At 41.9% G+C, this 72,089-nt stretch overlaps 2 protein-coding genes, 1 non-coding gene and 1 pseudogene across 4 annotated transcripts; 2 read left to right on the top strand and 2 right to left on the bottom strand.

Annotated features, from left to right (window-relative positions):
- The first annotated feature begins 13,417 nt into the window (after nt 1–13,417).
- Nucleotides 13,418–13,523, top strand: LOC122692937. Its single transcript, XR_006340749.1, has one exon. It is a non-coding gene; the product is annotated as a U6 spliceosomal RNA (small nuclear RNA).
- A 27,816-nt stretch (nt 13,524–41,339) lies between these two features.
- Nucleotides 41,340–42,776, bottom strand: LOC122690779 (annotated as a pseudogene).
- A 13,998-nt stretch (nt 42,777–56,774) lies between these two features.
- On the bottom strand, nt 56,775–59,371 carry LOC122690771 (androgen-binding protein homolog). The gene is made up of 3 exons (XM_043897708.1): nt 59,277–59,371; nt 58,567–58,748; nt 56,775–57,010 (listed from the first exon to the last, which is right to left on the bottom strand). Exons 1-3 carry the CDS (start codon nt 59,341–59,343, stop codon nt 56,909–56,911), a joined length of 351 nt encoding a protein of 116 aa, XP_043753643.1. The 5' UTR covers nt 59,344–59,371; the 3' UTR covers nt 56,775–56,908.
- Nucleotides 59,372–63,798: 4,427 nt separating this feature from the next.
- On the top strand, nt 63,799–69,300 carry LOC122690762 (major allergen I polypeptide chain 1-like). 2 transcript variants are annotated; one of them, XR_006340098.1, is made up of 4 exons: nt 63,799–63,914; nt 64,052–64,239; nt 65,221–65,327; nt 69,213–69,300. XR_006340098.1 is itself a non-coding variant. In XM_043897694.1 (3 exons), exons 1-3 carry the CDS (start codon nt 63,854–63,856, stop codon nt 65,248–65,250), a joined length of 279 nt encoding a protein of 92 aa, XP_043753629.1. In that variant the 5' UTR covers nt 63,799–63,853; the 3' UTR covers nt 65,251–65,352. The 2 variants fall into 2 exon arrangements, 1 of the variants encoding a protein (XP_043753629.1); XM_043897694.1 differs by lacking the exon at nt 69,213–69,300 and having other exon boundaries at nt 65,221–65,352.
- The last annotated feature ends 2,789 nt before the right edge of the window (nt 69,301–72,089 follow it).

The following is a 72,089-nucleotide window of genomic DNA, read 5'->3' as shown; positions in this document are numbered from 1 at the left end:
ATGACCTGGGGCAAATAAAACCCTCAAACACCAACTAGAGAGAACATTCTCTGCAAAGAGAAGGTCTATAAACCACAACATAGAGCCAACATGGCAAAAGAAAAACCAGCAAACTTAAGCAAAAATAATATGAGAGAAGAGACAACCATTCCTTACAGAAATATCCCAAATAACACATGTAGATTATCCCCTCCGGGAGGGGGAGTTTACTGCCCTGACCCCGTGAGCTTCCCTGATAGCTCAGTTGGTAAAGAATCGGCCTGCAATGCAGGAGACCCTAGTTCGATTCCTGGGTCAGGAAGATCTGCTGGAGAAGGGATAGGCTACCCACTCCAGTATTCTTGGGCTTCCCTTGTGGCTCAGCTGGTAAAGAATCCACCTGCAATGCGGGAGGCCTGGGTTCAATCCCTGAGTTGGGAAGATTCCCCTGGAGAAGGGAAAGACTACCCACTCCAGTATTCTGACCTGGAGAATTCCATGGACTGTATAGTCCAAGGGGTTCCAAAGAGTCGGACATTACTGCACAACTTTCACTTTCACTTTCATTCTGAGTCTGGGCTAGATTTAGTAACTCTTTTGCCAAAGAAAAGAGGAGGGGAAGAGGAAAACAATGCAGAAACCTGGCAAATACAACATGATCAAGTACTTAAGACTGACATTGTTGTTGTTCAGTTGCTCAGTCGTGCCGACTCTTTGTGACACCATGGACTGCAGCATGCCAGGCTTCTCTGTCCTCCACCATATCCCAAAGCTTGTTCAAACTCATGTCCATTCAGTCAGTGACATACTCACTGGTAAGACACACTGTTGTCACTTGTTCCCTGATGTAAGGGTGTTCAACTCTGTGGTGTCTTCCTCAAAATACAAAGCCTGAGGCTCACTCGACATTATGAGAATAGCAGCAGACAAACTCAGCCTGGGGGCCTTCAACCATCCCTGGCCAGTCCTCCTCAAGACTGTCAAAGCCACAGCAGACCAGGAGAGAATGAGTAATCCTCAGAGCAGAGGACACTGGGGACAGAGGACAATGAATGCAGTGAGTGTAGGTGGTGGATTGGATCCTGGAACGCAAGAGACATTAATGGACAACCTGGTGAAATCCAAATAAAGTGTGAGGTTAAGTTAGTAGTAATGTTCAAATTACTACTAAAGGCAAAGGAGAAGGAAAGATATAAGCATCTGAATGCAGAGTTCCAAAGAATAGCAAGGAGAGATAAGAAAGCCTTCCTCAGTGATCAATGCAAAGAAATAGAGGAAAACAATAGAACAGGAAAGACTAGAGATCTCTTAAAGAAAATTAGAGATACCAAGGGAACATTTCATGCAAAGATGGGCACAATAAAGGACAGAAATGGTATAGACCTAACAAAAGCAGAAGATATTAAGAAGAGGTGGCAAGAATACATACAAGAACTATACAAAAAAGATCTTCACAACCCAAATAACCATGATGGTGTGATCACTGGACTAGAGCCAGACATCTGCATGCAAAGTCAAGTGGGCCTTAGGAAGCATCACTATGAGCAAAGCTAGTAGAGATGATGGAATTCCAGTTGAGCAACTGAAGTGAACTGAACTGAACTGAAAGTTCAAATGTTGTTTTTCAGTGTTGACAAATATTTGCAACTATTCTATACATCTAAAATTATTCCAAATTAAAATTTTATATAAAAAACTTGACATAGATCAATGAGGTACTGTGTGACAATCTAGAAGTGTAGGATGGGGTTGGGGGCATTCAAGAGAGAGAGGACACATGTATACCAATGGTTAAGTCATGTTGTTCTATCTCAGAAGTTAACACAATATTGTAAACTAATTCTATTCCAACTAAAAATACTTTAAAAGAAAAACAACCCACATAAGGAAAGGGCTACATCTGCATTCCACCAATGACCTTGTCCAGCTCTTCTCCCTGATGTCACCAAATGTCCCCATGATTTGGGGACATTTTGGAGGAACCAGTGGCACCCTTGGAAGTGCACTGGTACTCAGCACTCCAAGCCCTGGCTCCTCTCCTCACAGAGCTGGAGAGGGCATTGGAGGCAGCATCTTCAGAAGAACAGGAGACATGGGATCCATGGGAAGCGGTCCCACCACTTAGAGGTCCTGCTCCCACAGACAAAGAGCCAGCATGTGTAGCCTGGGCCGTGTGGTGTTCACCTTACTTCCCAGGAACCTCTGAGGCACATCTGCAGCCACCTGAGGCCTCATGGGGTGACCTTCAGAGAGGTGGCCCCCAGGCAGCAGGAGCCATGGTGAGGAGCAGCTCCACTAGGCCAGTTCTCTCTACAGCTCAGTACTTGGTGCCTCTTTGCCAAGAGCAGTTACCGGATATGAATCCTATTTGGCACAGAGTTCTAACTATGATCACACCTTGTGTTCCAACTCAGGTCTGGCCTTCAGCAAACCTTAATATGCCACAGGTGACTCAGAGAAAGGCCAGCCAGGTTCCTCTAGCGAAATCTTTTTGCTTCTGAATTATCCAATATTTTAAACCTTTACCTTATTCAGTTAATTCCAGGCAATATTCATAAGCACATATATAGCAAATAAAAGTTAAAATATTCTTGCTTATCACCTCAAGAAATGGAATATTCCTGCCATTATTCCAACAAACATTGTGCAACATCTACTGAGTGCTGGGCCCTCTCCTAGTCCTGGGGATGCAGCAGCACACAGCACAGCTCTCGCTCTCCTGCAGCTCTTCATCACCTGAGAGGGAGTGAAAGACAGTGACCCCACGGGAAGAAGTGCTCTGGGTGAAGATGAAGCAGGGGGAGAAGACAGAGGGCCATGGGCAGAGGATGGAGGCAGCATGGTTTGAAATAAGGGCTCAAGATATGGGGAAATCTGTGTCCTGTGATACTTGAAGACTCCTGAGGATGAGGGAATGAATCATGCAACCACTGGAGGAGGGCACCACAGAGAGAGGCCCTGCAGCATAAGCAAACTCAATCTAGTCCAGAAGCAGACAGGAGGCACTGAGGGAGGAGAGAAAGGCAGGGATAAGTCCACAGAGGTAGCAGCAGTGCGGCGCTGGTGATGCAACTGGCCCAGAGGTTGCAATTAGAAAAGGCTTGGCTTTTCCTCTGGAGAGGTGATGTTGGGAACAGAACAGAGACACTCAAGAGTAGAAAGATACTGCAGAAAATGGATGGACATAGAGATTGTCATACTGAGTGAAGTAAGTCAGACAGAGAAGCAGAAATACCTCATGACATCTGTTATAAAGGGAATTGGAAAAGACATGATACAGAGGAGTTAATTTATAAAACAGAAACAAACTCACAGACTTAAGAGAATGAAACTTTCCTTGCCTGGGTTGGATAGGGGGCAAGGATAGTCAGGCAGCTTCAGATGGACAGATGAACACTGTTAAATTTAAAACAGATTACCAGCAAGGACCAACTGTATAGCACAAGAAACTCTACTCAATGTTATGTGGCAGCCTAGGTGGGAGGGGAATTTTGGAAAGAATGGACACATGTATATATGTGTGTGTGTGTATATATATATATATGTTTATGGCTAAGTGCCTTTGTTGTTGACCTGAAACTATCATAACATTGTTAATTGGTTATACTCCAATACAAAAGAAAAAAAAAAGAAAGAGGGACTTCCCTGGTGGTCCAGGGGTTAAGAATCCACCTTGCAACACAAGGGACATGGGTTCAATCCCTGGTCAGGGAACTAAGATCCCACATGCATCCCAGAGCAACTCAGCCTGCAGGTCATAACTACTGAGCCCACACTCCACAACTAGAGAATCCATGCGCCACAACAAAAGACCTCACATGATGAAAGAAAGATCTTATGTGACACAACTAAGACTCAACACAGCCAAATAATAAACAAATAAATATTTTAAAAAGAGATTGCAGAAAATATTTCTGTGTAGAATGAGGTGCTATCAAAGTCACCAGTTGGCGGTTCTTGATCAAGAAAAAAACAGAAATTTATGGGCCAGCAACAGATGACATTTCAGGGCTCCAGACAGGGACTGCTGGAAGTGGCCCAACAAAGGCCATTGACCAAGATCAAGGACACAGTGATAACAGCAGGGCAGGAGCCACCAGAGACCCTGACCAGGGTCTCAGGGCCTGTGTTTTGTCCTGCCTGGAACTTACTCCCTGTGAGACCATTCACTAAGCACTGAGCTTCCTGAAGACCCATAAAGTCCACACCAGCCGGTCTTCAAGGTCACAGTTGTTCTGACAGCCTGTCACAGGCCAGCATTCAGGAGGCCTGATCTGGGAGCACTTTTGTCCTTTTTGGTCAACCTGGGGATTTTCCGTTGTTAAGCTTCCTCAGTCAGCTGCCCCTCCCTCAGAGCCCTCCAGGGGGAGGAGGCTGAGCCAGTGCCCTCTGTGGACTCAAAGACTAGCATCTTGCCAACACACACAGCTCCCCCTGTGCAGCCCCGGGCAACTTCACACTATGGCCTGGCAGAATCTCCTGAAAAATAAAGTATCTGACACAGGCCCCCTGAGGGTGAGGACAAGCACAGGTATAAAAGGGCTCCAGGTGAGTAGGGAGCACCTGCCACGGGCACCATGACGCAGGCTGGAGCTCTCCTGCTGCTCTGCGCTGCCTTGGTCCTCATAGCAGGTGGAAGTGAGTGGCTGGGACCTGGGCTCCCAAAGTTTTCTGACACCTTCCCAGGGCAGAACTGAGCATGTCGGGAGCCAGAAGGGAACAGTGTGTTCTGATGAGTATCTTTCAGGGAGTGTCCCCTTATCTTTCTGTTTCAGAGTGTGATGACATCTGCCAGGCCTTGAGGGACAGCATCAACCTGTTCATATCAGGAAGCCATGACACCTATACCGAACAAATTGAAAAGTATAACAAAACCTCTGATGTACCGGAAACTGCCGATACCCTGAAGAGCTGTGCTGATAAGAGTTTGACAGTCGAGGATAAGCAGGATGCTCTCAGTGCTCTGGTGGGTCAGGCTATCTGTGAATGTGCCTGTGGGGTCTGTGTGGGGGTGAGGGTGTCAGGGGCCTGCTCAGGACACTAGGAAGTGGGGTGTCATATCCTCTCCACCCTGGCCCTTCCCCAGGAACCTGGGTGCAAAAAGATCCTCATGAATGAGGAGGTAGGGAGGATGTGGCCAATACCCACAGTGTGAGAAAGGATCCTGCAGGAAAACTTAGTCCAGCCCTGGGGCTCTTGAGCTGGCCCTAACTGCTCAGCTCTGCCTGGTCACAGTCCTGGGACCCTCCAGGCCCTCCTGACTCTGTGGTGCCACCTGCTTGGGAGTTAGGCCTTCAGCACTAGTCTCCCTGACTCCAGCCTCTCCAGCACATGAACCTGAATCTGCTACAATCCATTAGCATTGAGTCCGTCCCTTCTCCAAACATCAGTTGTTTCCCTTACTGCCTGAAACCCTTCTCTATCCCACCTAAACCCAACATTTCTCCTTGTTCCCTGGACCCCAAAGGGACATTTATGCCTCATATGCCCTAAGAGGAAGCTGCTTCCAAAAGCTGCCCTCCTGCCCTCCCCAGGCCTGGGATGCCCAGAGTTGAGGATCAGGGTCAGTCCTCTAGAAATAGACAGCAGCCCCAGCTCACCACAAAGAGAGAAATCCCATGGTCTGTAATGAAGACCCAGTACAGTTAAAAAAAAAAAAAAAAAGAGTATCAACAACCATCAAAATTAGGATCTTTAAAAAATCAAAACAGTTGAGAAACCTGTATCCCTTTTCAAGAAAAGAAATAAGACACAAATTACCATAATAAAGTAAAGAAGAGATGTCTTTATTGGTTCCACATACATATAAGGAGAAAATATTATGAACAAATTATGCCAATTAATTGGATGGCTTAGATGAAATGGACAACTTTCTTAAAGATAAAAATTATAAAAAGTGACTCAATGCAAAAGGAAAGATAAATTTTAACTAAACCATCACAAGTAAAAAATTCTAGGCCCATAGATTTATAGTGGTGAACGTCATAAAATATTAAAGAAATAAAAACAATCCTCTATAAATGCTTTAAAAAATGAACGACAAACAAACCTTCCTAACTCATCTGTTTAGGTCAATATTATCCTCATCATATTTTCAGGAAAAAGATATTACAAGAAAAGTAGAAACTCATACCCTTTGTAAAAATATAATCACAAAAAATTAACACAACATTAGGAATTCAAATCCAGCAACATGTAAAAGAAGTGGCACATAAAGACAGAGTATTATTTATCCAGGGAATACATGATTCATTTAACATTCAAAGTCAATCAAGGTAATCCACCATATTAACAGAATAAGGGAGAAGGGTCTTATGATCATCTCAATTGAAGTTGAAAATATGTTTGACATAGTCAAAATATTCATAATAAAACATATCCATAAACTAAGATAAAAAGAAAGTTCTTCAACATTATAAGTTGCACCTACAAAACCACCTACAACTGACAATAATGCAGGGGACACAGGTGGGATCCCTGGTCCAGGAGGACTCCACACGCCATGGACAACTAAGCTCATGTGCCACAACTACTGATCCCAAACTCCAGAGCCCACAAGCCACAACTAATGAGCCCTTGCACTACAACTACTGAAGCCCACACACCCTACAATTGACATAAAAATTAACAGTGAAATATTGAGTGCCTTCCCCCTAAAATTGAGACAAAAGCTAAGATGCCCACTTTCATGAATTTTCTGGAACTGGCAGTACTGACCAATGAAGCAAAAGAATAAAAAAGAAACACACACTGAAAAGGTGGAGGTAAAAGTGTACAAAAAACATCAAAACATGCAGAAAAGAAACTGATGGGCAGATGAATGGATAAGGAACTTGTGGTACATATACAAAATGTAATATTACTCAGCTATAAAAAGGAACACATCTGAATCAGTTCTAATGAGATGGATAAACCTGAAGCCTATTATACAGAGTGAAGTAAGTCAGAAAGAGGAAGACAAATACTGTATATTAACTCATATATATGGAATTTAGAAAGATGGTACCAGCAATCCTACATGCAGAGCAGCAAAGGAGACACAAACAAAAAGAACAGACTTTTGGACCCAGTGGGAGAAGGGGAGAGAACAGCATTGAAATATACACATTACCATATGTAAAACAGATGACCACTGCGAGTTTGATGCATGAAGCAAGGCACACAAAGCTGGTGCTCTGGCACAACCTAGAGAGATAGGATGGGGAGTGGGGAGGGAAAGGGGTTCAGGACTGGGGGGACACATGTATACCCATGGCTGATTCATGTTGATGTATGGCAAAAAAATTACACTATTATAAAGTAATTATCCTCCAGTTAAAATAAATATATTAACTAAAAAATCAACATCATTAAGCCTTTCAGTACAACAGTAATAAAAGAAAACTTCCTCAATCTAATAAAAGGCATCAAAAATAACAAGGAAGACTTCAGCTAACATGGCATTTAATGAACAAAGACCAAATTTTTCCCCCAAGATTAAGAATAAGCAAAGATACTAACGCATATATACAGAATTTAGAAAGATGGTAACGATAACCCTATATGCGAGACAGCAAAAGAGACACAGATGTATAGAATAGTCTTTTGGACTCTGTAGGAGAAGGCGAGGGTGGGATGATTTAAGAGAATAGCATTGAATCATGTATATTATCATATGTGAAACAGATAGCCAGTCCAGGTTCAATGCATGAGACAGGGTGCTCAGGGCTGGTGCACTGGGATGACCCAGAGGGATGATATGGGGAGGGGGGTTCAGGATAGGGAACACACGTACACCCATGGCAGACTCATGTCAATGTATGGCAAAACCACTACAATATTGTAAAATAATTAGCCTCCAAGTAAAATAAATAAATTTATAGTAAAAAAAGAATAAGCAAAGAGGCCTATTTTTCTATTTCTGTTCAACATTGGACTGGAAACTATCACAACTGAAAAACAGCAAGAAAGAATGAAAACAAAGTACAGTTGGAAGGGAAGAAATCAAACTCTCTTCATTCACAGAAAATAATAAATATACAGAGCAAATTATAACATACAGAGAAAATCCTAAAGAATCTACAAAAACATCATTATCCATATAAGTGATTTGAACATACTGCAAAATACAAGCTAAGTATACAAGCAAATACAAAAAATCAAAATACAAGCAAAAAAAAATTAAGCATATTTGGAGAATAAGATGGCGGAGGAGTAGGTGGACGTGGAGTACATCTCTCTCCACAGATACATCAGGAATACACCTTCAGACACAGAAGTGCTTGCAGATGCACCAGCTGAGAGCACAGGAGTACCTGAACCACGGGAAAAGAATACACAGAACCACGCAAAACCTGGTAGGATGAAGGAACTAGAGGGAAAAGTTCTTTGGGAGATATATACTAGCTCGGGTGAGCAGCCACAGGTAGCTAGAAGCCTCCTCAGGAGCCTCAGGCACCAAAACACCACAAGGGAAATTCTGGCTTGTAGGCACTGAGACCATGTCAGTGGAAATGGAGCTCTGAGCTCTGAGCCAGAGCAATGGCATCAAAGTGTGATAAAAAGGAGATGATGTGAGCACAGGCCTTAAGTCTTATAAAGCCAGGGAGTCCCTTCCTGAGAAGAGACTCTAAAAACAGGGGCTTTTTTCCATATTCCTTAAATAGAACGGATATGACTCCTAGAGGTGTGGGAGCTAGGAAATGCTGCCTTTCCTGCCAAAGAGTAAAATTCTACTCCTCCAATGCTAGCTCTTCTCACTAAAAAAACAATCACATAGGTCAACACACTTGGCCTACTGCACTGATGCCAGTCCCCTATTGTGTGCAAGCTGATTGGCATGATACGGGCAGACTGTGCTTGAAAATTACAGGTGCTGTAGGCTGGAGCAAAGGTTTAGTGCTTCTTTGTTTATAGCTCTTGTCTGTCACATATCCCATGACTGCATAATCTATTTCCATGTGGCATACTGCACTATGCATGTGAGTGGGCAAGGGGGAGTGGGGGTCAGGGAAGTAATAATTACCAAGAATTTCAGAACCAAAAACTTGAAAATAAGTCCTGCCTCACTGTAGCAATCCTGGATTTTTCCTATGGCAGCTTCTACTGAATCAGTAGCACTGATCATATCCAGGAATAGGCCCAACAGTGTCCTGTTTCCAAAGTACATTGTGCTAAATAAACACTCCATAAAACACAGGGCAGGCTTCTGCTACAGGCAAAGACAGAAAGCACCTTGTCAAAAGAATCACCAGGTCAGAAGGTTCCTGTTTCCCACCACTTGATAGGAACTCACACATCCAAAGCTTCCAGACTCATCTCCCACAGAGTCCCACCCTCTCCCCGGACTGCTTATATCCCAGACAGAAAACCTTCCCTATGAGGCACTCCCAGTAGGGACAGTAGCAAGAAGGGTGAGGCCCGGAGACCCCTCTACCCTTGACCACCATTCCCAGGCATATCAGCCTGCTTGCTCCCTTCCAAAGAGCACACTACACCCAACAAACTATCCCTCAAGGTGTGCACAGCTAATGACCCTTCCGGTGGTTCATACCACCCACTCCATTCAAAGACTGAAAGCCTCAGGAGTTTCTACAGGACTCCCGGGCACTGATCTGCCACCTGCCCTCTGAATCTGTCCCTCAAAGCGGCTTGGACAGGACTGGGAAGGATGCAGTGAGACAGCATGGGGCAAGGATCAGGAGGGCCAATTGGACCCTCCTTCCTACCCTCATGCATCTCGAAGGTGAGCTCTCTAGTTACCATCAAGGCCAGCACAAGCAGTGCTCCCTTCATGGAGGCAGCAGATTGAGTGCTCTGCTCAGGGCAGCGTTTCTGCTACTTCATAAACCACTAGCTCCCTGACCCCAGCCCACATCCCCTCCCAGGAGTTCCACAGGCCTGTCTGTAGCCATGCACCTGGCACAGGTAGTTCTCTCCGCCCTTTGTGTGTTTACTGTGGGAAGCCCTTCCTACTCTGAGAGCAGAGCTCCTGGAGAACTTGTGGTAGTATCTTTTCCAAAGACCAAGTGGAGTTGATATTTCTAAGTGACTCCATTTGGAGCCAAGTGCTCTGTTGTCCCAGCCACAACCATCACCTGTTTCCCTGGTCATCCTTCCCCCAACCTATCCTGGCTCCAAGGTCAGCACTCACCCAGACTGAGCAGATGGAATCACAGGAGGGCCAAGGACAGGTCTACACCACTACCAGGAAGAAAAAAGTCATCCAGAATCCTTCCTTTTCCCCAAAGTTTAAGTCCTGGAGATAAGAATGCAGTGCTGGGCATTCCTGTAGCCCCCAAATATCTTAACATCTGCAGTCTCCAGCCTGAGCCCCAGGCACTAGTGGACAGCAGCCTTGGACTCCAAATAATCCCGACCTGGGAACTCTCAGGACTTGAGGCCATGTGGATTTTCTCAGGTGCTGCTAATTCTGTAACATCGGATCACACCACCAGCTTTTCTCAAACCCTTAAGGAAGCAAGTTCATGGTACATTCTTGATGCCCAGTGTCTCCAGTCTTGGTATTTTTCTTGGTCGCCCAACCCTCCTCCATAAGTGAACCTAGTCTCAAGAAGTCTGTCCAGAAACTCAGAGAGAAGCTGTGAGGTTGTGGTGTTGGTCTGTGTCAGAGACTCTGAGGTCCACAGCCCTAGAGGACACTGGAGACAGGAGGTCTAAGGCCCAGAGGGCTGGGTCCACCAGAGGTGCCACTCTACGTGTGAAAACTCTCTCAAGAGACAAAGTCAACCTTCCACACTAGGAAAACAGTGTGTTGGCACAAACAAGATAAGATGGACCTTGAAAACTCTAGGAGGAAGTTTAAGAAAGCTCCCAATTGCCAAAATTGGAAACAGTTTGAAGACAAAATAAATAACAGAGAATTAGATGATAACACAAAGTATAAAGTAATATATATGAGTCCATACTCATATAAATAAATGACTAAATAAACAAATGTGGGAGAAGAAACAACCATTCCTTAAAGAAACATCCTGAATAACACAGATCATCTCTGCAAGGAGGGGGAAATTACTGCCATGATCACCATGATCACCTGATTGTGGCTAGCCTTAGTAACTTATTTCCAAAGAGAAGAGGAGGGGAATGGGAAAACAGTGCAGAAACTGGACAAACACAACATAATCAACTAATCAAAGTTGATATTCCCAATGGTAAGACCCTCTGCTGTCACGTGTGCCCTGAGGTGATTCACCTCTGTGGTGTTTTCCTCAAGACCAAAAGTCTGAAGCCCACTCTACCCTATGAAAACAACAGCAGCCATATCCAGCTTGGAGGGCCTTCTACCATCCCTGGCCAGTGCTCCTCAGGACTGCCAAGGCCATAACAGACCAGGAGGGAATGAGTAACTCCACAGAGCAGAGGACATGGGGGACACATGACAGTGAATGCAGCGTGTATAGATTGTGGATTAGAACATGGAACCCAAAATGACATTAATGGACAACCTGGTTAAAACCAAATATAGTGTGAGGTTTAGTTATTAGTAATCATCTAATATTGTTTCTCAGTTTTGAGAAATATTTGTAACTGTTCAATAAATCAAAAATTATCCCAAATTAATTAAAATTTTATTTTATAAACAGCTTGCATAAGAAAAGGGTTACATGTGCTGCATTCCTGCATTCAACCTAACCAGCTCTTCACCCTGATGTCACTAAATGTCCCCACGGTCCAGGGACGTCTCAGAGGATCCTGTGGCACCCTTGGAAGGGCACTGGGTTGGATCCATAGCAGCCACCTGTGTTACTTGGCACTCCAAACCCTGGCTCCTCTCCTCACAGCACTGCAGAGGGCATTGGGGGCAGTGTCTTCTGAAGGACAGGAGGCACGGGATACACGGGCAACGGTCCCACCACACGGAAGTCCTACCGCCATAGACAAAGAGCCAGCATGTGCAGCCTGGGCCTTGTGGTGTTCACCTCCCTGCCCAGGAACCTCTGAGACACATCTGCAGCCACCTGAGCCCCTCAGGGGGTGACCTTCAGAGAGGTGGCCCCCAGGTAGCAGGAGCCATGATGAGAAGAGGCTCCATGGTGTTCAGCTGACACTGCAGCTCAGTACTTGGTGCCTCTTTGCCAAAAGCAGTTACTGGATGTGAATCCTATTTGGTAAAAGGTTCTGGCTGTGGTCATGCCTTGTGTCCCAACTCAGTTCTGGCCCTCAGCAAACCTTATTTCACCACAGGTGACCCAGAGAAAGTTCAGTCAGATGCCTCCAGTGAAAAACAACCTGATTCTGCTAACCAGAAAGTCATAGAGAGATGGAAGCAAGCTTTCAGTGCCAAGACAGAAATAACAGGACGGGGCCAAGCCCCAAAGCAAAGGCCCTAGATCTAGCAGTAGCAGAAGTCATTAATGCAATGAAGAGCTCATGGATAAATGCACTGCTTTAGTGTTACCATCGTAACCAGGAAGTTTCTTCGCAATTTCTTCTTACAAAATAATGTATAACACTGACTACTATTCCGAAGGTATAATACATTTATAATCATCCTTAAGCTGGCCATGCTCATGGAATCAGAACACAGGATACCCAGCTGGGGTTTCAAACACAGGCTTCTGAAGGGGTCCACCTGGAATGGGAAAATGTTCTTTTATGTGCCCCAAGGGGGTAACCCCAGAAAGCTACAGGACTCAAAAGATCCTGAGGAGCACTCAAAAGACAAAAGAGTTGACAGAAACACAGCTTACACTCTGAAAGAAAGCACACACATGGATTTATCATGTCCATTCCCAGGTTACTGAGGTAACTGCAAACTCACTACTTTGGATAGACAAATATGCCCCACTTGTAAAGTCTGCAAAACTTCACACAGCCCCCTGTATCTGGGCAGCCAGGGCACAGAAACTAGCATGGTCAACACAACACAGCCAGGTGAAGAGGCCCTGCTGATGATAGCAGGACAAGGGCAAGCCCATATAGCAGGACATCACCACTGCCTCCACCACAAAGGCAGCTCTGAGCAGACACACAGGTCTGACCCAGATTCAGGAGCATCTTCCACACTCAATCCATGAGGAAACAGCCCATCCTACGTTCTTCCAGGAGAGGCACAGAAGGAATAATAATAAATCAGATAAATACCAAAATGATTTTGGTCTACCTGTTCAAGGGAAAATATTAGAGCAAAGCCCTAAAGGATTTCTGAGGAAGCCCAGAACTAAGAACAGCCCTGATGAGGCTTCCCTGGTGGCCCAGTCATGAAGAATCCATCTTCCAATGCAGGAGACACTAGTTGGATATCTGGCTGGGAAACTAAGATGCCACATGTCATAATGTAACTAAAACTCATGTGCCACAACTAAAGAGAAGACTGAGCGCTGCAACAAAAGATCCCACATGCTGCCACTACAAAGATCCTGTGTGCCACAACTAAGCCCCAGTGGAGCTGAGCATAAATAAATAAATAGATTTAAAGAAGAGGGAAACGGTGATGGTGCTTGCTTCAGCAGCACATATACTAAAACTGCAACAACACAGAGAGGATAGCATGGCTCCTGCACAAGAATAACATCCAAATTTGTGAAGCATTCAATGTTTTCTCATGTGTATAACAGACAACTAGCAAGAAGCTGCTATGTAGCACAGACAGCCCAGCCTAGCTCTCTGTGACAATCTAGAGGGTTGGAGGAGAGGTTCAAGAGGGAGATGATATATATGTATGTATATGTGTATATATATATATATACACATAATTATGACTGATTCACATTGATGTACAGCAGAGACCACTGCACCACTGTAAATCAATTATCTTCCAATAGAAAGAAACAAAATTAAATTTAAAAAAAAGAAGAGATACAGAGATCTTGCCAATGGCCAGGGAGGACAAGTCAAGGCAGGATTTAAGCTGATCATCAAATCCAGGGAGACTTTGCACTATGGTATAATATGGTGCCCAGCTGTGTGGTTGCAATACAGGCTTACAAAACATTCTATTCCTAAACTGTCTGATTGCTTTGAAGTGGAAAATAAAATGTGAAAAATAAATTCTCCTCTCCCTCACAATATGCCGTGAAAAAGATAGTAATGGAATTTAAAACTATGACCCCATATGGACAAAGGGAATAATATGGGGTTATCACCAGATGATGAAATAGAACACATTTTCAGAGAAGAGAAAGCACAGAAAGACATAGTTACTATGGGCAGAGAAAGCCACATATAGCAAATAAAGCAGAGCACATTTTTCCCACATAATTCCAAAGAGCTCTGGGCTACAGAGACACTGGGCACTGCAGTGGGTAAGTGTAAGTACAACTGCAGATCTGAAAAGAGATAACCGATGTGAAATTTCTACATGAAATCACTGAAATCTAACCCTCTGCCCCACCTCTTTCATTTACAGAACACCTACATTCAGATAAACATCCTCCAAGAAGGAAGCTGGAGAGCCAGCGTGATGTAATGGTTAAGATCAGGGACCCTAGAGGTACACTTCATGGTTCCAAATTGTTTGCATTCAAAACAAGCATTTCCAACAGCACCGCTATAAGCTAGAACATAACAGAAAACCATCTTCAAATTTCTAAAGCAAATTTAGAATTTCATCCCTAGGAAGGTATCAATCCAAGTATGTAAGAACCAATTACAAGGTGGTCCTAAGATGGTAGAGGAATAGGACGGGGAGACCACTTTCTCCCCCACAAATTCATCGAAAAAACATTTGAATGCCGAGTAAATTCCACAGAACAACTCTGAATGCTGGCAGAGGACATCAGGCACCCAGAAAGGCAGCCCATTGTCTTCGAAAGGAGGTAGGACAAAATATAAAAGATAAAAAGAGAGACAAAAGAGGTAGGGATGGAGATCCATCCTGGGAAGGGAGTCTTTAAAAAAAAAAATGAGAGAGAAGTTTCCAAACACTAGGAAACACTTTCTCCGGCGGGTCTGCGATGAGCCTTGGAATCTCAGAGGGCAAAGTAATTGGGAAGAAAAATAAATAAATAATTAAAACCCACAGATTAGGTGTCTAACAGCAACTCCCAGTGGAGCAGCAGCCCAGATGCTCGAATGCCCCACTAGTAAGCGGGGGAGGGACAGGGAGGAGCGGGCTGCATTGCTTAGGGTAAGGACTGGGCCTGAATGCCCTGAGGGCAATCTGAGGGAACTAGCTTGAGATGGCAGTCCAGACTGGGATAGCTATCCACGAAAAGCCCTAACCTAAGACACCGCCAGGCACGCTCACAGAACAAAGAACTGAGCAGAGCTAGCCAGCTGCGGACTGGCCTATCCCCCGCTGGAGACAGGCAGGCGAGGGCAGCCAGAGCCAGAAGAGGGCAACTGCAGCCCCAGAGAGGCATCCGATACCAAACTGCAAGCAGACTTGCCGCTAACCAAGACTTCTTGGGATCCTGGACAGTCGACATCCGCCTGGAGGGTCACAGCCAGAGACCAGCTCCCCAGAAGAAACACAAGGCACATTTGAGAAGGCGTGCCCATTGTACACTAAGAAAACCTAGCAGCTGGGACGGGGAGGGGATAAGTTGCAGCCTTCAAATGGGGGCAACTCCATGCGCCAAGCACCTAGTCACCTGAGCTGCTTGGACCTGAGACGGGGGCAAAACGCAGGCCCAACCAAGTCTGCGCCTTTGTGGAGTACCCGAGAACCTGAACCTGAGCGGCTTAGGCCTGGGAAGTGCATGCAAACCAGGGCCAACCTCAGACAGTTCCCGGCAGAGAAACCTAGAGTCTAAGCAGTGTAGATTAGTAAAGCACACACGCCAGGAGGGGGGCAAACCCAGTGTGGCTGAATCACTGGGAGCACACGCCAGTGATGTTTGTTCGCAGTGTTCCTCCCTTCCCAAAGCACGACTGAACAAGTGAGCCTAAAAAAAGTGTCCACCACCGCCCCCTTGTGGCAGGGTGGAAATTAGACACTGAAGAGACCAGCAAACAGAAGAAGCTAAAACAAACAGAGGGAACCGCTTTGGAAGTGACAGGAGCAATAGATTAAAACCCTGTAGCTAGCACAGACTACTTAGGAAGGGGCCTATAGATCCTGAGAAGTTCAAGCTGGACCAAGGAACTATCTGAAAATGAACTGACCCCACACTGTCTGCAACAGCTCCAGAGAAAGTCTCAGATATATTTTTACTATTAACATTTTTTAAATTAAAAAAAATTTTTTAATTTAATTTTTTTAAGTACCCATTACTCCCTTAATTTTCATTTTTGTAACCTACTATTACCTTGCAAAAAAAAAAGACCCTATTTTTAAAGCAAACTTCATATATATATATGTCTGTGTGTGTATGTATATATATTTTATAATCTTTGTTACTTTGTGTTTTTTTTTTTAGTTGTTATTGTTTGGTTGTTTTTGGTTTTGGGGTTTTTTGTTTGTTTGTTTTGTTTTGTTTTTAATATTGTATTTTTGAGAATCTAACCTCTACTCTAGATTTTTAATCTTTGCTTTTTGGTATTTGTTATCAACTTTGTACCTTTAAGAAGCCAATCTTCAGTACCCATTTTCGCTTGGGAGAGAGATCACTGGCCTAATTGCTCTCTCCCCCTTTTGACTCTCCTTTTTCTCCACCAGGTCACCTCTATATACCCCCTTCCCCTTTTCTTCTCTACCCAACTCAGTGAATATCTTTGTGTGTTCTGGGCTGTGGAGAACACTTAGGGAACTGATTACTGGCTGGATCTATCTCTCTCCTTTTGATTCCCCCTTTTTCCTCCTGGCCACCTCTGTCTCCTCCCTCCCTCTTCTCTTCTCTGTGTAACTCCGTGAACATCTCTGAAGGGTCCACACTGTGGAAAGTACATAGGGAAGTGATTACTAGCTAGCTTGCTCTCTCCCGTTTTGATTCCCCCTCGTCTCTTCCTGGCCACCTCTATCTCCTTCCTCCCTCTTCTCTTCTCCATGTAATTCTGTGTACCTCTCCAGGTGTCCCTCACTGTGGAGAAACTTTTCAGCATTAACCTAGATGTTTTATCATTGGTGCTGTATAGATGAAGAAGTCTTGAGGCTACCGTAAGAATAAGGCTGAAAACCAGAGGCAGGAGGCTTAAGTCCAAATCCTGAGAACACCAGAGAACTCCTGAATCCAGGGAGCATTAAACGATAGGAGTTCATCAAACGCCTCCATACCTACACTAAAACCAAGCACCACCCAAGGCCAACAAGCTCCAGAGCAAGACATACCATGCAAATAATCCAGCAACACAGGAACATAACCCTGAGCCTCAATATACAGGCTGACCAAAGTCACACCAAACCCATAGGCACCCAAAAACTCACTACTGGACACTTCATTGCACTCCAGAGAGAAGAAATCCAACTCTACCCACCAGAACACTGACACAAGCTTCCCTAACCAGGAAACCTCGACAAGCCACCCATCCAACCCCACCCACAGCGAGGAATCTCCACAATAAAGAGGAGCCACAAACTGCCAGAATACAGAAAGGCCACCCAAAACACAGCAATATAAACAAGATGAAAAGGCAGAGAAATACCCAGCAGGTAAAGCAACAGGATAAATGCCCACCAAACCAAACAAAAGAAGGAGAGATAGGGAATCTACCTGATAAAGAATTCCAAAAAATGATAGTGAAAATGATCCAAAATTTTGAAAACAAATTGGAGTTACAGATAAATAGCCTGGAGACAATGATCGAGAAGATGCAAGAAAGGTTTAACAAGGACCTAGAAGAAATAAAAAAAGAGTCAATATATAATGAATAATGCAATAAATGAGATAAAAAACACTCTGGAGGGAACCAACAGTAGAATAACAGAGGCAGAAGATAGCATAAGTGAGGTAGACGACAGAATGGCTGAAATAAATGAAACAGAGAGGAAAAAAGAAAAAAGAATTAAAAGAAATGAGGACAACCTTAGAGACTTCTGGGACAATTTTAACACCCCAACATTCGAATCATAGGAGTCCCAGAAGAAGAAGACAAAAAGAAAGGCCATGAGAAAATACTCGAGGAGATAAAAGTTGAAAACTTCCCTAAAATGAGGAAGGAAATAATCACCCAGGTCCAACAAACGCAGAGACTCCCAAACAGGATGAACCCAAGGCAAAACACCCCGACACATATTAATCAAATTAACAAAGATCAAATACAAACAACAAATATTAAAAGCAGCAAGGGAAAAACAACAAATAACACACAAGGGGGTGCCCATAAGGATAACAGCTGATCTTTCAATAGAAATACTTCAGGCCAGAAGGGAATGGCAGGATATAATTAAAGTAATGAAAGAAAATAACCTACAGCCCAGATTACTGTACCCAGCAAGGATCTCATTCAAATATGAAGGAGAAATCAAAAGCTTTACAGACAAGCAAAAGCTGAGAGAATTCAGCACCACCAAACCAGCTCTCCAACAAATGCTAAAGGATCTTCTCTAGACAGGAAACACAGAAAGGGTATATAAACGTGAACCTAAAACAACAAAGTAAATGGCAATGGGATCATACTTATCAATAATTACCTTAAATGTAAATGGGTTGAATGCCCCAACCAAAAGACAAAGACTGGCTAAATGGATACAAAACAAGACCCCTATATATGTTGTCTACAAGAGACCCACTTTGAAACAAGGGACACATACAGACTGAAAGTGAAGGGCTGGAAAAGATATTCCATGCAAATAGAGACCAAAAGAAGCAGGAGTAGCAATACTCATATCAGATAAAATAGACTTTAAAACAAAGGCTGTGAAAAGAGACAAAGATGGACACTATATAATGATCAAAGGATCAATCCAAGAAGAAGATATAACAATCATAAATATATATGCATCCAACATAGGAGCACCACAATATGTTAGACAAATGCTAACAAGTATGAAAGGGGAAATTAACAATAACACAATAATAGTGGGAGATTTTCATACCCCACTCACACCTATGGATAGAGCAACTAAACAGAAAATTAGCAAGGAAACACAAGTTTTAAAAGATACAATAGACCAGTTATACCTAATTGATATCTACAGGGCATTTCACCCCAAAACAATGATTTTCACCTTTTTTGCAAGTGCGCACAGAACCTTCTCCAGGATAGATTACATCCTGGGCCATAAATCTAGCCTTAGTAAATTCAAAAAAATTGAAGTCATTCCAAGCACCTTTTCTGACCACAATGTAGCAAGATTAGATCTCAATTACAGGAGAAAAACTATTAAAAATTCCAACATATGGAGGCTGAACAACACGCTACTGAATAACCAACAAATCACAGAAGAAATCATAAAAGAACTCAAAATATGCATAGAAACGAATGAAAATGAAAACACAACAACCCAAAACTTATGGGACACTGTAAAAGCAGTGTTAAGGGGAAGGTTCATAGCATTACAGGCTTACCTCAAGAAACAAGAAAAAAGTCAAATAAATAACCTAACTCTACACCTAAAGCAACTTGAAAAGGAAGACACTATGAACCCCAGGGTTAGTAGAAGGAAAGAAATCTTAAAAACTAAGGCAAAAATAAATGCAAAAGAAACAAAAGAGACCATAGCAAAAATCAACAAAACCAAAAGCTGGTTCTTTGAGAAGATAAATAAAACTGACAAACCATTAGCCAGACCCGTCAAGAAACAAAGGGAGAAAAAGCAAATCTACAAAATTAGAAATGAAAATGGAGAGATCACAACAGATAACGCAAATAAAAAGGGTCATAAGATACTATTATCAGCAACTATATGCCAATAAAATGAACAACTTGGAAGAAATGGACAAATTCCTAGAAAAGTACAACTTTAAAAATTGAACCAGGAAGAAATAGAAAATCTTAACAGATCCATCACAAGCACGGAAATTGAAACTGTAATCAGAAATTTTCCAACAAACAAAAGCCCAGGACCAGATGGCTTCACAGCTGAATTCTACCAAAAATTTAGAGAGGAGCTAACACCTATCCTACTCAAACTCTTCCAGAAAATTGCAGAGGAAGGTAAGCTTCCAAACTGATTCTATGTGGCCACCATCACCCTAATTCCAAAACCAGACAAAGATGCCACAAAAAAAGAAAACTACAGGCCAATATCACTGATGAACATAGATGCAAACATCATTAACAAAATTCTAGCAAACAGATTCCAACAACATACTAAAAAGGCCATACATCGTGACCTAATGGGCTTTATCCCAGGGATGCAAGGATTCTTTAATATCTGCAAATCAATGTAATACACCACATTAACAAATTGAAAGATAAAAACCATATTATTATCTCAATAGATGCAGAGAAAGCCTTTGACAAAATTCAACATCCATTTATGATAATAATAATAAAAAAAAAACCTCCAGAAAGCAGGAATAGAAGGAACATACCTCAACATAGTAAAAGCTATATATGACAAACCCTCAGCAAACATTATCCTCAATGATGAAAAGTTGAAAGCATTTCCCCTAAAGTCAGGAACAAGACAAGGGTGCGCACTCTCACCACTACTATTCAACATAGTTTTGGAAGTTTTGGCCACAGCAATCAGAGAAGAAAAAGAAATAAAAGAAATCGAGATAGGAAAAGAAGAAGTAAAACTCTCACTGTTTGCAGATGATGATCCTCTATATAGAAAGCCCTAAAGACACAAGCAGAAAATTACTAATCAGTGAATATAGTAAAGTTGCAGGATAAAAAATTAACACAGAGAAATCCCTTGCATTCCTATACACTAACAGTGAGAAAACAGAAAGAGAAATTAAGGAAACAATTCCATTCACCATTGCAACAAAAAAAAAAAAATAAAATAAAATACTTAGGAATGCTGCTGCTGCTGCTGCTGCTTCTAAGTCGCTTCAGTCGTGTCTGACTCCATGTGACCCCATAGATGGCAGCCCACCAGGCTCCCCCATCCCTGGGATTCTCCAGGCAAGAGTACTGGAGTGGGGTGCCATTGCCTTCTCCAATATTTAGGAATATATCTACCTAAAGAAACAAAAGATCTATATATAGAAAACTATAAAACACTGGTGAAAGAAATCAAAGAGGACACAAACAGATGGAGAACTATACTGTGTTCATGAATCGGAAGACTCAATATTGTGAAAATGTGTATAATACCCAACGCAATCTATAGATTCAATGCAATCCCCATCAAGCTACCAACGGTATTTTTCACAGAACTAAGAACAAATAATTTCACAGTTTGTATGGAAACATAAAAAACCTTGAATAGCCAAAGTAATCTTGAGAAAGAAGAATGGAACTGGAGGAATCAACCTGCCTGACTTCAGGCTCTACTACAAAGCTACAGTCATCAAGACAGTATGGTACTGGCACAAAGGCAGAAATATAGATCAATGGAAGAAAATAGAAAGCCCAGAGATAAATCCACACACCTATGGACACCTGATTTTTGACAAAGGAGGCAAGAATATACAATGGAGAAAAGACAATCTCTTTAACAAGTGGTGCTGGGAAAACTGGTCAACCACTTGTAAAAGAATGAAACTAGAACACTTTCTCACACCATACACAAAAATAAACTCAAAATGGATTAAATTTCTAAACATAAGACCAGAAACTATTAAACTCCTAGAGGAAAATATAGGCAAAACACTCTCTGACATAAATCACAGCAAGATCCTCTATGACCCACCTCCCAGAATGTTGGACATAAAAGCAAAAATAAACAAATGGGACCTAATTAAACTTAAAAGTTTTTGCACGACAAAGGAAACTATAAGCAAGGTGAAAAGACAGCCTTCAGAATGAGTGAGAATAATAGCAAACAAAGCAATGGACAAAGAATTAATCTCAAAAATATACAAGCAACTCCTGCAGCTCAATTCCAGAAAAATAAAAGACCCAATCAAAAAGTGGGCCAAAGAACTAAACAGACATTTCTCCAAAGAAGACATACAGATGGCTAACAAACATGAAAGGATACTCAACATCACTTATTATCAGAGAAATGCAAATCAAAACCACAAGGAGGTACCACTTCACACCAGTCAGAATGGCTGCTATCCAAAAGTCTACAAGCAATAAATGCTGGAGAGGGTGTGGAGAAAAGGCAACCCTCTTACACTGTTGGTGGGAAGGCAAACTAGTACAGCCACTATGGAGAACAGTGTGGAGTTTCCTTAAAAAACTGGAAATAGAACTGCCATATGACCTAGCAATTCCACTGCTGGGCATACACACAGAGGAAACCAGAATTGAAAGAGACGCATATACCCCAATGTTCATGGTGGCACTGTTTATAATAGCCAGGACATGGAAGCAACCTAGATGTCCATCAGCAGATGAATGGATAAGAAATCTGTGGTACATATACACCATGGAATATTACTCAGCCATTAAAAAGAATACATTTGAATCAGCTCTAATGAGGTGGATGAAACTGGAGCCTAGTATACAGAGTGATGTAAGCCAGAAAGATAAACACTAATACAGTATACTAACACTATATATGGAATTTAGAAAGATCGTAATGATAACCCTGTGTGTGAGACAGCAAGAGAGACACAAATGTATTGAATAGTCTTTTGGATTCTGTGGGAGAGGGTGAGGGTGGGATGATATGGGAGAATGGCATTGAAACATGTAAATTATCATATGTGAAACGAATCGCCAGTCCAGGTTCCATACATGAGACAGGGTGCTCAGGGCTGGTGCACTGGGATGACCCAGAGGGATGGAATGGAGAGGGTGGTGTTAGGGGGGTTCAGGATGGGGAACACATGTACACCCATGGAGGATTCAAGTCAATGTATGGCAAAAGCAATACAATATTGTAAAGTAAAATAAATAATTAATTTTTTTAAAAGTAAGAATCAATTAATTGTCCTTCCTTGCATCTTCTCTCAGGGACATATAAGAGGATGTACCTCACTAACATGAAAGAACAGACCAAGAAAGGAGAAGACATCTGAATTCCCAAGATGAACTGGAGGGAAATTCCAGGACAACCACTACACTGGGTTTGGAAAGTCATCAGTCCAGACTGAAGTCCAGAAGAAGGGGTGGCTCCAGGTGATATCACTCTAGAGAGGTAAAAGGTAGATCAATAGATTGCTTTAGTATCTGATCAAGGGAAGAAGAGTTTTCATTTTTTCTTAAAGGATTTGGGTTAATTCATATACATGTAGATAATAAGAAAGTATGAGCAAGGCTAATATAACAATGTATAAAATTTTTTTTTCTTTCAAAAAGTTAGTTTATTCTAAGAATGGAAGAATGCAAACATAGCTTAGCATTACAAATAGACACACTTCATTGCATAAATACAACCAGGGAGGACTCTAAGGTGTCTTCCCAGAACAGACACCATGTCCTCCACATGCCTCTTGTCTGTAGAAAAACTTTCATCTCCTAGGCCTTTGCCGAAATTCAAAGAGTACATTTAATCAGAGATGTGAGAAAATGCAGACAGAGAGAAAAACAGTCAAGTAAGATAATATAATAATAGTTTTTCCATAAAACAAAGTCAAGGACCTTTATTTACTCTTCAAGAGATATAGATAATTTCTGAGCTATGTCCTTCAAACTGTTTTGCAGATGCCAAATTCCCCATCAGGTTGAAGAAGTTAACTGTATGTTTCCCATAAGCATGTAGAATCTAGACCTTCAGAACCAGTAGGTTGATGATAATGCCTCCTGATTACCTCAGCACCAACCAATCACAAGAATGTCCACCAGCTGATCACACATACTACAAACTCCCCTCCCTCACCCCGTCTTTAAAAACCTTTCTCTGAAACCCTGTGGGGAGTTCAGGCCTCTGAATGCTACCTGGACTCTTTGCTTGGTGCCCTTCGATAAACACTGTACTTTTCATCACCACAACCAATGTCAATAGACTGGCTTTACAATGCATGGGCAAGCAGACTCAGGCCAAGTTACAGAGACTAAAGAAGAACAGTCGAGTGATAACTGGTGAAGAAAAAAAGATTTAATACTAAGCAATTACTTGTGATTTAAAAAAACATACTTAACAAATTGGAATAAAAGAGGCCCTCATAAGCAAGATAAAGTACATATATTTTTTTAAAAAACACAAAAAATACCACATTTGATGTTTTAATGTTACTAGCAGTCCATTTAAAATAAGAAATAAGGTAATAATGCTTCAATCACTGCTTCTTCTAAACACTGTTGTATCATATTTACTAACCAATTCAGTAAGAAAAGAAAGTCTGATATCAGTGAAGTAGGAAACTGATTAAGAATCAAGAATATCAAACTTCCCTGGGAGTCTGGGGTTGGGAGTTTGCCTGCCAATGCAGGGGATACAGGTGCGGTCCCTGGTATGGGAAGATTCCACAAGCCTCAGACAACTAAGCTCATGACCCACAAGTACTGATCCTAAACTCCAGAGCCCACAAGCCACAACTACTGAGCTCACTCACTGCAAATATAAAACACACACCAAGAGCCTGTGCTCCACAACAAGAGAACCAACTGCAATGAAAAGTTCATGTAAAGAAATAGACAGTACTTGCTGCTCACCACAGAAAGAGAAAGCGATGAAGACATCATGCAGTACCAAAAAAAAAAAAAAGAAAAGAAAAGAAAAGAATATCAACAACCATTAAAACGAGGGTCTTTAAAAATATCAAAAAACTTGATAAACTTTGCATGCGTGCTAAGTCACTTTAGTCGTGTCTGACTTTTGGCGGGCTATAGATTGTAGCCCGCCAGGCTCCTCTGTCCACTGGATTCTCCAGGCAAGAATACTACAATGGGCTGCCATGCCCTCCTCCAGGGGATCTTTCTGGCCAAGGGATTGAACCCACATGTCTTACATGTCCTGCACTGGCAGGCAGGTTCTTTACCACTAGTGCCATCTGGGAAGCCCACATATCAATAGAAAAATTAAAGAAATACAATACAAATTACCATAATAAATAAAAGAAGGGATGTCTTCATAGAGTCCACATACATGAAAATAAGAACATACTATAAACAAATTATGGCAATTAATTGGATGGCTCAGATGAAATGGACTTTCTTAAAGACAATAATTTCAAAAAGTGACTCAATGCAAAAGAGAAAACATAAACTTTAATTAAACCATCATACATAAAAGTTCTAAGCCAAAGAGTTATACTAGTGAATGTTACAAAATACTTAAAGAAGAAGTAATAACAATCCTATATAGATGCTATAAGAAAATGAAGGACAAGCAAACCTTCCCAACTCAACTCTTGAGGTCAATATTATCCTCATCATAGTTTCAGGAAAAAATGTTGCAAGAAAACTATAGAATCAAACCCTTCATAAACATACACCCACAAAAAATTAACAACATTAGCAAATCAAATTGAGCAACACATGAAAACAATACATAAAGACAAAGTGGTGTTTACTCAGAGAATACAGGATTTGTTTTAAAATGCAAAGTCAATCAAGGTAATCCACCATATTAACAGAATAATGGAGAAGAGTCATATAATTACCAAATGAAGCAGAAAAGATGTTTTAAAAAATTAAAACATTCATAATAAAACATATGCATAACAAAAGAACTATATACAGAAAAGTATAAGACAATGATGAAAGAAATCAAAGATGACATAAACAGATGGAGAGATATTCCATGCTCCTGGGTAGGAAGAATCAATATTGTGAAAATGACTATACTACCAAATGCAATCTACAGATTAAATGTGACCCCTATCAAATTATCAATGGCATTTCTCACAGAACTAGAATAAAAAACTTCACAATTCATATGGAAATACAAAAGATCCCATATATACAAAGCAGTCTTGAGAAAGAAGAATGGAGCTGGAGGAATAAACCTTCCTGAATTCAGACTACACTACAAAGCTATACTAATCAAGACAGTACAGTGCTGACACAAAAACAGAAATATAGACCAATAAAACAAGATAGACAGCCCAGAGATAAACCCACGCACCTACAGCTACCTTATTTTTGACAAAGGAGGCAAAAATACACAATGGGGCAAAGATAGCCTCTTCAATAAGTGCTGCTGGGAAAACTGGACAGCTATGTGCAAAAGAATGAAATTAGAACACTTCCTAATGCCATACACAAAGACAAACTCAAAATGGGTTATAAAACTAAATGTAAAATCAGAAATTATAAAACTCTTAGAGGAAAACATAGGCAGAACTTTCAAAACATAAATCAAAGCAAGATCTTCTATGACCCACCTCCTAGAGTAATGGAAATAAAAATAAACCAGTGGGACCTAATTAAACTTAAAAGTTTTGCACAACAAAGGAAACTACAAACAAGGTGAAAAGACAACCCTCAGAATGGGGGGAAATAATAGCAAAATAAACAACTGACAAAAAATTAATTCCCAAAATACAAAACCAGCTCATATAACTCTATATTAGAAAAACAAACAACCCAGTCAAAAAGTGGGTGAAAGACCTAAACAGACATTTCTCCAAAGAAGACATACAGATGACGAACAAACACATGAAAAGATGCTCAACATCACTCATTATTAGAGAAATGCAAATCAAAACTACAATGAGATATCACCTCACACCAGTCAGAATGGCCATCATCAACAAGTCCATAAACATTAAATGCTGGAGAGGGTGTGAAGAAAAGGGAAACCTCTTGCATTGCTGGTGGGAATATAAATTGATACAACCACTATGAAAGATGGTATGGAGATTCCTTTAAAAACTAGGAATAAAACCACTATATGACCCAGCAATCCCACTACCAGGCATATACCCTGAGGAAACCAAAACTGAAAAAGACACATCTACTCCAGTGTTCATTGTAGTGCTATTAACAACAGCTAGAACATGAAAGCAACCTAGATGTCCATCAACAGATGAATGGATAAAGAAGGTGTGGTACACATACAGGATGGAATACTACTCAGCCATAAAAAGGAATGCATTTGAGTCAGTTCTAGTGAGGTGGACAAACCTAGAGTCTATTATACAGAGTCAAGGAAGTCAGAAAGAGAAATATAAATATTGTACACTGATGCATATATATGGAATCCAGAAAGACAGAATTTATTTTCAGGGAAGCAATGGAGAAAGAGATATAGAAAACAGACCTAAGGACACAGGAGGAGGGGAGGAGGGAGAGGGTGAGATGTATGGAGAGCGTAACATGGAAACTTATATTACCATATGTAAAATAGATAGCCAATGGGAATTTGCTGTATGACTCAGGGAACTCAAAAAGGGGCTCTATGACAATCTAGAAGGGTGGGATAGGGAGAGAGATGAAAGTGAGGTTCAGGAGGGAGGGGACATGGGTGTACCTATGGCTGATTCTTACTGATGTATGACAGAAAACCACAAAATTATGTAAAGCAAATATCCTTCAATAAAACAAAGAAAAAATAACATATCCGTAAAATAAGATGAAAAGGCACCTTCTTCAACATTATGAGTTGGACCTACAAAACAACCTACAACTGATGTAATAATTAATTATGAAAGAGTGAATCCTTTCCTCTTAAAATCGAGAAGGCAAAGATGCCCGCCTTCATGACTTTTCTGGAACATTTTACTGGCAGTTCTGACTAGTGAAGCAAAAGAATAAAAAAGAAATACAGACTAAAAAGAAGGTAAAACTGTACATAACCAAAAAAATTGAAAAAAAAAATTCAACATCCATTAACCCTTTCAGTACAACATATGGCAGAAAACTTCCTGAATCTAATAAAAGGCATAAAAAATAACACAGCTACAGCTAACATTGTATTTAATAAACAAAGACTGAATTTTTCCCCTTAAGATTAAGGAGAAGGCAAAGAGGCCTGTTTCTATTTCTCTTCAACATTTGACTGGAAGCTCTCACAACTGCATTAAGGGAAGAAAAAATGAAAACAAAGTACAATTGGAAGGGAAGAAATCAACTCTCTTCATTCATAGAAAACATTAATATGCAGCATAAATTATAATATACAGAGAAAATTTCAAAGAACCTACAAAAACACCTTTATGCATATAAGTGAGCTGAATATATTTGTAAAACACAAGTCAACATAAACATAAAAATGTATTTTACATATAAGCAACAAATAATTGGAAATTGAACTAAAATACCATCCATAATAGCACCAGAAACATAAAATATTGTGGTATGAATTAATAAAATATGTGCAGGATCTACACAATGGAAACTACAAAACACTAATTTCTGAGAGAAATAAAGTAATAAATAATTGGAGACATATACCATGATTTTATATTGAAGGACTTAATACTGTTAAGATTTCATTTCTATTGATCTTCAGTTTCAATGCAATCCTGATTCACATGCCAGCAGGAAGTTTGTAGAAAGTGACAAACTGATTCAAAAATGTATACAGAGAGGAATGTCAGCAAGATGGTTTAGTAGGATATCCCACTCTCTATCCCCACAGGGAAAACAATTGGACAGACAGATGTGAATGAAACAGCTCTGATAGACTTCATGAGTTCACTTAAGAAGCTGCAGCAACATAGTCAGTTCAGTTCAGTTGCTCAGTCGTGTCTGACTCTTTGTGACCCCATGGACTGCAGCATGCCAGCCTCCCTGTCCATCACCAACTCCCGGAGTTTACTCAACTCATGTCCATTGAGTCAGTGATGCCGTCCAACCGTCTCATCCTCTGTAGTCCCCTTCTCCTCCCGTCTTCAATCTGTCCCAACATCAGGGTCTTTTGAAATAAGTCAGTTCTTCGCATCAGGTGGCCAAAGTATTGGAGTTTCAGCTTCAGCATTAGTCCTTTCAATGAATATTCAGGACTGATTTCCTTTAGGATGGACTGGTTGGATCTTTTTGCAGTCCAAGGGACTCTCAAGAGTCTTCTCCAACACCACAGTTCAAAAGCACCAATTCTTCAGTGCTCAGCTTTCTTTATGATCCAGCTCTCACATCCATACATGACTACTGGAAAAACCATAGCTCTGACTAGACAGACCTTTGTTGACAATGTCTCTGCTTTTTAATATGCTGTCTAGGTTGGTCAAAGCGTTTCTTCCAAGGAGCAAGCATTTTTTTAATTTCATGGCTGCAGTCATCATCTGCAGTGATTTTGGAGCCCAAGAAAATAAAGTTTGTCACTGTCTCCACTGTTTCCCCATCTATTTGCCATGAAGTGATGGGACCAGATGCCACGATCTTAGTTTTCTGAATGTTGAGTTTTAAGCCAACTTTTTCACTCTCCTCTTTCAGTTTCATCAAGAGGCTTTTTAGTTCCTCTTCACTTTCTGCCATAAGGGTGATGTCATCTGCATATCTGAGGTTATTGGTATTTCTCCTGGCAATCTTGATTCCAGCTTGTGCTTCTTCCAGCCCAGCGTTTCTCATCATGTACTCTGCATATAAGTTAAATAAGCAGGGTGACAATATACAGCCTTGACATACTCTTTTCCCGATTTGGAACCAGTCTGTTGTTCCATGTCCAGTTCTAACTATTGCTTCTTGACCTGCATACAGGCTTCTCAATAGGCATGTCAGGTGGCCTGGTATTCCCATATCTTTCAGAATTTTCCAGAGTTTGTTGTGGTCCACGGAGTCAAAGGCTTTGGCATAGGCAATAAAGCAGAAATAGATGTTTTCCTGGAACTCTCTTGCTTTTTCAATGATCCAACAGATGTTGGCAATTTGATATCTGGTTCCTCTGCCTTTTCGAAATCCAGCTTGAGCATCTGGAAGTTCATGGTTCATGTATTGTTGAAGCCTGGCTTGGAGAAGCTTGAGCATTACTTTACTAGTGTGTGAGATGAGTGCAATTGTGTGGTAGTTTGAGCATTCTTTGGCTTTGCCTTTCTTTGGGATTGGAATGAAAACTGACCTTTTCTAGTCCTGTGGCCACTGCTGAGTTTTCCAAATTTGCTGACATATTGGGTGCAGCACTTTCACAGCATCATCTTTCAGGATTTGAAAGAGCTCAACTGCAATTCCATCACCTCCACTAGCTTTGTTCGTAGCAATGCTTCCAAAGGCCCACTTGACTTCACATTCCAGGATGTCTGGCTCTAGGTGAGTGATCACGACCATCTGAGTCGTGAAGATCTTTTTTGCATAGTCCATCTGTATATCTTGCCACCTCTTAATATCTTCTGCTTCTGTTAGGTCCATACCATTTCTGTCCTTTACTGAGCCCATCTTTGCATGAAATGTTCCCTTGGTAGCTCTAATTTTCTTGAAGAGACTTCTAGTCTTTTCCATTATATTTTTTTCCTCTATTTATTTGCATTGATTGCTGAGGAAGGCTTTCTTATCTCTCCTTGCTATTCTTTGGAACTCTGCATTCAAATGGGTATATCTTTCCTTTTCTCCTTTGCCCTTTTGCTTCTCTTCCTTTCTCACCTGTTTGTAAGACCACCTCAGACAACCATTTTGCCTTTTTGCACATCTTTTCCTTGGGGATGGTCTTGATCACTGCCTCCTGTACAATGTCTCGAACCTCTGTCCATAATTCAAGAAGAACTATCAGATCTAATCCCTTGAATCTATTTGTCACTTCCACTGCATAATCGTAAGGGATTTGATTTAGGTCATACCTGAAAGGGGACGACAGAGGATGAGATGGCTGGATGGCATCACCAACTCAATGGGCATGAGTTTGAGTAAACTCTGGGAGTTGGTGATGGCAGGGAGGCCTGGCGTGCTGCAATTCATAGGGTCGCAAAGAGTCGGACACAACTAAGCGACTGAACTGAACTGAACTTAACGGCCTAGTGACCAGTGCATTCTCTTGGCAAATCTTTGTTAGGCTTTGCCCTGCTTCATTTTGTACCCCAAGGCCAAACTTTCCTGTTACTCCACATATCTCTTGACTTCCTACTTTTGCATTCCAGTCCTCTATGATGAAAAGGGCACCTTTTCTGATGTTAGCTCTAGAATGTCTTGTAGGTCATCAGAGAACCATTCACCTTCAGCTTCTCTGGCATTAGTGATTGGGATGTAGACTTGGATTACTGTGATATTGAACTTTTTGACTTGGAAATGAACAGAGAAAACAGTATGATGCTGACATGCAGATATGTAGACCACTGGAACAGAATAGAGAGCCCAGAAATCCTGCGAGTGCACACATACACACACATATAGTCAACTGATCTTGGACAAGATTGCCAGGAATACACAATGGGAAAAGATGGTCTGTTCCATAAATGGTGTTGAAAACCACTGGATAGACAGATGAAAAACAATGAAATTTGACTTTTATCTTATACCACAAACACAAAACAGCTCAAAGTAGATTAAAGACTGAAACATAATGCCTATAACTAAAATTACTAGAAGGAAATATAGGGGGGAAACATTATGACATGGGTTTTGGCAATGATTTCTTGGATATTACACCCAAGCACAAGCAACAAAATTAGACAAGTGGGACTACATAACACTGAAGAGCTTCTGCAGGAAATTATCAATAGAGTGAAAAGACCGTATATAGAATGAGAAAATATTTTCAAACCACATATCTGATCACAAGTTAATATCTAAAATATGTAAGGATTTCCTACACCCCCATATAAAAAACAAATATCCCAATTAAAAACAAGCAAAGGACCTAAACAGAGAATTCTCCAAAGAAGATATAAAAATAGGCTGATAGGTATATAAAAGGGGCTTAATATCAATCACTGTCATGGAAATACAAAGGAAAAACCACAGAGAGAAGTCATCACATACCTGGTATGAAAGCCATTTAAAAAAAACACAAGTACTGGCATAGGTACTTGTGGGCATGGGTACATGAGATACATGAGGACGAGATGGTTAGATAGCATCACCAATTCAACAGACATGAACTTGGACAAACTCTGGGAGACAGAGAGGGACAGGGAGGCCCAGGTGCTGCAGTCCACGGACTCACAAAGAGTCGGACATGACTTAGCAACTGAACAACAACAACTGGCATGGGTATTGAGAAGCTGAAAATGGTCTACAGCCATACCACCCTGAACGCACCTGATCTCGTCTGATCTCGGAAGCTGAGCAGGGTTGGGCCTGGTTAGTACCTGGATGGGAGAAGCTGAAAATGTATGTCAGCACAGCCATTATGGATAATAGTATGGAGGGCCCTCAAAAATTGAAAAATATAATTGCCATATGATCCAGCAACCCAACTTCTGGGTATTTATCCAAAAGAATGAAAATCAGGATCTCAAAGAGATATTTTTACTCTCATGTTCACTGTGACATTATTCACATGATCCAAGACATGGGATAAGCCAGATATCCATCAACAGATATATAGATAATGTGCTATGCACACACACACACACACACACACACACACACACACACACAGTGGAATATTATTCAGTCTTTAAAAAGAAGGAAATTTTACTATATGCAACAACATGGATGAATCTTTAAGGACATTATTCCAAGTGAAATGTGTCAGTCACAGAAAGACAAATTCTGCATGATCCCATTATATGAGGTAGTATCTAAAGTAGTTAAACCTGGGGATTCACTCCCAGTCCAGTGGTTAGGACTCCACGCTCTCATTGCAGAGGGTCTGGGTTCAATTCCTGGTGGAGAACTAAAATCCCACCAGGTGCAGAAGCTGCATACTGTGGTCAAAAGATTTTTAATAATTAAGCGCTTTTTATTTAAAAAGAAAAAAAAAAAAGGATTTAAGCCCTTTGAAGCAGAAAGTAGAATGGTGGTTACCAAGAACTGAAGGTAGTTGGAAAATGGGAATTTCTGTTGACAAGTTTATTCAATGTGCAAAATGAAAAATTCTAGAGAACTAATGTACAATATTGTGCTTACAGCTAACAATATTTTAAAAGTCACTAAGAATATAGATTTCCTGAGAGAAAAGTAAGGGCAGTTGAGACTCTGGCACAACAGGTGTAAACTGGGAATGTCCCACTTAGAAGAAAATAAAGAAGCTTCATATTCCTTGCCCCTTTGGGGATGGTGTTTGTAATTTTCCTACTTGGTATACTAGTGTGTCTGAGTTTTCTAAAGGTGTGGTTTCCAAGGTTTGAGTTCACTTAGCTAGTGATAATACATGAACCAAGGATACCAGCTTGGTATCTGTGGCTGTGTGACTGTCTATTTCATTTGCCATTGAAAGAAATTTAAATCTGCCTGATTCATCAGGCTATCTTGGTCATTTAGTTTTGAAGACAGAGGTGAGCAAGCCAAGGGACAAAAGACCTAGCACATGCTATGTGGTCAATAAATATTTCAATAAAGGAGTCATTGTTGGAGGTGTTCTTGAAAGTCGCCAAGTTCCTCAGGCCTGTTTCCCATGTAATAGTAGTGATCTCAGAGGATCTTCCATGGCTGTGTGTTTAACATTCATATTAACATATATATATTTAATATAAATCTAAATAAAGAATTAAAAAGAAGATTTCATGTGGCTTTCCATTATAATCAAAATAAGCATATTCTTCTGAAAAAAAAAAACCAGAAATGTCTACCAATATGTAGTTGGATTAATGAATTTCATTACATTAATATAATGAAATATTACTTTGCAAAAAAATTTAACTACTGCTGCCCACAACAAAAGGACTAGACAGAAAAGATGGTATCTTGCATGACTCTATTTATGTGGATAAAATAATGGAAATGTTTAATATCTTGAATATATGTACTTATCTGCATAAAATAATTTCACAACTCATCAAAATGTATGCTAAAATTAACTGCATTTATTATATGTGAATTTTTTGAATAAATTATTTTGAAAAGACTCAAAAGAGCCCAAAACTCTTTGTTTTTTATTACCAAAAACAAAAACAGACAAAACCCACAAAACAAAGAGAAATAACTGTAAACTCTCCAAAAATGTAAAGGAGGGCAAATCAGAATAAAAAGAATAGCTACTTTTAACTGTGCTTTAAATACCTTACTTTTTTCTAATTTTATTTAAAAATATATGACCATTCAACACATTACTATGTCCCTTTCTAGTAACTAAAGGTGTGCCAGGAAGGTGAGGGGTCCTAAAGCTTCCACCTCTTTGGTCAAAATGCACCTGTTTGGAGGCTAAAGGAAGAATGGGAAATATTGGGGACCAAAAAAATGGAGTTAGATGAGAATAAATATTAAAGTTAAAAGAGATGGTTGAGGAGAAATGTGAAGTAAGCTGAGATTAGGTGTCATGAATATGTAGAGGAGCCATTCAACCCAGTTGTCTGATTTTCCCTAACTATGCTCCTAGCTCAACTGAAATATTTCATCCTCATCATGAAATGAAGAAATTCCAAGAAAGTGTTATAAATGTACAAGGAACAGGTACTCAAGAGCATATGGCTTCCCAAAGAATGCAGTCTAGATAGGGAGGTGAATGATGTCAGCAAAGATAGGATGGATCATGTATAAACAGGAACAGGTTCCAGGGAGAGTTGACATTCAGCTGGTTCCTTTCAGCATGTATGTTTTTGTTTGCAAAATGCTGAGTCTTGTACATTTTTGACTAATAATTGCGGTTCTAAGTGTTCCAAGAGTCTCACCACCACCACCATCTCAGGTATCCTATTTCTATGCCTTTTGTGACTTCAAACCAACTGTTGACTACTCAACTGAACTTACTTTTTCTATATTTTATTTATTTTTGGCTGTGCTGGTTCTTCATTGCTGCATGGGTTTTCTGTAGCTGTGGCAAGTGGGGGCTACTCTGCATTGCTGTGCACTAGCTTCTCTTGCTCCAGAGCACAAGCTCTAGGGTGTGGGCTTCAGTAGATGCACCTCCCAGGCTCTGGAACACAGGCTTGACAGCTGTGGCTCACAGACTTAGCTGCTCTAGGGCATGTGGGATCTTCACAAATCACTGATCCAACCCATGTCTCCTGTATTGGCAGGCGGATTCTTTACCACCGAGCCACCAGGGAAGGCTTCAGCTAAACTTTTAACAAGTAAAACCTAGGGGGTAGTTTCAAGGACTCTGCAACAGCTGACTGTAGTTTTATCACTGATTGATCTGCTAAGTCCCTTAAAACAACCTCTCCTGTAAAGAGGATGTGATATAGAGACTTTCCTGGGAGTCCAGTGAATGGTTAAGAATCTGTCTTCCAAAGCAGGGCACTTGGGGTTCAATCCCTGATGAGGGAACAATGAACCCATCCACTGCAGGACAACTAAGTCTCTGCAACACAACAAAAAGCCCTCACACCACAGGAAAGATTCTGCATGCCCCAACAAAAATCCTGCGTTCAACAACTAAAAACTGACACAGCCAAACAAACACTTTAAAAAAAAAAAAAAAAAGATGCAATACATATATAAAATGGAATGTTCAGTTCAGTTCAGTTCAGTCGCTCAGTCATGTCCGACTCTTTGCGACCCCATGAATCGCAGCACGCCAGGCCTCCCTGTCCATCACCAACTCCCGGAGTTTACTCAGACTCACGCCCATCGAGTTGGTGATGCCATCCAGCCATCTCATCATCTGTCGTCCCCTTCTCCTCCTGCCCCCAATCCCTCCCAGCATCAGGGTCTTTTCCAATGAGTCAACTCTTCACATGAGGTGGCCAAAGCACTGGAGTTTCAGCTTCAGCATCAATCCTTCCAATGAACACCCAGGACTGATCTCCTTTAGGATGGACTGGCTGGATCTCCTTGCAGTCCAAGGGACTCTCAAGAGTCTTCTCCAACACCACAGTTCAAAAGCATCAATGTTTCGGAGCTCAGCTTTCTTCACAGTCCCAACTTTCACATCCATACATGACCACTGGGAAAACCATAGCCTTGACTAGAGGGACCTTTGTTGGCAAAGTAATGTCTCTGCTTTTTAATATGCTGTCTAGGTTGGTTATAACTTTCCTTGCAAGAAGTAAGTGTCTTTTAATTTCATGGCTGCAGTCACCATCTGTAGTGATTTTGGAGCCCAAAAAAATAAAGTCTGACACTGCTTCCACTGTTTCCCCATCTATTTCCCATGAAGTGACAAGACCAGATGCCATGATCTTAGTTTTCTGAATGTTGAGTGTTAAACCAACTTTTTCACTCTCCTCTTTCACTTACTTCAAGAGGCTTTTTAGTTCCTCTTCACTTTCTGCCCTACGGGTCGTGTCATCTGCATATCTGAGGTTATTGATATTTCTCCCGGCAATCTTGATTCCGGCTTGTGCTTCTCCCAGCCCAGTGTTTCTCATGATGTACTCTGCATATTAGTTAAATAAGCAGGGTGACAATATACAGCCTTGACGTACTCCTTTTCCTATTTGGAGCCAGTCTGTTGTTCTATGTCCAGTTCTAACTGTTGCTTCCTGACCTGCATATAGGTTTCTCAAGAGGTGGGTCAAGTGGTCTGGTATTCCCATCTCTTGAAGAATTTTCCACTGTTTATTGTGATCCACACAGTCAAAGGCTTTGGCATGGTCAATAAAGCAGAAATAGATGTTTTTCTGGAACTCTCTTGCTTTTTCGATGATCCTGTTACACAACCATAAAAAGGACCAAAACTGTGTCATTTGCAGAGATGTGGATGGACCTATAGAATGTCATATAGGGTGAAGTAAGGCGGAAAGAGAAAAATTAATATTGTACATTAACATACATGTGGAATCTAGAAAAATGGCTTGATATAGATGATCTTCTTTGCAAGGCAGAAATATACACACTGACATAGAGAATAAATATACACATACTAAAGCAGGGGGGAGGGATGAATTGGGAGATTAAGATAGACATATATACACTATTGATACTATATATAAAATGGATAACTATCCATTTTGGTGGATAATGAGAACCTACTATAGCACAAGGACCTCTACTCACTCTGCATGAGCATGCCAAGATGCTTCAGTTGTGCCCGACTCTGTGGACTGTAGCCCACCAGGTTTCTCTGCCCATGGGATTCTCAAGGCAAGAATACTGGAATAGGTGGCCATGCCCTTCTCTAGGGGATCTTCCTGACCCAGGGATTGAACCAGCATCTCTTGAATTGGTAGGTGTGTTCTTTACCACTAGCACCACACGGGAAGCTCACTCAAAACTCTGTGGGGACCTAAATGGGAAGGAAATTCAAAATGGGGGGGGGGGGGTAATATATGTAAACATACAGCTGATTCACTTTGCTATACATTTTCTAGATACAGCAGAAGCTAACACAACATTGTAAAGTAATTGTACTCCAATGAAGAAAAAAAAAAGAATACCCTCTCCTGGCACGCTAAGGAGTTCTCTTGATGCCCAAGAGCCTGGCTAATATTTCTCCCAGGCAACCCCATGCAGCTTTACTGGCACATCCCAATCTAGGTATTGCCAGAGGATTGCCCTTTTACCTTCCAAGGAGCTCTCTGAAAGTCCTTTGCTTTGGCCCATGTCCCTTAGGTCCCTCCAGCCAGAGCCATCCTTGAGACAGGTAGGGCAGAAAGCAACACAAGCAGCAGCGCAGGCCGCCCAGTGTACTGAGGCCAGCATCCCCGCTGACCTACTCCACGCCCACAGCTGTGAGCTCACACACTGCTCCTTCTGCTCCCTGGGAGTCCTCCTGTCACTCAGCTCTAGGCAGGAGATAGGACTCCTACCAGTAATTTCAGTATCTACATACAGAGGGCCTTTTCACTGTGTCCCATATTACCTCTTACACACTTTTCCACATTTTATGACATTTTTTGTCTGTTTTAATTTGGATATTTACTAAATTACTGTTTACTAATTTTCTCAACAGCTGTACCTACTCTACTCTTAAATTTAGAAAAAGTATTTGAATACTTTAGTCCAAGAAAATCCACTGTGAATGTATTAAATCTCTCCATATTAGGGATGGAGATAGAGATATAGATCTCCTCAGACTGACAATCCTCCAGGCTCTCTCTCCCCTGGTATAGTTTTAGATTTGCACCCTGCACCTCGTCCGTCCTTCCTCAGGCCTTCTTCTAACATCTCCTATAGTGAAGGTCTGCTGGTAATGAATCCTTTAAGGTTTTGCATATGTAAAAAGTGTTTCTTCTTACTTTTTTATAAAAGATGGTTTCCCCAGGTGGAGAATCAGAGAGTCACAATATCTTTTCTTTTAATAGTTTCAGTACTTCAAAATTTCATTGCTTCCTAAGAGTAGTGTGCTATCATTCTTCTGTTTGTTCATCTGTTTCTCTGGCTGCTTTGAAATTTTCTTCATCACCACATTTAAGAAATCTGACTACAATGTGCCAAGTGCAGTTTTCTTCGTTTTTCTCACACTTAAATTTAATTAAGTGTTGTAGATCTGTAGGTTTATGGTTTTCATCAAATACAGAAATATTTTGGCCATTATTTCCTAAGAGAGTTCATTAATCACATATTATCCCTCCCACGGGTTGTCTCACAGCTCACTGATCTCCTTCTCATCATTTTTAGATTTTTTTTTTTCTGTTTTTCATTTTGGATAGTTTCTGGCATTGTTTCTATTTCCAACTCACTAATATTGTCTTCTACAGCATCTGATTCGGGCTTCCTGGATGGCTCAGTGGGTAAACAATCCACCTTCAGTGCAGAAGACACAGTAGATCAGGAAGATCCTCCTGTGTCAGGAAGATCCCCTGGAGAAGGAAATGGCAACCCACTACAGTAGTCTTGCCTGCAAAATCCCATGGACAGAGGAACCTGGTGGGCTACAGTCCAAAGGGTCACAAGAATTGCAAAGAGCTGGATACGACTGAGCAACTAAGCACACACACACAGTGCCTAATCCACAGTAATTCTATCCAACAGAATACTTTTTTTCTATTCAAGTTTGTTTTTCTAAATATACCTATGCTTCCAGCTTCCATGTGTGAGTGGTCCTCTCACCTCTTAAACATTTGGAACACAACGTTAATAACTTTTGAAATTTGGTTTACCAACTGTATCATGTTTGTGTTTTCTGGGTTTGTTTACATTGATTTCTTCTTCAATTGTTTACACTGATGCTATTTTTTTCTTTTTTAATTTATTTATCTATTTTAATTGGAGGCCAATTACTTTACAATATTGTGGTGGTTTTTGCCACACATTGACATGAATCAGCCATGGGTATACATGTGTCCCACATCCCGAACCCCGCTCCCACCTCCCTCCCCATCCCATCCCTCTGGGTTGTCCCAGTGCACCAGCTTTGAGTGCCGTTTCATGCATCGAACTTGGACTGATCATCTATTTCACATATGGTAATATACATGTTTCAATGCTATTCTCTCAAATCATCCCACCCTCACCTTCTCCCACAGAGTCCAGAAGTCTGTTCTTTATCTCTGTGTCTCGCATATAGGGTCATCAGTACTATCTTTCTAAATTCCATATATATGCATTAATATACTGGTGTTTTTCTTTCTGATTTACTTTACTCCGTATAATAGGCTCCCACCTCATTAGAACTGATTCAAATGCATTTTTAATAGCTGAGTAATATTCCATTGTGTATATGTACCACAGCTTTCTAATCCATTCATCTGCTGATGGGCATCTAGGTTGCTTCCATGTCCTAGCTATTGTAAACAGTGCTGCAATTAATACTGGAGTACATGTTTCTCTTTCAATTCTGGTTTCCTTGTGTGTATGCCCAGTAGTGGGATTGCTGGGTCATATGGCAGTTCTATTTCCAGTTTTTTAAGAAATCTCCACACTGTTCTCCACAGTGGCTGTACTAGTTTGCATTCCCACCAACAGTGTAAGAGGGATCCCTTTTCTCCACACCCTCTCCAGCATTTATTGTTGGTACACTTTTGGATAGCATCCATTCTGACTGGCATGAGATGGTACCTCATTGTGGTTTTGATTTGCATTTCTCTGATAATGAGTGATGTTGAGCATCTTTTCATGTGTTTGTTAGCCATCTGTATGTCTTCTTTGGAGAAATGTCTGTTCTTTGGCCCATTTTTTGATTGGGTCATTTACTTTTCTGGTATTGAACTGCATGAGCTGCTTGTATATTTTTGAGATTAATTCTTTGTCAGTTGCTTCGTTTGCTATTATTTTCTCCCATTCTGAAGGCTGTTGTTTCACCTTGCTTATAGTTTCCTTCATTGTGCAAAAGCTTTTAAGTTTACTTAGGTCCCATTTGCTTATTTTTGCTTTTATTTTCATTACTCTGGGAGGTGGGTCATAGAAGATCTTGCTGTGATTTATGTCAGAGAGTATTTTGCCTATGTTTTCCTCTAGGAGTTTTATAGTTTCTGATCTTATATTTAGATCTTTAATTCATTTTGAGTTTATTTTTGTGTATGGTGTTAGAAGTGTTCAAGTTTCATTCTTTTACAAGTGGTTGACCAGTTTTCCCAGCACCACTTGTTAAAGAGATTGTATTTTCTCCATTGTATATTTTTTCCTCTTTTGTCAAAGATAAGGTGTCCAGACGTGTGTGAATTTATCTCTGGGCTTTTTTTTTTTTTTTTTTTTTTAGTTGGAGGCTAATTACTTTACAATATTGTAGTGGTTCTTGCCATACATTGACATGAATCAGTCATGGATTTATGTGTGTTCCCCAGCCCGATCCCCCCTCCCACATCCCTCCCCATCCCATCCCAGTGCACCAGCCCTGAGCACTTGTCTCATGCATCCAACCTGGGCTGGTGATCTGTTTCACCCTTGATAGTATACTTGTCTCAATGCTATTCTCTCAGAACATCCCACCCTCGTCTTCTCCCACAGAGTCCCAAAGTCTGTTCTGTACATCTGTGTCTCTTTTCCTGTTTTGCATATAGGCTTTCTATTTTGTTCCATTGGTCTATATTTCTGTCTTTGTGCCAGTACCATACTGTCTTGATGACTGTAGCTTTGTAGTATAGGTCTGCAGTCAGGCAGGTTGATTCCTCCATTTCCATTCTTCTTTCTCAAGATTGCTTTGGCTATTTGAGATTTTTTGTATTTCCATACAAACTGTGAAATTATTTGTTCTAGTCGTGTGAAAAATACTGTCAGTAGCTTGATAGGGAGTGCATTGAATCTGTATATTGCTTTCAGTAGTATACTCATTTTCACTATATTGATTCTTCCAGTCCATGAACATGGTATATTTCTCCATCTATTTGTGTTATCTTTGATTTCTTTCACCAGTGTTTTATAGTTTTCTATATATAGGTCTTTTGTTTATTTAGGTAGATTTATCCCTAAGTATTTTATTCTTTTTGTTGCAATGGTGAATGGGATTGTGTCCTTAATTTCTCTATTTTCTCATTGTCAGTGTATAGGAATACAAGGGATTTCTGTGTATTAACTTTATATCCTGCAACTTTACTATATTCATTGATTAGCTCTAGTAATTTTCTGGTGTTGTCTTTAGTTTTCTATGTAGAGGATCATGTCATCTGCAAACAGTGAGAGTTTTACTTCTTCCTTTTCAGTCTGGATTCATTTTATTTCTTTTTCTTCTCTGACTGCTGTGGCTAGAACTTCCAAAACTATGTGATAGTAGTGGTGAGAGTGGAGACTCTTGACTTGTTCCTGACTTTAGGGGAAATGCTTTCAATTTTTCACCATTGTGGATAATGTTTGCTGTGTGTTTATCATATATGGTTTTTATTAGGTTGAGGTATGTTCATTCTATGCCTGCTTTTTGGAGTTGTGTTTTTTTTTTTTTAAATGCAACAAATTTTATTTAGCATAGTCAGTCCCAACAATCAGCACAGAAAGAGTTTACAGAGGATAGAAAGTGCATTAATAAAAGCCAGTCTTTACCAAAAGAAAACAGAAAATATATTATTGATTCAAAGTATTTTACACTTGAATGGTAAACCGCAATAATTTATTTTGGGCACCTACTGATATAAGAGAAAGGAAGAGAAGAATACTTTAGAAGAGTTCAGTCTCCATCTGGTATCAGAGAAGTCAGTAGAGGTCACTGAGAGCAGCAGTCTTTCTTGCTTCCTGCATTAATGCCCTCAGCTGCAACTGTTTATGGGACAGAAGATGTACATGCTTTAGGAAGTCATTTAGATCTATTACTTCACACCTCAAGGCTTCTCCTAGGTAAAAAATAGTGTCTTCAATGGCATTTTCCTCTGCATACAGATTTAGGATCTGTTTGTATAGTGGGGCCGTGGGAATGATAACTTCATCAATATCATTGTTTTCAGATTGATTTTCCATTTTCTCCAGAGCAGAACTGAGTACTTCATCCTTTCTCAAAAGTTCTATGTTTTTTTATCAGCCTCAGCTACTTCTTGATCTAAACGGTTAAGCATCTCTTCGAGTTCCTGGTGACCTTTTTTCAGGTATTCCTCTGTTCGTTTCAAGGTGTTGAGGTCTGCCTGGGCACAATCCATTTCCTCCTTCGTCCACCATCTCAGTTTGTCACTGACCGCTGAGATGAGAGAGGCTCAGACAGTGTCCTCGCTGATTGTGCCACCCCTACTGGGACCAACAGTGGTCACAGGAGGCTGGGAAGGGTACTGAGAACTTGTTGTGGCAGGATACTGACCACCAGGTGGGTAAGGACAGCCTGTGTAACCACTGGGATTGGGAGGGTACCTGGATGGGTATGCAGAAATCCCACTTGGCATGCCTGGCATGTAGGAATTATTTGGTGTTTCCTGGTATGGTGGATAGGATGCTGAAACAGTAAGACGAGAGACGACTGGAGGTTCATCTCCAAACACCACAATCATGACTTGAAAAAGCCCCAAGTCTGGCTGCGGGTGCTTCCATTCATGTAGATAAGGAAGATATATCTTCCCATTAGCATCCCCATGCTTTCCTGTTTTAATAGTCATTGAACTAGTAGACTTAACCAAACAGATAGGGGGATTATACGAATATGTGTCCAGCAGCCACAGGCAGATTGGAATATTGTATGTATTACCTCTATAAGGCACAGGAATTGTTCCAGTAAGGTTCATTAGTTCCCTGGAACTGCCATCATTAAAAATATATGAATCCAATACAGGTTTGAGATCTTTGTATAAAGTAATAACGTTAACAGATTCACATACAGTTAGGTTTCTGTATTTGTACTTGGACACCATTTTCTTGAGCTGGTTCTCTGACCCCGCCATGGCAGCTGCCTCGCGACTCCAGTCCCTGCAGGCAGAGCATCAGCTGCTCTGGGGCCTCCCCAGGCCGCCCCACACAACCGCACACAGATGAGCCAGTCCCTCACCCCCACCTGGAGAGTTTTTATCATAAATGGATGTTGAATTTTGCCAAAGGTTTTCTCTGCATCTATTGAGACAATCATATGGTTTTTATCTTTCAATTTGTTAATGTGGTGTATCACATTGATTGATTTGTAAATATTGAAGCATATTGATTCTATTCTTCAATTCCATTTTTCAATTGTTTATATTGATTCTGTTCTTCAAGTCTTCAATTGTTTATGTTGATATCTTTGTTTTTATTGATTCATTTATATTGATTACTTTTTTTTAATTTATTTATTTATTTATTTATTTTTTCAGTGGGTTTTGTCATACATTGACATGAATCAGCAATAGATTTACACGTATTCCCCATATTTTTCTGCTTTGCTTGCTTGCTAAGTTTTCAATGAGAAATATTCTAAAACTTAAAATTTTAGGTGTTAAGTACCTCTGTAGTTCTACAGATACTCTTGAACTTTGTTTCTTTTATTTTGAAATAGGTTGATCCATTTGAAGCTTCTTTTAAGCACTGTTAAGATGGACAAAAGCATCCATATGAAAAGGCAAATTGTATACCACTGCTAAGATACCTTCCTGAATAAACTGCTTAACTCCCCCACTAATAACCACATTATTTCTCTAATGCTGTTAGAAATACAAACTATTTTCAGAACTGTGTAAATTTCTGGGATTGTTTCCTCTACTCCTTGCAGGTTGTTATTCCCTCACTTTGAGCAGTTTTTTTTCACACGCACACACTAGGCAGTATTCAGTAAAGACTTGATGAGGACATTTTTGCAGAACCCTGGAGTCCTATTTCTGTGCAACAAATATAACCACACTGGCCCCCTGGGACTCCCAAGTCTTTCTCATGAGTTCAGAGAGAGTGTTCATTTCCCTCCTTGAATTCCTACCTCCTTCAGTGCCATCCGGGTACTCTGTCCAAGTGAGGCAATTGTTTCCCCTTTCTCAGAGACCATTCTCCTGTGCTATCTGAAGTTCAATTTCTGAATATCATTCTTTTCTACATTTAGTCTAGTTTTAGTTGTTTTGGGTGGAAAGGTAAATCCATTCCCTAACCAGAGCCAGTAATATTTTTGTTTTGTTTTGTCTTAATGTCTTAAGATATTTCATTGACTACAAACTGGGGAATGTCATTGTTTCACCACAAATGCCACACTGGAGTAAGGAAACATTATGGAATATGGATTAAAAGAGTATCTGTGGGGCGGGGGGGTGTTCCTTGGGTGCCTCAATGGTAAAGAATCTGCCTGCCAATGTGGGAGATAAGGATTCAACCCCTGATCTGGGATGATCCCACATGCCACAGAGCAACTAAGCCCATGAGCCACAGCTACTGAGCCTGTGCTCTAGAGCCCAGGAGCTGCAACTACTGAGTATCACTGCTGCGATTACTGAAGCCTGTGCCCTGTAGCCCATGCTCTGCAACAAGAGAAGCCACTGTGATGAGAAGCCTGCACAATGCAACTAGAGAGTAATCCTCACTCCCTCGGAGCTAGAGAAAAGCCAGCACAGCAATGAAGACTCAGCACAGCGAAATACATAAATAAAAATTTATAAAGAAGAAAAAAAGAGTATCTGTGGCACCTGGGGGGAAAGGGGATGATAGATAGATATTAATGGATAATTTCCATATGGAGAATATTTCTTTAATGACTAAAATTTCTTTATCTGTCTAGCATATGTCTGATAGTGATATAAAAATAATGAACAAGAAAGCTTGGTAAATATATAACACATTAGAAGAAAAGTCAAGAAAGAGAGACAGGCAATGGACAGGGCAGGGGGTATGGGTAAGACATGTTATAATTTAAACAGATTGACCAAAGACATCAATGAAATAACATTTGAATGATGTCCTGAAAAGGTGTATGTTGCACATTTTGCCATGCAGTAATATTTTATTTTTTATACAGTCAAAATTACCACACTGGTTTTCTTCCAGTTTTAGAAATGTCTTCTTTACCCTGAAGTTAAAAAAAAATATTCTTTCATAATATTTTCTAAGAATTTTCTATATCCTATCCTAGTCTTTGAATGTATAAACGTTTAACATCTGAGATTACTACGGAAGGCACCAGTGAGACATAGATGCAACAGCTTTATTTCCACAAAAGTTCAATTAGTTTATCCAGCACCATTTCACCTATGAAATCAAGCAGATTTCCTCACTGATTTGCAAATTATCTTTATAATAAAATCCATGATGATTTAGATCTATTTCTGGCCTTCTGTTAGTTAATCCACCCCGGATATGTGCATGTGTGTTTCAGCATTTCCTAAAGTGTTCTGCTCCTAATTACTTAAAATTTCTTTCACAGCTATTTTTGTTTTTCCAAATATAACATAAATGGCATATAAATGAGCCCTGTGACTGTAGTTTTTAAGTTCCAATTCTTTTACTCAACATAATACATTTGAGATTCATCCATGTTGCTGCATGTGCCAATAGTGTATTCCTTTTATTTTTAATATATACATGGATACTTATAGCAGCTTTATTAATAACAGCATCAAACTTGAAAAGCAACTCCAATAGCCCTCACTATGTAACCGGATATACAAATTATGGTATATCGATACAAAGGGATATTACTCATCAGTGAAAAGAATGAACTAGGGACACATGCAACAATTTGACATTTACATGGGATGATTTTTTTTTTTAGTTTCTTCCTTTTAATTGCTGTTAAGTTGCTAAGTCATGTCCGACTCTTTGTGACTCCATGGACTGCAATATGCCAGACTTCTCTGTTCATTATCTCCCAGAGTTTCCTCAAACTCATGTCCACTAAGTTGGTGATGCCATCTAACCACCCAATCCTCTGTAGCCCCCTTCTCCTCCTGCCCTCAATCTTTCCCAGCATCAGGGTCTTTTCCAATTAGTTGACTTTCCACATCAGATGACCAAAGTACTGCAGGTTCAGCTTTAGCATCAGTCCTTCCTATGAATATTCAGTGTTGATTTACTTTAGGATTGACTGATTTGATCACCTCACTGTTCAAGGGACTCACTCTCCAGAGTCTTCTCCAGCACCATAATTCGAAAGCATCAATTCTTTGGTGCTCAACCTTCTTTTATGGTCCAAGTCTCACATTCTTACATGACTACTGGAAAAACTATAGCTTTGACTGTATGGACCTTTGTTGGCAAAGTGATGTCTCTGCTTTTTAATATGCTGTCTAGGTTTGTCATAGGTTTTCTTCCAAGGAGGAAGTGTCTTTTTTTTTCCTTTATATATATATATATTTTATTGAAGTATAGTTGACTTACAAGGTTACAGGTACACAGCAAGGTGATTCAGTTATACATATACACATATTATTCTTTAAATTATTTTCCATTATAGATATTGACTATAGTTCCCTGTGCTATATAGTAAAACTTTGCTGCTTGTTGCATATCTATTTTTTATTAGAAATCTAGAAATTGTTTTGACTATTCATACTGAGTCAAGTGAAATTAAAATGTCATAAATTTTTTAGACAAAAATTCATAAATGTTCTAAAATATATATATTATACATATTATTTATATATGTATACAAAAGATTTTCTACTATGCTTGATAAAGGCTTGAGAAAGAACATCAAAAAAAAAGAGATGGAGAAGTTGGAAAACAAACTAAATTAAAGGGGGGCACTGAATATGAAATAGAAAAAATGAAACAAACTAGATAAAAGTAAAAGATCACCATATAGTTCAGTTGTTCTTAAACATGGCTGCTCATTAGAAACACATCTGGAGCTCTGACCAAAAAAGAAGCAATACCTTGGCATTTATATTTTTCAAAAAACTTCAAGGAACTTCCCTGGTGGTCAAGTGGGTAGGACCCCATGCTCCCAATGTAGTGTGGCTGGGTTCAACCCCTGGTCTGGGAACTAGATCCCACATGACAAAACTAAAGATTCCGTGTGTTGCAACTAAGATCTGGTGCAGTCAAATAAACTAAAAAAATTTTTTTAATTTCAAGATAATTCTGATATGCATCAGATTTTAAAAGGGGATTACAGGTTTTTCTATTAAATTGTGGCTTTGGTGATATAGAGTCCTATTATGTTTCCATTGACCAATGATTATATAATGATATTGAGTAATAGTTATATAATCACAATAGTAAAACGTGCTAGTCAGTTTTCACTATCAATAGTCGGACAAAAAATAAAAGGTAATACACTTGCAAGCCATAATAGAAACATGATTAATCTAACAATATAAAATAATAACATACAATTTGGGAGGTCAAGCAGAGTGATGTGGTAAGTGGAAGTGCATACATGTCATCATCCACCCAGCCAGTCTATGTCTTTTGGTTGGTGCATTTAATCCATTTACATTTAAGGTAATTATTGATATGTATGATCACACCAAAATCAGATTGATTATATTCTTTGCAGCCAAAAAAGGAGAAGCTCTATACAGTCAGCAAAAACAAGACCGGGAGCTGACTGTGGCTGATCATGAACTCCTTATTGCCAAATTCAGACTTAAATTGAAGAAAGTGGGGGAAACCACTAGACCATTCAGGTATGACCTAAATCAAATCCCTTACGATTATACAGTGGAAGTGAGAAATAGATTTAAGGGACTAGATCTGATAGACAGAGTGCCTGATGAATTATAGATGGAGATTCGTGACACTGTACAGGAGACAGGGATCAGGACCATCCCCAAGAAAAATAAATGCAAAAAAGCAAAATGGTTGTCTGAGGAGGCCTTACAGATAGCTGTGAAAAGAAGAGAAGTGAAAAGCAAAGCAGAAAAGGAAAGATATACCAATTTGAATGCAGAGTTCCAAAGAATAGCAAGGAGAGATAAGGAAGCCTTCCTCAAAGATCAGTGCAAAGAAATAGAGGAAAACAATAGAATGGGAAAGACTAGAGATCTCTTCAAGAAAATTAGAGATACAAAATGAATATTTCATGCAAAGATGGGCTCAATAAAGGACAGAAATTGTAGGGACCTAACAGAAACAGAAGATATTAAGAAGAGGTGGCAAGAATACACAGAAGAACTGTACAAAAAAGATCTTCACGACCCAGATAATCACGATGCTGTGATCACTCACCTAGAGTCAGACATCCTGGAATGTGAAGTCAAGTGGGCCTTGGAAGCATCACTACAAACAAAGCTAGTGGAGGTGATGGAATTCCAGTTGAGCTCTTTCAAATCCTGAAAGATGATGCTGTGAAAGTGCTGCACTCAATATGCCAGGAAATTTGGAAAACTCAGCAGTGGCCACAGGACTGGAAAAGGTCAGTTTTCATTCCAATCCCAAAGTAAGGCACTGCCAAATAATTTCAAACTACCACACAATTGCACTCATCTCACACACTAGTAAAGTAGTGCTCAAATTCTCCAAGCCAGGGTACAGCAAAATGAACTGTGAACTTCCATATGTTCAAGCTGGTTTTAGAAAAGGCAGAGGGACGAGAGATCAAATTGCCAACATCCGCTGGATCATTGAAAAGGCAAGAGAGTTCCAGAAAAACATCTATTTCTGCTTTATTGACTATGCCAAAGCCTTTGACTGTGTGGATCACAATAAACTGTGGGAAATTCTTCAAGAGATGGGAATACCAGACCATCTGACCTGCCTCTTGAGAAATTTGTATGCGGGCCAGGAAGCAACAGTTAGAACTGGACATGGACCAACAGACTGGTTCCAAATAGGAAAAGGAGTACGTCAAGGCTGTATATTGTCACCCTGCTTATTTAACTTATACGCAGAATACACCATGAGAAACACTGGACTGGATGAAGCACAAGCTGGAATCAAGATTGCCGGGAGAAATATCAATAACCTCAGATATGCAGATGACACCACCCTTATGGCAGAAAGTGGAGAAGAACTAAAGAGCCTCTTGATGAAACTGAAAGAGGAGAGTGAAAAAGTTGGCTTAAAACTCAACATTCAGAAAAGTAAGATCATGGCATCTGGTCCCATCACTTCATGACAAATACATGGGAAAACAGTGGAAACAGTGTCAGACTTTATTTTGGGGGGCTCCAAAATCACTGCAGATGGTGACTGCAGCCATGAAATTAACAGACACTTACTCTTTGGAAGGAAAGTTATGGCCAACATAGATAGCATATTAGAAAGCAGAGACATTACTTTGTCAACAAAGGTCCATCTAGTCAAGGCTATGGTTTTTCCGGTGGTCATGTATGGATGTGAGAGTTGGACTATAAAGAAAGCTGAGCACCAAAGAATTGATGTTTTTGAGCTGTGGTGTTGGAGAAGACTCTTTTTTTTTTTTTTTTTTTTCTTTTTATTAGTTGGAGGCTAATTACTTTACAATATTGTAGTGGTTTTTGTCATACATGGACATGAATCAGTCATGGATTTACATGTATTCCCCATCCTGATCCACCCTCCCACATCCCTCTCTACCTGATCCCTCTGGGTCTTCCCAGTGCACCAGGCCCAAGCACTTGTCTCATGCATCCAACCTGGGCTAGTGATCTGTTTCACTCTTGATAATATATATGTTTCGATGCTGTTCTCTCGAAACATCCCACCCTCACCTTCTCCCACAGTCCAAAAGTCTGTTCTGTACATCTGTGTCTGTTTTTCTGTTTTGCATATAGGGTTATCATTACCATCTTTCTAAATTCCATATATATGTGTTAGTATACTGTAATGGTCTTTATCTTTCTGGCTTACTTCACTCTGTATAATGGGCTCCAGTTTCATCCATCTCATTAGAACTGATTCAAATGAATTCTTTTTAATGGCTGAGTAATATTCCATGGTGTATATGTACCACAGCTTTCTTATCCATTCTTCTGCTGATGGGCATCTAGGTTGCTTCCATGTCCTGGCTATTATAAACAGTGCTGCGATGAACATTGGGGTACATGTTGTCTCTTTCAGATCTGGTTTCCTTGGTGTGTATGCCCAGAAGTGGTATTGCTAGGTCATATGGCAGTTCTATTTCCAGTTTTTTAAGAAATCTCCACACTGTTCTCCATAGTGGCTGTACTAGTTTGCATTCCCACCAACAGTGTAAGAGGGTTGCCTTTTCTCCACACCCTCTCCAGCATTTATTGCTTGTAGACTTTTGGATAGCAGCCATTCTGACTGGCGTGTAATGGTACCTCATTGTGGTTTTGATTTGCATTTCTCTGATAATGAGTGATGTTGAGCATCTTTTCATGTGTTTGTTAGTCATCTGTATGTCTTCTTTGGAGAAATGTCTGTTTAGTTCTTTGGCCCACTTTTTGATTGGGTCATTTATTTTTCTGGAATTGAGCTGCAGGAGTTGCTTGTATATTTTTGAGATTAATCCTTTGTCTGTTGCTTCATTTGCTATTATTTTCTCCCAATCTGAGGGCTGTCTTTTCACCTTGCTTATAGTTTCCTTTGTTGTGCAAAAGCTTTTAAGTTTCATTAGGTCCCAATTGTTTATTTTTGCTTTTATTTCCAATATTCTGGGAGGTGGGTCATAGAGGATCCTGCTGTGATTCATGTCAGAGAGTGTTTTGCCTGTGTTCTCCTCTAGGAGTTTTATAGTTTTTGGTCTTACCTTTAGATCTTTAATCCATTTTGAGTTTATTTTTGTGTATGGTGTTAGAAAGTGTTCAAGTTTCATTCTTTTACAAGTGGTTGACCAGTTTTCCCAGCACCACTTGTTGAAGAGGTTGTCTTTTTTCCATTGTATATCCTTGCCTCCTTTGTTGAAGATAAGGTGTCCATAGGTTTGGAGAAGACTCTTGAGAGTCCCTTGGACTGCAAGGAGATCCAACCAGTCCATCATAAAGGAGATCAGTCCTGGGTGTTCATTGGAAGGACTGATGTTGAAGCTAAAACTCCAATACTTTGGCCAGCTGATGAGAAGAGCTGACTCATTTGAAAAGACCCTGATGCAGGGAAAATTAAGGGCAGGAAGAGAAGTGGATGACAGAGGATGAAATGGTTGGATGGCATCACCGACTCAATGGACATGAGTTTGGGTGAACTCTGGGAATTGGTGATGGACAGGGAGGCCTGGCGTGTTATGGTTCATGAGGTCACAAAGAGTTGGACACAACTGAGCCACTGAACTGAACTGAACTGATTATCATATTACTGCTTTCTTAATTGCTTTGGGTTTATTTTCTTTAGGTCTTTTCCTTCTTGTCTTTCTTGCCTAGAGAATCCCTTTAGCATTTATTGTAAAGCTGCTTGGTGGTGCTGAATTCTCTTAACTTTTGCTTGTCTGGGAAGCTTTTGATTTCTCCATCAAATCTGAAGGAGGGTCTTACTGGGTAGAGTATTTTGGGTTGTAGGTTCTTCATTACTTTATAAATATATCGTGCCATTCTCTACTGGCTTGTAGAATTTATGTTGAGAAATCGGCTGATAGCCTGATGGAATTCCCTTATATGTTATTTGTAATTTTTCCCTTGCTGGTTTTAATATTTTGTCTTTAATTTTTGTCAGTTTGATTACTATGTGTCTTGGTGTGTTCCTCCTTGGGTTTATCCTGCCTGGGTCTCTCTATGCTTCCAGGACTTGGTTGACTATTTCCCTACCCATATTAAGGAAGTTTTCAGCTATTATCTCTTCAAATATTTTCTCAGGTCCTTTCTCTTTTTCTCCTCCTTCTGGGACCTCTATAATGCAAGTGTTGGTGTGTTTAATGTTGTCCAAGATGTCTCTTATGCTGTCTTCATTTCTTTTCATTTTTTATATTACGTTCTGTGACATTGATTTTCAGCATTCTGTCTTCCAAGTCATTTATCCATTCTTCTTCCTCAATTATTCTGCTATTGATTCCTTCTTGTGCATTGTTCATCTCTGTTTGTTCTTTAGTTCTAGCTCTTCTAGGTTTTGGTAAACATTTCTTACACCTTCTCCATTGATCCCCCAAGATCCTGGGTCACCTTCACTATAATTATTCTGAATTCTCTTTCTGGAAGGTTGCCTATCTCCACTTCAGTTAGCTGTTTTTCTGGGGTTTTATCTTGTCCCTTCATCTGGGACATAACTTTCTGATTTTTCATCCTGATTAACTTTCTGTAATGTGGGGTTTTTTTTTTCTTTTTCCTTTTTAAAATAGAATTTTTAAAAAAAAAAACTATCTAAAATTAAGCCCATGATTGAACTTAAATATCCAGTTCCACTTTCCAGGATAAGAAAATACAATCCTGGTTGAAATTTCAATGCTTCCATAACTTCAGAATAAATGCAAAGTGCTGACAAGTGTATGTTGCCATGCTTCCACGCTAAGTCTTTGTATGCATTGTTCAGTAGCCTTCCAAATACTAATCTCCATGATCAATTGCTGCGAAGGCTTGCTCCACTCTTTCAGTGCAGATACCCGTGGGTTTCTTTTAAGTTATCAATTAAGTCATCATTAGCTTCCCAACTCACAGCTCCTCCCATGATAGTATTCAAATCAAACCATAAGTTTTAAACTGTAATAAAATTAGCAGAAATAGCTTCCAGCAATGCAATATGGTTTTTTTTCCTTTTAATATTGCACTTGATTTCCAAAAATAAATTAATCCTGATGCTGCAGAAAGGGGGACCTTTTCAGGGGGCTCAGTAAAGCTTTAATACAATTATCTGTTTATGGATGGTGTTGTGCTCCCTCCCTGGTAGTTGTTTGGCCTGAGGTGACCCAGTCCTGGCATCTATGTGCTCTATGGTAGGGTTAATGGCCATCTCCAAGAGGGCTTATGCCAAGGGGGACCTTCCCAGATTGCTGTTACCAATGCCCCTGTTGTGAGCCCCTGCTGATCTACACCTCCAGAGGAGGCTCTCCAACACTAGAAGTTAGTTTTGGTTCAGTCTCCTGTGGGGTAACTGCTCTTTTGCTCTGGATCTTGGCGTGTGCAAGATTTTGTTTGTGCTCTCCAAAACTTGAGTCTCTGTTTCTTCCAGTCTTCTGGAAGTCCTGTAATCAAACTCCATTGGCCTTCAAGATCAGATTCCCTAGGGATTCCCAGTCTCACTGTCTGATCCCAAGGATGGGAAGACTGACATGGGGTTCAAAACCTTCACAACAGTGGGAGACTTTCTTTGGTATTATCATTCTCCAGTTTGTGGGTCACCCACATGGCAGGTATGGGATTTGATTTTATCATGACCATGCCCCTTCTACCATCTCACTGCGGCTTCTTCTTTGTCTTTGGACACGCAGTATCTTTTATTGATGTGTTCCAGCATCTTCCTGTAGATGGTTCTTCAATAGCTAGTTGCAATTTTGATGCTCTTGCAGGAGGAGATGAGCACACATCCTTCTACTCTGCCATCTTGAACTAGAAGCCCAGAGAAATGTCTTTTAATTTCATAGCTGCAGTCAACTTCCACAGGGATTTTGGAACACAAGAAAATAAAATCTGCCACTGTTTTCACTTTTCCCCATCTATTTGCATGAAGTGATGGGAGCAGTTGTCAATACCTTAGTTTTTTTCAATGTTCAGTTTTCAGCCAGCTTTTCCACTCTCCTCTTTCACCCTCATCAAGAGGCTCTTTAATTCCTCTTCACTTTCTGCCATTAGAGTGATAACATCTGCATATCTGAGATTGTTGATATTTCTACCCGCAATTTTATTTATTTATTTTTATTAGTTGGAGGCTAATTACTTCACAACATTTCAGTGGGTTTTGTCATACATTGATATGAATCAGCCATAGAGTTACACGTATTCCCCATCCCAATCCCCCCTCCCACCTCCCTCTCCACCCGATTCCTCTGGGTCTTCCCAGTGCACCAGGCCCGAGCACTTGTCTCATGTATCCCATCTGGGCTGGTGATCTGTTTCACCATAGATAATATACATGCTGTTCTTTCGAAACATCCCACCCTCACCTTCTCCCACAGAGTCCAAAAGTCTGTTCTGTACTTCTGTGTCTCTTTTTCTGTTTTGCATATAGGGTTATCGTTACCATCTTTCTAAATTCCATATATATATGTGTTAGTATACTGTAATGGTCTTTATCTTTCTGGCTTACTTCACTCTGTATAATGGGCTCCAGTTTCATCCATCTCATTAGAACTGATTCAAATGAATTCTTTTTAATGGCTGAGTAATATTCCATGGTGTATATGTACCACAGCTTCCTTATCCATTCATCTGCTGATGGGCATCTAGGTTGCTTCCATGTCCTGGCTATTATAAACAGTGCTGCGATGAACATTGGGGTGCACGTGTCTCTTTCAGATCTGGTTTCCTCAGTGTGTATGCCCAGAAGTGGGATTGCTGGGTCATATGGCAGTTCTATTTCCAGGTTTTTAAGAACTCTCCACACTGTTTTCCATAGTTCTACCCGCAATTTTAAATGCTGAGTAGCGTTCAACTGTAGGAATGTGGCAAGTTTTGTTTATCTATTCACTGGCTGAAGGACACAAACATAGTTTCCAGTTTTGATAAACAGAGCTGAATAAAGCTGCAAGAAACATCAGTGGGCAGGATTTTTATTTGAACTTATTTAAATTATCATTTTTTTGAGTGTAAACCTAAAGAGGAGATTTCTGGATCATGTGATAATTGTAATACCAATTTTATAAGAATAAAATACCTTGAAAAATCCTGTAGGGATTTTCATTGAGATTACATTAAACTAACTACTAATGGCAGTTAGTATTTGTAAGAGAAAAATGACATTTTTATTCAGTTGAAAATTCCCTTTGAATAGTCTATTCATTTATTTAATGTTATTTGCACCTCACAAAAATTTTAGAGCTTTTTAAAAAAATATTCATTAACAAATACTAAGTGAGAGACACATTTGTATGTTGCAACAAAAGTGGGCATGGAGATTTACTGTCAAAAACTATAAGCAAAGTTAAAATGAAGCTGGATGATACCATTAAGAAAGTGAACATACTTAAGAAAGGAAAGACACTGAAAGAGGATGCTCTCTGCTATAGGAAAGTGAAGTTGCTCAGTCATGTCCGACTTTTTGTGACCCCATGAACCTGAGCTTCATTAAGTCCTGAAACCAGGTACTGTCAGTTTTGGCTGGGTTTGAGTCCCAGCCAGGTGGGTTCAAGTCCCAATCTGTGGTAAACAGATCTTGAGAGGGATCGTCAAGTAAAACAGGAGAAAAACAAGGAAACTGTGATGTCGTGAAAGTCAAACTAAAAGAGTAACTGGGGGGTGGGGGTGGAGGAGAATGAGTTGTGACAAATGAATAATTAAACATTAGAACTATGGCAATTAAATCATTGTGCTTAGTTGCTCAGTCATGTCCGATTCTTTGCGACCCCATGGACTGCAGTCCATCAGGCTCCTCTGTCCATGGGGAATCTCCAGGAAAGGACACTGGAGTGGATCTTCCCAACCCAGGGATCAAACCCAGGTCTCTCACATTGCAGGCAGATTCTTTACTGACTGAGCCACCAGGGAAGCCCAAGAATACTGGAGTGGATAGCCTATCCCTTCTCCAGGGGATCTTCCTGACCCAGGAATTGAACCAGGGTCTCCTGCATTGTAGGTGGATTCTTTAACAGCTGAACTACCAAGGAAGCCCTAATAATCATTATTCCACATAAATCCACAGGAAAAGGCTTGGCAAATCCATCTAGATTATTTTAATGTTTGGTCACTTTTCTCATTTGCCACTTTTTAAAATATCCATTCCTTCTACATGATTCAATAAAACTGTTGTTATTATTATATCTTAAACTACCTTTGACTCTATCTATGTGTTTTCTGTTACCAAGAACAGGTACCTACTCCTCCATTAAAACTAGACTGTTTAGGGAGATATACATTTCTGTTGCAATACCTGGTGAGAACAATCCTCCTTAAAGTTCCTGTTTTGCTCAAATTCCTTCACTGACATCAAGAAAGTAGTTTGGGTTGGGAGTGGGGGGTAAATTTAAGTCAATCTACATTACAACAAAAATTAATTTACATGGATTTGGGAATAGTTGACATTTATACAGTGTCAATAAATCTCATACAAGAATATGATTTAGCCCTTAATTTGTTCAAATTTTATTTTGTACTTTTCAACAAAAGTTTAGACCTCTTTAGTATAACTTGAACACTTAATATGAAGTCTAGCAGACCCCAATGTGACCTTATGCCTGCCTGGCTACAAGGTAGAGTGATTTTACCACTTATGCCACTCTTCATGTGGGTCACGCTGACTACAGTCTGACTACAGACTGACAGGAAACAGAGATAAAACCTAGTGCTTTCCATGTAGCCTCACAAGTCTCCTAATGGTAATACAACTACCCATTCATGCTTTTAAAAGTAGGCTAGAGGGTTCAGGACATGTGCCCATGTGGCACATCCTGCAATTCACACTTCACAGCATGAGCTGTTTCCACAGTAACAACATTCCCACTGGGGTAGCTTCTTCCATCCACTCCCATCTTCCTGTTCTAAGACTTCATGGGGGTCCTGGCCCCCATGGTAGGACCACAAAGAGCAGTGGTACTTAGTGTGCTCAATGAAATGTCAGGATCCTCAGAAGACATCCACCTAAGAAGCAAAAAAAATTGGCAAATGCCACTGGGAGAAAGAGAGGATCTGTGACAGGCCTGCTTAAGTCATGTCCTGAGTCACCCATCAATAACCAGAGAAACATTAAAAGGACTAGAGGGTGTGTCACTGTGCTAAAGGCCAGAATGGGAGACATGCTATCAGTGCCCACAGACAACACTTTTATCCCTCCAGTGTTATAAACCATACATTCATTTAACCCTAACTGGAAGTCAGGAGTAATATGTATGTTACTCTGCTTAATCTTGGCACACAATCCAAGTTTAGCAGATGACAGAATGACTTGAGAAAGTTACGACAAACTTGTCCACAGCCCCAGGTTTATCCTCGTTCTGTCTGACCCCGGTCCCCATGCTCTCAGTGACCACATGTGTCACTTCTCACCATCTCCCAAGACCTCCTGCCTCACATCGTTCCCACAGCACATACACACTGAGCAAAGCTGCAGTTATTTTATTAGAGTCATCCCGACAGAGACCATATTAGTGAAACAGGTGTCTTGATTCCAGCTTTAGTTGAGAAGGAGAATAAGGCAGGTAGATCAAGGGCCGACCAGGCATCCCTGGCAAAGATTATCTCACCAGAGACGTCACACTGAGAATTAATCCTAAAACAGTATCCACCACCGAGGACAATACATAGTCACTGCAATCCTCACTCAAGATGACGGAAATCTAGGAGGGAGAAGAAGGAGGAAAGACAGGAACTGAGACCACAGCTGGTCTATCCTGTCTCCCCAGAATCACCTCAAGCCTTACCCTCAGGGATTCAGCCCCATCCCCAGCAAGAACCTCTGCCCACAGACCCACCACTGGAGAGGGGGCTGCCAGCAGGCACCAGGGGGAGAAGGGCTCCCTAACAGCCCAGACAGGTGTCAGGAGGGAGACGGAGGCACCAACCATGCCAAGGAGGGGAAGAGATAACAAGGGTCAGCAGGGCATAGCAGGGGCTGGTCCTGAGGAGGAGCAAGGTGCTAGAGTCTGAGTTTGGGTCACAACTCCTGCACCTGATCCTCTTCTGTTAGGTGTGCTGGGTGGACGGACTGTGTATGCAGGTGTCGTAAACAACCCCATGTGCCGTGTGTGCTCATATTAGTGCATGAAAGTCTGTTTCTGGAAAGCCTCTCATTTAAAAAAATAAACAACTTGAAGAAAATATGCTGAGATAGAATATTCAAAATCTCCAATACTTATGAAAAAATCAAAGAGGGGGAAAAAAAAGAATACTTCAGGAGATCCATTGCTAGCTCAAGTGAGCAGCCACAAAGACCTAGAAGCCTCCTCAGTAGTTTCAGGCACCAAAATACCACAGTGGAAAATCAGGCTTGTAGGCACTGAGACCATGTTGGTGGAAACGGGGGTCTGAGCAAGAGCAATGGCCATCAGAGTGGGAAAAAGATGAAGTGAAGTGGTGATAAGTCATAAACCTTACAAACCTAGAGAATATTCATCCTGGAAAGAGACTCTTAAGGTAGGGGCTCCTTTACAATATTCCTAAAAGGAAGCTGATATTACTCCTTCCAGTGTGGGAGCTGAATGCTTCCTTTCCTGCCAAGAATAAAACTCTACTCCTCCAATGCTAGCTCCTCACGCTGAGGAAAAAAAACATGAGTTAACACACTTGACCTACTGCACTGAGGCCAGTCCCCTATTGTAGGCGAGCTGACTGGCATAACACAGGCATATTCGGTAGCCGAAGAGGCTGGACACACAGGTGGACTGTGCTTGCATATTCCAGGTGCTGCATGGTGGAGCAAAGGTTTATGTGCTTCTTCTTTTTTTTCATTTATTTTTATTAGTTGGAGGCTAATTACTTTACAATATTGTAGTGGTTTTTGTCATACACTGACATGAATCAGCCATGGATTTACATGTATTCCCCATCCTGATCCACCCTCCCACCTCCCTCTCTACCTGATCGCTCCGGGTCTTCCCAGTGCACCAGGCCTGAGCACTTGTCTCATGCATCCAACCTGGGCTGGTGATCTGTTTCACCATAGATAATATACATGTTTCGATGCTGTTCTCTCGAAACATCCCACCCTCGCCTTCTCCCACAGAGTCCAAAAGTCTGTTCTGTACATCTGTGTCTCTTTATCTGTTTATGTGCTTCTTTGTTTATAGCTCTTGTCTGCCACATATCCCATGATTGCATGATCTATTACCATGTGGCATACTGCACTATGCATGTTAGTGGGCAGGGCAGGGTAGGGGTGAGGGGAGTAAATTACCATGCTTTTTATATTCAACAGTTTGTCATCAAATCCCGCCTCATTGAAGCAATCCTGGATTCTTCCTATAGCTTCATTTTCTCCATCAGTAGCATCGACCAAACTGAGCGTTGAGTTCAACAATATTTTGCTTCCAAGGGCCATCGAGCTAAATGCTGCACTAAACATAGGGCAGGCTTCGGCTGAAGGCACAGACAGAAAACACTTCATCAAAAGAATAACCAGAGTAGGAGGTTCCTGTTTCCCACCACTTGATAGGAACTCACACATCCAAAGCTTCCAGACTCACCCCAAAGCTCCCAAGCTTCCAGACCTGCCCTCACCCAGGACTGCCTACATCCCAGACAGAAAACCTTCCCTATGAGGCACTCCCAGCAGAGGGAGCAGCAAGAGGGGCGAGGTCTGGAGACTCCTCTGCCCTTGACCACCATCCCCAGGCATATCAGCTGGCGTCCACCCTTGCAGTGAGCACCACTATACCCAACAAACTATCCCCCAGGGTGTGCACAGCTAGAGACCCTTCCAACTCCACAACACCCCCTCCATTCAAAGAATGAAAGCCTCAAGAAGTTTGTACAGGACTCCTGGGCACTGATCAGACAGCTGCCCTCAGAATCTGCCCCTCGAAGTGGCTTGGACAGGACTGGGAAGGATGCAGTGAGACGGCACCAGGCAAGGATCAGGAGGGCCATCCAGACTCTCCTTCCTACCCTCACGTGTCTCAAAGGTCAGCTCTCTGGTCACCAGCAGGGCCAGCACAAGCAGTGCTCCCTTCATCGTGGCAGTGGCTGGAGTGCTCTGCTCAGGGCAGGGTTTCTGTCACTTTATAAACAACTAGCTCCCTGAGCCCAGCCCATGCCCCTCCCAGGAGGAACACAGGCCTGTGGCAAGGCTCCAGGCACAGGTGGCTCCCTAGGCCCTTGGGGTGTTTACAGTAGAAGCCCTTCGTACTCTGAGATCAGAGCTCCTGGAGAAGATGTGGTAGCATCTTTGCCAAAGATAAAGTGGAGCTGACATTTCTAAGTGACTCCACTTGGAGCCAAGTGCTTTGATGTCCCAACCCCAACCATCACCAGTTTTCTTGGTCATCCTTCCCCCAGCCCATCCTGGTTCCCAGGGACAGCACTATCCCAAACTGAGCAGATGGAATCACAGGAGGGTCAAGGACACGTCTACACCACTGTCGGGTAGAAAAAAGGTCATCCAGAATCCTTCCTTTTCCCCCCAAGTCCTAGAGATAAGAATGAAGAGCTGGACCTTCCTGCAGCCCCCAAATATCTTAACAGCTGCAGTCTCTACACTGGGCCCTGAGTACTGTACTGAGTACAGCAGCCTTGGGCTCCAAATAATTCCAAACTGGGAACTCATAACCTGAAGACATGTGGGTTTTCCCAGGTGCTGGTAATTCTGTAATATTGGATAACTCCACCAGCTTTCCTCTGGGCATTAAGAGAGCAAGTCCTGGCACGCTCTGGACCCCTAGTGGCTCCAGCTTTGCCCCTTCTCCTGGCTGTCCCACCCTCTTCCATCTGTGAACCTGGTCTCAAGAGGTGTTTGGACTGCAGTCTATCCAGAAGTATCAGTGAGCAGCTGTGGGGCTGTGCGGTTTGTCTCCTGTATCCGAGACTCTATGAGGTTCACAGCCCTACAAGACACAGGGGATGGGAGCTCAAAGGCCCAGACTTCTGGGTCCACCAAAGGTAGAACTCCACGTGTGAAAACTCTCAAGAGCCAAACTCAACCTTCCAGGCTAGGAAAGCAGTTTGGTGGTACAAACAAAATGATATTGACCTTGAAAACTCTTGAAGGAAGTCTGAGAAGCTCCCAATAGCCAAACTGGAAACAGTTTGACAGACAAAATAAATAAGAGTATTAGACACCGACCCAAAGTATAAAGTAATACCTATGAGTTCAACTGATATGAAGAAATGATTAAATAAATAAACAGGGATTTCCCTAGATGACCTCCTGTGCAATGGAAGCTGGTTCAATCCCTGGTTGGGGAACTAAGATCCCATGTGCCCTGGGGCAACTAGAAGCATCCAACTGCAACTAGAAAGCCTGTGCTCTGCAAAGAAAAAATCCACAAGTCACAACCAAGACCTAACATGCTTAAACCATTAATAAACTACAATAAATGAAACTATGTATATGTGGGAGAGGAGACAAAAATTCCATACAGAAACATCCTGAATATCACAGGTAGATTATCCCCTCTAGGAGGCAAACTTAACTGTTCTGCCCCCTCAAGTGCGGGCTAGACTTATTAACTCACCTCCAAAGGAAACAGAAGGGGAAGGGGAAAAACAGTGCAGAAACTGGACTAATACAATATTAGTCAACTAATCAAGGCTGACATTCCCACTGGTAAGACACACAGCTGTCACGTGTACCCTGATGTGAGGTGACAGGAAAGGCGCTTCACCTGTATGGTGTCTTTCTCAAACCACAAAGTCTGAACCCCATGGGACATTATGAGACCAGCAGCAGACAAACTCAGCTTGGAGGCCTCCTACCATCCCTGGCCAATCCTCCTCATGACTGTCAAGGCCATGACAGACCAGGAGAGAATGAGTAATCCACAGAGCAGAGGACACTGGGGACACAGGACAATGAATGCAGCGAGTATAGGTTGTGGATTGTATCCTGAAATGTAGGAGACATTAATGGACAACCAGGTGAAATCCAAATAAAGTATGAGGTTAGTTAGTAGTGATTTTCTAATGTTTCTAAATTTTGAGAAATATTTGCAATTTTTCAATAAATAAAAAGTTCTCAAATTAAAAATTAATTTTAAAAAAACTAGCACAAGTAAAGGGCCACATCAGTGGCATTCCTCCACTGACCCTGACCAGCTCTTCACCCAGATGTCATCAAATGTGCCCATGATCTGGGGATGTCTCAGAGGATCCTGTGGCACCCTCGGAAGGGCACTGGGCTGAATCCATAGCAGCCACCTGTGTTACTCAGCACTCCAGACCCTGGCTCGTCTCCTCACAGAGTTGGGGAGGGCACTGGGGGCAGTGCCTTCTGAAGGACAGGTGGCACGGCATCCATGGGCAGGGGTCCCACAACATGGAAGCCCTGCCGCCACAGACAGAGCCAGCATGTGCAGCCTGGGCCGTGTGGTGTTCACCTTCCTGCCCAGGAAACTCTGAGGCACATCTGCAGCCCCCTGAGCCCCTCGTGGGGTGACCTTCAGAGGGGTGGTCCCCTGGCAGCAGGAGCCATGGTGAGGAGGGGCTGCAGGGAAGTCAGCTGACACTGCAGCTCAGTACTTGGTGCCTCTTTGCCAAGAGCAGTTACCGGATGTGAATCCTATTTGGCACAGGGTTCTGACTGTGGTCACACCTTTGTGTCGCAAATTCAGATCAGGCTTTCAGGAAACCTTAATCTGCCACAGGTGACTCAGGCAAAGGCCAGTCAGGTGCCTCCAGCAAAAAACTACTTGATTATGACTCATCAAACATTTAAACATTTACCATATGTAATTATTTCCAGAAAATATTTATAAAGCCATCTAGAGTAAGTAGAATTAAAGATATTCTTGCTTATCACCTCAAGAAATGGAATATTCCTGCCATTATTCTAACAAACATTGTGCAACATCTACCGAATGCTGGGCCCTCTCCTAGTCCTGGGATGCAGCAGCACACAGCACAGCTCTCGCTCTCCTGCAGCTCTTGCTCACCTAAGAGGGAGTGAAAGACAGTGACCCCACGGGAAGAGGCACTCTGGGCAAAGATGAAGCAGGGGGAGAAGACAGAGGGCTGTGGCGGGGAAGATGGAGGCAGGACACTTTGATAGGTGGGCTCAAGAGTCTGGGGAAATCTGCCCTGTGATGCTTGAAGACACCTGAGGATGAGGGAACAAATCATGCAGCCACTGGAGGAAGAGCCTCCAGCTTGGGAGGGCTCCACGTGCAGAGGCCCTGCTGCAGGAGCACACTTGGTCAGGTCCAGAAGCAGACACGAGGCACTGAGGGAGGAGAGAAAGGCAGGGATAAGTCCACAAAGGCAGCAGCAGTGCGGGGCTGGTTGTGCAACTGGCCCAGAGACTGTGGGCTAGAAGGGGCTTGGCTTTTCCTCAAGTGGGAGGTCTGGAGAGGAGATGGGGGGAACAGTACAGAGACACTCAAGAGTAGAAAGAGTTGCAGAAAATGGATGTACCTAAAGACTGTCATATTGAAGAATGTGAGACTGAGAAGCAGAAATATCTTACAATATCTTTTATATGAGGAATCTAAAAAGACATGATACAGATGACCTAATTTACAAAACAGAAACAGATTGACAGAGAATGAACTTATGGTTGCCTTGAGTAAGGATGAGGGGAAGTGATAATTAGGAATTTCAGCATGGACAGGTCCACAATGCTATATTTAAAATGGATCATCAATAAGGACCAACTGTACAGCACAGGGAACTTTGCTCAATGTTAGGTGGCAGCCTGGATGGGAGGGCAGTTTGGGAAAGAATAGATACATGTGTATATATATATATATGGGTGAGTCTCTTTGTTGTCCACCTGAAACTACCATAAAACAGTTAATCTGCTATACTTCAATACAAAAGAAAAAGTTAAATTTAAAAAAAAAAAAAGACATTGTAAAGAATAATCCTGTATAGAATGATGTTCTATCAAAGTCACCAGTTGGCAGGACTGGTCAAGAGAAAACTGGAAATTTCTGGGCCAGCACATAGAAGAGCTTTCCAGGTTCCAGATACTTATTCGGGGAAGTGGCCCAACAAAGGCCACTGACAAGATTAAGGACACAGTGATAACAGCAGGGTAGGAGCCACCAGAGAGCCTGACCAGGGGCTCAGGGCTTTGCCTGGAACTTACTCCCTGTGAGACCATTTGCTAAGCACTGAGCTTCGTGAGGACCCATAAGGTCCACACCAGCCTCTCTTCAAGGTCACAGTTGTTCTGACAGCCTGTCACAGGCCAGCATTCAGGAGGCCTGATCTGGGAGTACTTTTGCACTTTTTGGTCAACCTGGGTATTTTCCGTTGTTAATACTCCTGAGTCAGCTGCCCCTTCCACAGAGCCCTGCAGCAGGGAGGAGTTTGAGCCAGGTTGTTGAGGAGGTTGTTGCCCTCTGTGGACTCAAGGACTAGCATCTTGCCAACACACAGCTCCTCCCGTGCAATCCCAGGCAACATCACACTGTGGCCTGGCAGAATCCCCTGAAAAAAGGGAGCATCTGACACAGGCCCCCTGGGGGTGAGGACAAGCAGAGTATACCTCTGCTCCAGGTGAGTAGGGAGCATCTGCCACCGGCACCATGACTCGGGCTGGAGCTCTCCTGCTGCTCTGCGCTGCCTCGCTCCTCATCACAGGCGTAAGTGAGTGGCTGGGACCTGGGCTCCCCAAGCTTTCTGACACCTTCCCAGGGCAGCACTGAGCATGTCGGGAGGGGGAAGGGAACAGTGTGTTCTGATAAGTATCTTTCAGGGAGTGTGTCCTTATCTTTCTGTTTCAGAGTGTGATGACATCTGCCCAGCCTTGAGGAACATGCTGACCGGTTCATATCGGGAAGCCAGGAGGTGTATATTGAACAAGTTGAAGTATAACCAAAACTCTGATGTACTGGAAACTGCCGATATCCTGAAGAGCTGTGTTGATGAGAAGCTGACAGCGGAGGATAAGCAGGATGCTCTCAGTGCTCTGGTGGGTCAGGCTATCTGTGAATGTGCCTGTGGGGCCTATGGCGGAGGGGTGGGGGGTGGGGTGGGAGGGGCAGAGAGGGGTCTACTCAGGGCACTGGGAAGTGGGGGAGATCATTTCCTCTCCACCCTGGCCCTTCCCTGGGGGCCTGGGAGCAGAAAGAACCTCATAAATGAGGAGGTAGAGAGGAAGTGGCTGACACCCACAGTGTGGGAAAGGATCCTGCAGGAAGACTCAATCCAGCCTGGAGTTCTTGAGCTGGCCCTGACTGCTCAGCTCTGCCTGGTCACAGGCCTGGGACCCTCCAGGCCCTCCTGACTCTGTGATGCCACCTGCCTTTGGAGATAGGCCCTCAGCGCTGGCCTCCCTGACTCCAGCCTCTTCAACACAGAAAACTGAATCTGCTGCAGTCCATTTCCATTGAGTCCTTCCTTTCTCCAAACATCAGGTGCTTCAAGTCCCTACTCCATCTCACCTAAACCCCACATTTGTCTTTGTTCCCTGAATCCCAAAGGGCCATTATGCCACACATGCCCTAAGAGGAGGCTGCTTCCAAAAGCTGCCCTCCTGCCCTTCCCAGGCCTGGGATGCCCAGAGTTGAGGATCAGGGTGAATCCTTTCTCTGCTGCCCTAGAGGTGGTAGGACAAGCAGCTATTTCAGCTCTAAGTGTCCAAGGGCCAGAGGGAGAAAGCAGACAGGGATCAACTCACCCCTGAAGACTTCCAGGAGTCAGTCCAGACCCCTGCCAGATGGTCCTCAGCAATATCCCCCTTTCTATCACAGAAGACTGCCCTCAGCCCTGCAGGGAGACCCCACAACCTCTGTTCCATTGGAGGAAGCCTCAATGGGACGTATCCATCCTTTCTTGCTCATAACCGGAGGCCTCTCTCCAAACAAGCCGCCAGGCCCCTCCCCTGAGTTCAGTGCAGTTAACTGTCATGTCCACCCGAGGCCTCACCAGGTTTCTGCACGTTCTCTTACAGAATAAGATATACTCAAGCTCTCTCTGCTGATGGAACTGTCCCTGCCAGGAACCCAAGGAAGCCTCTTGCCTGATCCCTAAGTTATGTCAGCAACCTGCCACATCCAGGTATCTGATTAAAGTATTCTAGCAATGAAACGCCTTGCAATTCACAGGAGAGTGCTTACTCACTAGAGATTGGGCTTTGGATGTGGAGGGAGGGGGGACGCAGCCACAGTGGAGACCACCAGTGTGCCTTCCCACTGCAGCCGGATTTCAGTGCTGTCACATGCTTCTCCACAAATTCAGTACATAGGGGTAGGGTTGGTGATCATCATACCAGTCAGAGTGTCTGATCACTTCTGTCACCAGGACCCAGGTCATGAGCATCATCCACCAAATTTACACCTCCCAGAAACCTTGAGGGGTAGGAGTAATCATGATCATCTTAAAGGGAAAATCTGAAGCTCAGAGCGGGTAAAGCATATGCTAAAAAAGACACAGCTTCCCCCACTCATCCACGCTGGGGAGACAAGCTCAGCTAACTCACCCTGTGACTGTGCACATATTCCAACCCTTCATTGGGTCTCTGGTTCCCATTAACAAAATCAAACTAACTCCATTCTCCAAGGCTGGAGTGAGACCAAAGTAAAATAATGGGTGAGAATGACCCCCTGTCCTAAGCACCTGACAGGAGAGGAAGAACAAAGGGTCAAGGTTCACATGCTGAACTCCATCACTCCTTGGGCCTCAGTTTATCCTAAATCCAACCCACTAGTTGTGGACTCAGCTGCTTCCACATAAACCCACTGAGTTGGGTCTCACACTCAGAGTGGACATCCAGGGGCCTGGGGTTTCTTGTTCCTCCTATGTCTCTGCTGCCTGCCCACGAACTGGGCCCCATGCTCACCCTGTCTGATTCTTCTTCACCTAACCCCACCCCATCTCTAAGAGCTCCCCTCCAGAAAAGAGTCTGCTGGGCTTACCCCAAAGGGCTGGGTATAGGACAGGGACTCTCTAAGGTCCTCATGGTGAGGAGGCTTAGGACAGGTCCCCAAGGTGATCCAGAGCAGCTGCTTCTCCCTGTGGAGGGGACCCTGGGCAACACGGGGGAGGTCTCCTTGTCCAGAGTGACACCAGCCTCTTGTCTCTGCCCACCACTCCACCCCAGCTCTTCTAAGATGGAGACCTGCCTCTGTGGGAGCTAAGGTGAGTTGAGAGGGTGTGAGCAGGTCCTGGGGCAGGGACCCTTCTCCTCATCTGACCCAGGAAGTGTATTCCGCCCCACCCCCACCCAACTGACCTAAAAGCTCCAGGCCTTCTGAAAGGACAGTTGCCCCCCAAATGAGTTGAGTGCATCTTACAATGTCTTGGATAAAGACATAGCTTGCTCTACAGTGAGTGTACAGGTGTGACAGGGACCCATACAAGGATGTGGCGAATACAAGTGAGGGGCAGTTGGTCCTCCTGGGACAGACACAATCCATCTCTTGGCCTGTGCTCAGCTGCAAAGAACTCCCTGAGGCTGCTGGGGAGACACCTCCATACTGTCCACCTGTCCCCTCCCCTATCCCTGCCTTCCTCTGATCCACAGCACTCTTATCTAATCTGGGGTTAGAAGAAAAGGCAGCATCTGATTTCTCCCAAATCCTTTTCTGTCTGACATCCCAGACCTCAGACAGGTGGGAAGGTAACTGTCAAAAACCTGTGGCTTTTGATCTCTGATTCTCACATGAATCTCCCTCTGAGATCATAGAAGCCCCACCTCGCCTCCACCTAGGCCAACCTGAGTTCACCTGCAGCTGTGGGATAATCCCCCACTGCAGACACTCCCCTCCTCAAACACCGGCATCTCCCCTCCCTGCTTGGTGGATTTCTCCAGCACCTGGGAGCTTGCTGAACCACTGGTAGGCTCAGTGCAATGTGTGGGGATTCATGCCCACAGGGCAACCCTCAGACACTACAGACCCCAGCTTCCTTGACTGCTGGTGGGTCTCCTCACAGGTGAGCTCCACACTCTCTCTCAAAGGCACCCAATGGCCTAGGGCCCCACCTGCCCACTTCCTTGGCCTTTCTCACTTTGGTGTTTACTGTCCTTAGTTCCTCACTTAAGCACCTGATATCACCTCCCTAATTACTTACCTGCCCCCAAGTTCCTGTGTATGGGTCTCCTTTGTTGGGAACACAAAGTCTCCTAGTGTCCTATGTCCATCTGTCTGATCAGGAATGACAAGAATTCAAGAGGAGGATGCCCAGTGAAGGCAGAAGGAGGAAGGCAGAGGGATACCATAGTTGACGCTTCAGAGGCATCACCACCCTACACAGAGAACAGGAACCTGGGTCAGGGAGGGAGATGCTCTTTGTCCATGTATTTCTCTATAGACCTTGCACTGAGATATTCCCAAACTGTCCTGACAAGGGGTTTTAAGGATGCACCCTATCCCAGCCCACAGGAATCCATGTTGGAATCCAGGCAGAAGCACACATTGCCCCACTGATCAAGTCCTGGGAGCCAGAAAGTCAGAGAGAGATGGGAGCAAGCTCTGGATGTCAGGATAGAAATAACAGGACTGAGACAAGCCCCCAACAAGGAAAAGCCCAAAATCTAGCAATAGTGGAGGACATGAATGCAATGAAGAGCTGCATGGATAAATACACTGTTTCACCATTACCATCTAACCTGGAAGTTTATATTCAATTCCTTTTTTAAAATATTGTATAACACTGACTATTCTTCTAAAGCTATGACATATCTACCCTCATCCTCAGGCTAGCCATGATCATAGGCCCAGAACACAGGATATCCAACCAGGGCTTGAAATCCAGGCATCTAAAGGCGTTCATATCTGGAAGGGTCAGATGTTCTCTTATGTGCCCCAAGAGGGTACCTGAGGAAGGCACACAGCTCAGCAGATCCTGAGGGGTGCTCAGTACAGGAAAGAGTTGACAGAAACACAACTTCCACTGTGAAGGATACCACAGAAAACACACACATGGATGCATCATGTCCATTCCCAGATTACTGAGCTAACTGCAAATTGACTACTTGGCTAGACAAATGGGCCCCACTTGTAAAGCCTGTAGAGATGCACATAGCCCCATGTATTTGAGCAGCAGGGGCACAGAAACTGTCCTGGGCAACACATCACAGCCAGGTGAAAAGGCCCTGATGACAGCAGGACAAGCCCAGATTCAAGTCATCACTGCTTCCACCACAAAGGCAGCTCTGAGAAGATACACAGGGCTGGCCCAGACTCAGGAGCATCTTCCACACCCAATCCGTGAGGGGCTAGCCCATTCTGCAGTTTCAGGAGAGGCATGGAGGGAATAATAATAAGTCAGAGAGATACCTGAATCATTTTGGTCTAGTTGTCCAGGGGAAAAAATGAGAGAAAAGTCAAAGATTACTGAGGAAGCCCCAAACTAAGAGAGATCCTGAGAAGAGGCCAGGAATAATAAATCAAGGCAGACTTCTCACTGGTTAAATGTTCAGGGAAATTTTGCCCAATGGTGCAATATGGTACACAGCTGTGTGGTATGCAATACAGGCTTACAAACATTTTACCTGCATACTGACTGAACGCTTCAACTTGGAAAAAATGTGAAAAATAAATATTTAGTTCCTCTTTCCTCCTCAAAACACTGAAAAAGACACTATTAGGAATTTAAAAGTATAATTTTAAATATAAAAGTAAGAATTTAAAAGTATAATTCTACTAACACAAAGAGAACAATATGGGGTTATCACCAGATGACTAAATATAACACATCTTCAGAGAACAGAAAGCAGAGGAAGATGCGGTGAGTGTAGGCAGAGAAAGCTGTATGTATCTAATAAATCAGAGACAGCCAGTTCTTTAATTTCAAAGAGCTCTGTGCTTCAGAGGCACTGGGCAGTGCAGTGGATAAGAGTAAATAAAGTTGCAGAGCTGAAAAGAGGCCATTTCTTTTCAGAAATTTCTATGTGGAATCAGTGAACTCTCTAACCCTCTTCCCCACCTCTTTTATTCATAGAACACCTGCATCCTTCAAGAAACAAACTAAAGAGGCAGCATGATGTAATGGTAAGATCAGGGACCCTGGAGGATTTCACGGTTCAAAAGTGGCTGTATTATTCCTGGGCATACACAATGAGGAAACGAGAACTAAAAGAGACACGTGTACCCCAATGTTCATCCCATCACTGTTTATAATAGCCAGGACATGGAAGCAACCTAGATGCCCATCAGCAGATGAATGGATAAGAAATCTGTGGTACATATACACCATGGAATATTATTCAGCCATTAAAAAGAATACATTTGAATCAGTTCTAATGAGGTGGATGAAACTGGAGCCCATTATACAGAGTGAAGTAAGCGAGAAAGAAAAACACCAATACAGTATACTAACACATATATATGGAATTTAGAAAGATGGTAATGATAACCCTATATGCAAGACAGAAAAAGAGACACAGATGTATAGAATAGACTTTTGGACTCTGTGATAGAAGGCGAGGGTGGGATGATCTGAGAGAATAGCATCAAAACATGTATATTATCAATTGTGAAACAGATTGCCAGTCCAGGTTTGATGCATGAGACAAGTGCTCAGGGCTGGTGCACTAGGGTGACCCAGAGGGATGGGGTGGGGAGGGAGGTGGGAGGGGGGCTCAGGATGGGGAACACATGTAAATCCATGGCTGATTCATATCAATGTATGGCAAAAACCACTACAATACTGTAATTAGCCTCCAACTAATATAAATAAATGAAAAAAAAAAAAGTGGCTGTATTCAAAAGGTAAGTAATTTGAATGGCACAAATGTAAGCTAAGGGCTTCCCTGGTGGCTCAGCAGTAAAGAATTTGCCTGTCAAAGCAGGAGATACAGGTTTGATCCCTGGAGAAGGGAATAGCAATCTACTCCAGTCTTCTTGCCTGGGAAATCCATGGACAGAGAAGCCTGGCAGGCTATAGACCATAGGACTGCAAAGAGTCAGATATGACTTAGCAACTAAACAACAACAATGAAGAGAAAAAATTATATGAGAAGCCCCATAAAGACTATTAGCTGATATCTCTGCAGAGACCTTGCAGTCTGAAGGGAGTAGGATGATACATTCAAAGCCCTGAAAGGGAGAAACTTACAACCTAAGATACTGTGCCCAGCAAGATTATCATTTAGAATAGAAGGAGAGATATAGAATTTCTCAAACAAGCAAAAACTAAAAGAATTCAGCAATACTAAACTTACACTGAAACAATGACAGATTGTCTACAAATAAAAAAGAGGCTAGAATTTCCAGGAAATGGAAAATCACAATAGGAAAGGCAAATACATAAAAAGACTGAAGATCACTTAAACACGCCAGTAAAATTCGGCACTTTCACTGCCAAGGGCTGGATTCGGTCACTGGTTAGGGAAATAAGATCTCACAAGCTGCATGGCCAAAAAAAATAAAAATAAAAAATTCCTATAAGTGATTATAGCCATAATCTACAGTAAAAGGATAAGCATGAAGATGTAAAATAGAACATAAAAGACAAAAAATATGGGGAAGGGGAGAATAAAAATGTAGATCTTTTAGAGTATGTTTGACCTTATAGGACTACCAGTTTAAAACAGGTGGATATAGCTATGGGTCAACATGCTTGAATTCCATGGTAACTGCAAATCAAAAACATACAACAGATTCACAAAAACCCAAAAGAAATGAACTCAAGCATATAACAAAAGATCATCATCAAATCACAAAAGGAAAAAGAAAAAAGGAGAAATGAACAAAGAAGAACTACAAAAATAACTGGAAAACAGATTTAAAATGGCAATAAGTACATGTTTATCAATAACTGCTTTAAACATCAATGGGCTAAATGTTCCAATTAAAAGACACAGAATGTCAGACTGAATTAAAAAACAAGAACCTATAATATACTGTCTACAAGAGACTCAATGCAGGGGAAAGACACACAAGGACTTAAACTTGTGGGAATGAAAAAGATACTGCATGCAAATGAAATTGACAAGAAAGCAAAGGCAGTGATACTCACAGTAGGCAAGATAAACTTTAACACAATGACCATAAAAAAAAAGAAAAAAGACATTGTAGAATGATAAAGGGATCAATACAAGAAGAGGATATTGTACTTGTTGATGTACATGCACCCAGTATTCAGTTCAGTTCAGTCGCTCAGTCATGTCTGACTCTTTGCGACCCCATGAATCACAGCACACCAGGCCTCCCTGTCCATCACCAACTCCCGGAGTTTACTCAAACTCATGCCCATAGAGTCGGTGATGCCATCCAGCCATCTCATCCTCTGTCATCCCCTTCTCCTCCTGCCCCCAATCCCTCCCAGCATCAGGGTCTTTTCCAATGGGTCAACTCTTCACATGAGGTGGCCAAAATACTGGAGTTTCAGCTTCAGCATCAGTCCTTCCAATGAACACCCAGGACTGATCTCCTTTAGGATGGACTGGTTGGATCTCCTTGCAGTCCAAGGGACTCTCAAGAGTCTTCTCCAACACCACAGTTCAAAAGCATCAGTGTTTCGGTGCTCAGCTTTCTTCACTGTCCAACTTTCACATCCATACATGACCACTGGAAAAACCATAACCTTGACTAGACAGACCTTTGTAGGCAAAGTAATGTCTCTGCTTTTTAATATGCTATCTAGGTTGGTCATAACTTTCCTTCCAAGGAGTAAGCATCTTTTAATTTCATGGCTGCAATCACCATCTGCAGTGATTTTGGAGCCCCCAAAAATAAAGTCTGACACTGCTTCCACTGTTTCCCCATCTATTTCCCATGAAGTGATGGGACCAGATGCCATGATCTTACTTTTCTGAATGTTAAGTTTAAGCCAACTTTTTCACTCTCCTCTTTCACTTTCATCAAGAGGCTCTTT

This window comes from Cervus elaphus, chromosome 4, assembly GCF_910594005.1.
Source record: "Cervus elaphus chromosome 4, mCerEla1.1, whole genome shotgun sequence".
Classification (NCBI taxonomy): Eukaryota; Metazoa; Chordata; class Mammalia; order Artiodactyla; family Cervidae; genus Cervus; species Cervus elaphus.
Note: the sequence above shows the minus strand (reverse complement) of the source record. Positions and strands in the feature narration are given on the sequence as shown.

Excerpts from the sequence above, each read along its gene's own strand:
- LOC122690762 (XM_043897694.1), top strand. The coding sequence starts at position 63,854 with ATGACTCGGGCTGGAGCTCTCCTGCTGCTCTGCGCTGCCTCGCTCCTC. Across the intron at positions 63,915-64,051 it reads GCTCCTCATCACAGGCGTAA|AGTGTGATGACATCTGCCCA; the intron begins GTGAGTGGCTGG and ends TTTCTGTTTCAG. Across the intron at positions 64,240-65,220 it reads AGGATGCTCTCAGTGCTCTG|AATAAGATATACTCAAGCTC; the intron begins GTGGGTCAGGCT and ends GTTCTCTTACAG.
- LOC122690771 (XM_043897708.1), bottom strand. The coding sequence starts at position 59,343 with ATGAAGGGAGCACTGCTTGTGCTGGCCCTGCTGGTGACCAGAGAGCTG. Across the intron at positions 58,749-59,276 it reads GACCTTTGAGACACGTGAGG|CCGAAGCCTGCCCTATGTTT; the intron begins GTAGGAAGGAGA and ends CTGTGCCTTCAG. Across the intron at positions 57,011-58,566 it reads TGTTGAATATAAAAAGCATG|ATTTCCGTCATCTTGAGTGA; the intron begins GTAATTTACTCC and ends TCTCCCTCCTAG.